The sequence below is a fragment of the Mirounga leonina genome, unplaced genomic scaffold, assembly GCF_011800145.1.
Source record: "Mirounga leonina isolate KUSES-001 unplaced genomic scaffold, KU_Mleo_1.0 Mir_125, whole genome shotgun sequence".
Taxonomy (NCBI): Eukaryota; Metazoa; Chordata; class Mammalia; order Carnivora; family Phocidae; genus Mirounga; species Mirounga leonina.
In genome coordinates this window covers 31,970,723-32,032,100 of record NW_023270305.1, presented here as the reverse complement: position 1 = coordinate 32,032,100, position 61,378 = coordinate 31,970,723, and the positions used below count along the sequence as shown (strand labels likewise).

General features: G+C 50.5%; 2 protein-coding genes across 4 annotated transcripts; one reads left to right on the top strand and one right to left on the bottom strand.

Annotated features, from left to right (window-relative positions):
* Positions 1–7,864: 7,864 nt before the first annotated feature.
* On the top strand, positions 7,865–37,209 carry GNLY (granulysin). 3 transcript variants are annotated; one of them, XM_035001153.1, is made up of 8 exons: positions 7,865–7,950; positions 10,766–10,872; positions 11,764–11,907; positions 26,784–26,882; positions 34,152–34,255; positions 34,777–34,860; positions 35,974–36,142; positions 37,053–37,209. In XM_035001153.1, the coding sequence occupies exons 5-8, from the start codon at positions 34,196–34,198 to the stop codon at positions 37,133–37,135; spliced, it is 396 nt and encodes a 131-aa protein (XP_034857044.1). In that variant the 5' UTR covers positions 7,865–7,950; positions 10,766–10,872; positions 11,764–11,907; positions 26,784–26,882; positions 34,152–34,195; the 3' UTR covers positions 37,136–37,209. The 3 variants fall into 3 exon arrangements, with proteins under 3 accessions (XP_034857044.1, XP_034857045.1, XP_034857046.1); XM_035001154.1 differs by lacking the exons at positions 10,766–10,872; positions 11,764–11,907 and adding an exon at positions 27,191–27,284 and having other exon boundaries at positions 7,882–7,950; XM_035001155.1 differs by lacking the exons at positions 7,865–7,950; positions 10,766–10,872; positions 11,764–11,907; positions 26,784–26,882 and having other exon boundaries at positions 33,279–34,255.
* Positions 8,047–15,099, bottom strand: SFTPB (surfactant protein B). Its single transcript, XM_035000545.1, has 10 exons — positions 15,036–15,099; positions 14,565–14,692; positions 14,235–14,306; positions 13,755–13,880; positions 12,977–13,129; positions 12,644–12,733; positions 11,076–11,253; positions 10,751–10,902; positions 9,803–9,883; positions 8,047–9,311 (listed from the first exon to the last, which is right to left on the bottom strand). The coding sequence occupies exons 1-10, from the start codon at positions 15,097–15,099 to the stop codon at positions 9,249–9,251; spliced, it is 1,107 nt and encodes a 368-aa protein (XP_034856436.1). The 3' UTR covers positions 8,047–9,248.
* Positions 37,210–61,378: the final 24,169 nt, after the last annotated feature.

The window sequence follows — 61,378 nt, the reverse complement described above, 5'->3', positions numbered from 1 at the left end:
ATAATCGGGATCAGTAGACTAGTAGATTACACTCCCCCCCCGCCCCCGCATTGGTTTAGTGGTATAAGGAGCCCAAAATGTTCATGTGGTAGTCTCATCTTCTAACTGAGTGAAACCATGTTTCCTGGGTGGAAGCATTTCATCCTTGGGAACCAAGACCTCTAAACTAGCAAAGCTTCAAGCTGCTGGAACAGAAGTAAAAATTCTGCTAAGTTACTAAGTGTAATAGAGGAGTCATACCAATGTTCACCTATTTTTTAGATCCATGTATTTTGGTAATGGGGGAGAGAGCACCGTATAATGTTCTCTGGTTCAAAACATACTGCATCCTATAAAATGAGCACCAACTGGTACTGTAGCCGAGTTTTCAGTAAGCCATTCTATCTTGTAATGAGGCTAGCTCCTTCCAGATGATGGTGTATGTGTTAAGACCAGTGAGATCTATGGGCACGAACCCATTGCTGTACTTCCTTTGCTGTGAAAAGACTTCCTTTGTCAGATGCAATGCTGCGTGGGATGCCGTGGTGGTTGATAAGGTATTCCGAGGATCCATGCGTGGTGGTATTGCCAGAAACATTCCTGCTGTTGGCAAATTAGATATTCAGCAGAAGCACTACTCAGGTCAGGGGATGGGGAAGGCCAGGTTGTTGAGCCCACGCATAACCTCTATTGCTGCCGCCATGGCTCAGGAGCTCACTGAGCGAGCACTGGAGAAAAGAGGCTGCTGGCTGATATTCCACAGGTAATGTCACTTTGCAAACTGCATTATTAAGATCCTCCTCTGCAGCAGATGCCTTTTGGGGGCATTCGTATGCAAAACAAATATTTTCATAGTATATATATTATGTTACTATAGTAATATATGTAGTATATATATATAGTATATAGTATATATAGTGTAGTGTAATATATGTATGTGTGTATGTGTGTGTATATATATATATGGTATATTCAGGGTCTATCCTTACACCTCTTCCCCAGACTTCCTTTTCACCAGGTTTACAATCCTGGTCATTCTGAATCCCTGGCTATCCAGCCAGACCATCGGCAACTGCCCATGAGTTAGTCGAGATCTATACTTCTGGCCATCTCATACTCCAAATATAGTAAGCAACCCAATATACTGTTTGCAGAGGCTTTTCCTTCCCCACTGTCCTTCAGTGTCACCCTGAGTGGGGATGAAGAGCTACAGCTGTCCACTTGCGTTCTGTACCAGCGTTTTGTACGAATCTATCTATAAACCAGGCTTGAGTTTTGTCTTCCTTTGTCAACTGGGCGTAAGTAACGCCCCAGGAGGCAACGCAACAGGAGTTGGTGTCAAAGGAATGTGGGCCACCTGCTCGTGTAACTTACTTGTGCCTTTTGGATCTGCCTGAGGTTGGTTTAATATACCACCCATTTGATGATAGCTTGCAGCTATGCATGGCCAACATTATGGCTGGTTGAGTCAGACAACAGCAGGTTCATGAGCGGAGATTCAGTTTGCCTGGTCACCTGTTAGCCCGTGTTTAGATGCTCAGTCTGTTAGGGCCCAAAAGCTAGCCAGAAGCTATTTCTCAGAAGGAGAATAGGTATCTGCCGAAGATGAGGGCATAGACTTGTTCCAAAATCCTGAAATTCTGCACTGTGATTCTCCTGTTGGTTCTTGCCAGAGGCTCCATACAGCATTGCTACTTGCCAAGGACACATCAAAATAGCGGCCATCCTGGATCAGAAGGTGCAAGGAGTAGAGCAGTCTATCCTGCTGCTTAAACTTCTGTGGAAACTTTTCTTGTCCTGGCCTCCCTTTGAAACTAGTAGCTCTACAGCTGTCTCTAGGTGGGTTAAAGTAGCACCTCAAATATGATATATGTTGTCTCCAAAAGTCAGAAAGCCTATCATCCCTTGTGCCCTTTTTCTTGGGACCTGCCCAAGCAGGTGGGGCGGGAGGGAGGTGATCGGAGGTACAGCAGCTGGTCTTTCACAAAGGAGGGGATACTTCGACATACTCTAGACCACACGTGGACCCCCAGAGACTTCTAAGGTGGCAGGCCCCTGAATTGTTTTAGGGTTAAATCGCACCCTGTTGTTTGCTTTTATCTTACCAAGACATCTAAAGTACTTGTCACAGGGCGCCTGGGTGGCTCGGTTGATCGTCTGACTCTTGGTTTGGGCTTGGGTTGTGATCTCGGGGTTCTGGGATCGAGCCTCACATAGGGCTCCACACTCAGCAAGGAGTTTGCTTGTCCCTCTCCCTCCCACTCTGCTTCTCCCCTTGCTCACGGTTTCTCTTCTCTTCTTTCTCTTTCAAATAAATAAAATCTAAAAATAAATAAAGTACTTGTCACTTCCTGCTCATTGGATAGCATCATCATAGCATCATCAGTGTAGTGGACTAGTGTGATGTTTTGTGAGACGTCAAGACGATCAAGATGTCTGCATGGTATGGTAGAGCGGGAGAATTGACATTCCCCTGAGACAACACTGTGAAGGTGTCCTGCCAGGTAAAAGCTAACTATTTCTGGTGATCTTTATAAATTGGTACGGCGAAAAAGGAGCTAAAGCTGCATGCCAAGGACCATGGGCTGTGCTGTAAAGATGCTACATCTGGGACAACAGCTTCAGCTGGAGTCACCATCTGATTACGTTTATGATAGTCTGACATTATTCTCCAGCATCCGTGTGACTTGTGCACAGGCCCTCTGCCACTGTCATTCTAGTCTAAGCTGTTGCTAATTTCTTTTTACAGTGGTCTCCTCACAGGTCTCCGCCCCTTCCCGTGTCCCCTTCCCCCAGTTCATTCACACTTCGGCCAGACCAGTCCTTTAAAGCACACACCTAACCAAGTTGTTTCTCCTTCACACCCTGATCTCCCACTGAAGACACTTTGTTGGCTCTTAGATGGAAATCCTTAGCCTCTCAGCCTCACATCTTGGGAAGTTTCTCCCGGTCATCAATCCCAGGATCCCTGTCCTTCCTTCCATTTCTCAGATGGGCCACAAGATGCAGGCCTTTGTGCCATCTGCTTCTGCTGGGGATGCTCTCTCCCTTTTAACTTGCTCTGCCCTCGCCTCTCTGACCTCTCACACCTCCTCAGCACCATGTGTGTCTCTGAGTGAGAGCACGTAGCACACCTGAGTGTTCCTTTTTTTTTTCTTCCTGTGATTCTATGATTAATGTCTGTCTTCCCAACTGGACTCTTAAGTTCCAAAAGGACAGACAGGAACTGGGTTTTTTTTGTGCCCAGCCCTAGGAAAATGCTTGGCACTTAAGAGTCAGTTGCTGATGTTCATTGAGGAAATTACATAGTGCTAAGTCTGTGTTCTCTATCCTTTTGACAAAAATTTTGTCTATTTTTTTAAGATTTTATTTATTTGAGAGAGAGAGAGCACAAATGAGGGAAGGGGCAGGGGGAGAGGGAGAAGCAGACTCCCCGCTGAGCAGGGAGCCTGACGTGGGGCTCCATCCCAGGACCCTGAGATCATGACCTGAGCTGAAGGCAGACGCTTAATTGACTGATCCACCCATGCGCCCTGATTTTGTGTCTTTAAACCCACCCAAGATGTTGACAATAGACACTATTGCCTGAAAGGTTTAGAACCACTGCTCAGAGCTGACTGTCATGTCCTGTGTACAGAAGCTTAAGGGCCTTTGTGGGTGACATGTGGCTTGCTTCCACCCTGCTGTCTGAACTGGGGTCCGCATGTTTCAGTGGCTATGATCTCAGCTGATGCTTCTGCTTTTGGAGCCCTCAGGCTCTGGACGGTCTGACCTGCACATGAAAAAGAAGTGGCATTCATGTTTTCTTAGCCAGAAATCACAAAGGAAAAGACAGATATGGAAAACATAACCTAAAGGTAAAAGACATATGACAGGGTAAATTTTGCAACATACAGGACAGTAAGGAAACGAATATACCTAATATATTTTTACTGGTAAGAAGAAGAATACTCCCAGGGCGCCTGGGTGGCTCGGGTCATGATCCCAGGGCCCTGAGATGGAACCTGCGTGGTCGTGGTGGGGCTCCCTGCTCAGCAGGGAATCTGCTTCCCCCTCTCCCTCTGCCCCTGCCCCCCTGCTCTTGTGCAAGCTCTCTCTCTCAAACAAATAAATAAAACCTTAAAAAGAATATTCCTATGGAAAATTGGGCAAAAACTCCAATAGGCATTTCACAAAAGGTAAAATATAAATGGCCAATAAATATGTGAAAAAATGTTTACTTAGTAACTGAAGAAATGCAAAATAGAACAACCAGAGAGGTCGTTTTTATATTTTAGATTAGCAAAGATTTGAAAGATTGCTAATACCGAGAGTTGGTGAGAGTAGAGAAGAGGCACGTGTTTGTTATTGGGATAGAAGCTGGTACGGCTGGTACAGGGGGAGAGTGTGGAAATATAGCCTATAGTAAAAGTAAAGATGTGCAGCATAGTTTTTGTCCCCAAATTTCATGTCTTGGAATTGACTTTAAGGAAATAGACGGGTAAACAAAGATGTAAGTGCCAGGATTTTTATTTTTCACAATATTGTTAATAACGATAGTTGATATTATTGATAAAGGGAAGAGTTTGTATCCAGAAAAAAATACCATGCAGCAGTTACCAGTAATGACAGATGTCTATATTTATTGACCTGGAAAGATTATTTTTATTTTTTATTTTTTAAGATTTTATTTTTAAATAATCTCTACATCCAACCTGGGGCTCAAACTCATAACCCTGAGATCAAGAGTTGCATGCTCCACCAACTCAGCCAGCCAGGAATCCCTGGAAAGATTATTTTTATTTTTATTATTTATTATTTATTTATTTTAATTTTTAAAAAAAGATTTATTTATTCATTTCAGAGAGAGAGAGGGAGAGCTTGCCTGGGGGTGGGGAGCAGAGGGAGAGAGAGAGAGAGGAAATCTTAAGCAGACTCCCTGCTGAGCGCAGAAAGGCCAGGCTTGATCTCTGAACCCTGAGATCACCACCTAAGCTGATACCAAGAGCCAGCCAGTCAACCGACTGAGCCACCACGCGCCCCTGGAAAGATTATATTTTATTTTTATTTTTATTTTTTAAAGATTTTATTTATTTATTTGAGAGAGAGAAAGAGAGAGAGAGAGAGCACAAGATGGGGGAGGGTCAGAGGGAGAAGTAGACTCCCCGCTAAGCAGGGAGCCCGACGTGGGACTCGATCCTGGGACTCCAGGATCATGACCTGAGCCGAAGGCAGTAGCGTAACCAACTGAGCCACCCAGGCGCCTGGAAAGATTATTTTTAAATGAACAAAGCAGTTGTTCAATTTACAAAACATATATAGGATGTTTCCATTTTTGTAAATCTGTTATATATAGGGGCGCCTGGGTGGCTCAGTTAGTTAAGCAGCTGCCTTTGGCTCAGGTCACGATCCCAGGGTCCTGGAATCGGGCTCCTGCGTCGGGCTCCCTGCTGAGCAGGGAGCCTGCTTCTCTCTCTCCCTCTGCCCCTCTCTTTCTCAAATAAATAAAATCTAAAGAAAAAAAATCTGTTACATCTATTTTTGTGTATGTGCAGAGAAAAGTTTGGAATGATCTGTAATAAAATGTTACCATGATGTGTTGTGGATTTTAAATCTCACTCATTAATCAGGGGGACATGAAAGTAACTGTCTTTATTGTTTTATAATTGAATTCATTTGGGCTCTTAAGCCCCCAGAATATAATATTTCCATTCGAAAGTGATTGAGCCCCTTCTTTTTTTTATTTATTTAAAAAAAACAGTTTATTTATGAGAGAGAGAAAGAGGGAATCCCAAGCAGACCCCACACCCAGCACAGAGCTCCACGCAGGGCTCAATCTCATGACCCTGAGATCATGACCTAAGCTGAAATCAAGAGTCAGCCGCCTAACTGACTGAGCCACCCAGGCACCCAGCCCCTTCTTTTAATACTCAGCCCCTCTTGGGTTACTAACGACTGAACCCTACTTTCATTTTTTCTGGGAATGATTGACAAAGTGCCCTGTCGTGAGGAGAGGTATTGGGGACTGTGCTCTCCCTGGTCCTCTCGGTTCCCCTCTCCTTGTGCTGGGATGGGCTGTCAGATCTGACTTCGCTCCTCTCAAGGTGCATGAAATCTGTCAGTGCTTTGTCCCCAATCATAGGCTCTTTTGGGCCCCCCATTTTGTGCAGAGCTGATTCTGACGGCCTCTTGGGCCCTAGGGGTGTGCTTGCTCTTCTGCATCATGCAGGGGGCACCCTCTGAGGCTGTCCTCAGGCCTGTCTGCTAGGCCCGTCTTGAAGGCTGTGTTTTGCACTCTTTCTAATGTCATGTTGGAGGCAGCCTTCTCTAAGGGACTTGTGTTCTCATGCCCTGGAAAGTGAAGAACAAGCCCTCTCTGCTCTTTGGCCCTCACACCTCCTGGGGCTTCTCCTTTCCCACCCTGCTCTGGGGGTGCAGGTTGCTGGGCATGTCTCAGGGACTCTCCGAGTCTCAGCTGTAGCCGCTTCCTGCAATTCTCTCCTCCCAGTAGCTGGTCCACTCCTGCCCTCCTGTTGAGTGAAAGCTTCTCTTCCATCCTCACGAGCTCATCCCCATGCTTGCCTCACCTCCAGGCTCTGTCTCGTCATCTTCCCAGCCAAGCTTTTAAAAAATTTAAAACGCTCTTCTCTCGGGGATCTTGACCTTACAATCGAAATAATGGTTTCCAAGACAATAGTCTGCTATAGATTTACAAAAATTCACTTACAAGTTCAAATTCAGAGGCTAAGGATTTGTGTCCAACATCCTTACCCCCAAGAGCACGTTGTATAGAAAGCTTTTTCGTGGAGCTTGAATGGTGGAGATGTGGGGAAAATGGATTGGAAATGTCTGTAGCTCAGTGCCAAAGTATACATCCTGCTCTAATCCTTTCCTGGGATTGGTAGGATTGTGGGTGATTTCCACTCCTTTGTGACCTGCAGTTTCTGAATTTTCTATAATAAACATGTATTTCTTTCATAATAAGACATATAGTAACAAAAGTTCTTTTATAAATAAAGGGACACTTCCAGGCACTTAGGTCTTTAAAGATAAAGGTTTATTTAATTTTGTTGTTGTACATTTTGATTTTTTGGGTACCCTAACAACCTCATCTCATCCCCATGAGTGGGCTCTTTGGGAGAGGGGAGGGGGCGGGGCGGGAAGCAGTTACGGGGCAGGGGCAGCCCCGTGGACGCCTACTTCTCCCTCAAGGAGGAGAGTGATGTTGCTGCCCAGTCCAGCCGCATGAGGCTGCGGCTTTGGGGGCATTTTCAATGACTGTCTTTTTCCTTTTAGTATGAAGCAGTAGGCTTTATTGGTATTGTTACAGGCATTGGATTACATAGGAACTGATTTTTAGCACATGCCCCAACTGAGCTTTGAGGAGATAAATCATAGCAGAAATGGAATCACACTGGAATTTTAACCAAAACTTGGAGGAAGCTTGCCTTACAAAAAGATAAAAAGAAAACCCCTTTTTACATCTTAAAGTGATAGCTCTTAAGCCGGAGAACATCTCAAATATGAAAGTTTGTCCAATCACCTTCCCACCTTGCTTGAGCCCTGCTGCGTCCATTCTTGACAAGTCAGGGATTTCCTGATTTTTTTTTTAAAGTTTGACTTCATATATCTATCTTTTATGGTACTTGATGTTCCCATTTTTTTTTTTTTTTATTCCTCTGAATTTGAGTTTTGTGAAAGTATTGGCAAAACCACTGTAAAAGCCAATATCTTGCACATGGAGATGAAAGTGAGGCAGGCTGTCCTCTTGGAGCCAGGGAAGGAGTGTGTGGCTGACGAGTTCCCCAGGACCCAGCCCGGGGGTGTTGTGGGAGCTGGGCTGGCTCCAGTGGGGTGTGTGAAGTCTGGCCGGAAGTCCCCGGGCCGGAAGCCGCCTCTTACAGATCTCCAGCAGATGGTGCCCTGGCTGCTCCTTACACCCGCAGAGGAAGAAAGTGGCTCTGCTTTGGGCTGTGGTTAGAGACAGGAGAGGTAAGACTGACAGCAGGACTGAGGTCACAAGCTGCGGGCTCATGGTCCATCAGCTTAAAGGAGATGGGGAAGGTGACTGTGGGAGTGAAGGCTTCCCAATGTGGGCAGAGGGCAGGGAGCCTGAGGAGGAGAAACCACCTCTTTCGATCCCCCTTTGCTGCTGAGGAGAATGAGAGCTAGAGAGGGGGCAATGTATCTTGGCTGGAGAACCCAGGGGCAGTTGACGGCAGAGTCAGGACCAGAGCCCAGGTCCCCTGGGCCAATCCATTGCTTTTCCTGTTCCAACAGGGATGGAAGGCGTGGCTCTTTCTGGTGCCGGAAGCCTTAGGAGCTGGGGAAAGGAGGCTGCCCTGGTCTCCTGGGCAGCTTCCCGGCCCCTAGGTTCCCCCAGCTGTCATCAGGGTGGAGGGAAAACATGAATTTGGTCCCTGTGGGATAGGTCTGAGTTGGGGGACACTTCCTCCTCACTGCCTCCCACAGGGGCTTATAATTCTAGAGAGATTCGGAAGCAGGCCTGGGCTGCCCCACTCAGATGCAAGAGTCGGACCCTGGGGCCTGAGTGCCAGGAGGGCATGGGGTTCATCGTTTTCTTCACAGCTGTAGACCTTGCCCCTAAAGCGCACTCTGGCCATAGGCACCCACTACATTTTTTTTAAAAAATGAGTGAACACACCTAACACATGGGGTGTTAGGGTCTGGCTCCGGGCAGAATGGTGAAGTGGGCCAAGTTTGCTCTCAGGGACACTTCTAGCCCACAGTTGCTATGTCTGCATAGCATCTGACTTACCCCTCCATCCTAAGGTGCTACCTCTGACTTAGACAATGACAGTCAGGAAGAGAGAAATGTGTCTCAGGAAGGAGGAGTCAGATGATGGTAGAGTTCCTGGCTTCTAAGGGGACAACATCTTTGTGCAGCACAGCGTGATTTCCCCTGAACTTCAGGAAAGGTTGGCCTTGGTACGTCAAATACTGAAGATCAGTGAGTGCAGAGGGTGAGCTGCAGCTCCCCCTGAGGCCTGGGACAAGGTGAGGGAGGTGGGAGCTGGGCCTAGCCCCAGGGGTGGCGGGATTCTGAGGAGAGGGAGTGAGAGAGGCCATTCTTGAGATGATGCTGTGAGGGGCCCTCAGGAGCCTTGAGCTGTGGCCTATGAAGGGGAGGATGGGGCAACCAGCAGCAGTGACTACCTCTTCCTGCTTGGGGAACACAGGGCCCCTGTCCCGATGGGTACACGACCTATCTACCTCTTCTTCCCCTCAACTGGGAGCCCAGACTCACCTGGCATGGCTCTGAGTTCTCGTCAGAACTGAGGAATGTGCATACACTGGAGAGGACTGAACGTGGTCTTACACGCGCCCAGGGCCTGCCATAGGGACAGAGTTAGGGCCAGAGGCCTTGGATCCTGTTCCCCCTTCCCAGCTCTGAGGGGGATGGGAAGCTCCTACTGGAAGGGGCAGCTTTCACTTTGCCTGCCATCTGGTGGGTGTTCTTGGTGTGACCTTGTAGACTGCCTGAGCCACGGGCCTTCTAGGTTTGGAGCCTGAGGAGGTGGGATGCTTGCCCCAGAACACCCACTTGGCAGCTCCTGCCGAGCACACGCTGCTCAGCGAACACCCGCCATTCCCTAATGTGCATCAGACCACACTCCTTATAGCTGCCCCCTCCTTTCCTATGTCTCCTTGTCCATTCTTTTGTGGCTTTTCCTTGACCCATGTTAAAATAGCATCCTGGGCCTGCACTCCTGGGGTTGCCCTGGCCCCAGAGGAGCGGGGCCTCTGCCAATCATGGACCGGAGAGGGTGGGGGCTCTGGGAGCTGAGGAAAGTCCTGGCACCAGCCGGGAGGGTGAGAGTACCTGGCAGGTGGCGTGGGCATCCCGGCCCCCGGCCATGAGGGTGTGCAGCTGGGGTGTGTGCCTCTCCACAAACTGCTCGCACTGAGGAAGGAGAAAGAAACAGGTGTGTGTTGGGGGGGGGGACTGGGCCCGTTGCAGGACTCTCCCCTTATCTGCGTCACTCCAGCGCTCCTTCCTGACCCGGTGGAGCTCCAGCCATCGCCCCCAGTGAGCAGCTCCGGCTGTGAACAGGCTGGTGTAGGCTGAAATGGAGGGTTTCTGTTGGGAAAGCCAGGGACACTGGAGATGGAGGGGCTCGCAGCTCACGCGTGGGGCCTGCATCATAGCCACCACTTCCCATCCCCCCAAATTTCAGGTCTAGAAATCTTCAAGCTCCTCTGGGCTTGGCAACCTGATGTGGTGGGCAGTGGGGAGCCCTGCACATCCTGGAGCAGGGGAGTGCCATGCAGAACGCTGCCTCCCTGGCAGATCATCAGTAGGCTTGCCTCAGGACTTGACTTTGTGAAGGGAATTCACTGTAGGGACTCTGAGTCCTGGGACAATAGAGCCTTTAAGCCCAGCCCTCTCTGAGGGTGGGTGTGTCCCCGGTGAGTCACACTGAGAGAGGGATGGGGCGAGGACAGGACGGGGACCCTGCAGAGAAGGCCAGGCCCTCTCCTGCTCCCGTGGGCATGGCATGATAACTGGGCCTTAGTCTTTGTCCGTGAGGGAGGCCTGCAGGTCCTCTGGGGCCCATGCCCTTTGTCCAAAGGCAACCCCTGACCTTGGCAGGTTTTGCCCTGTGTTATTTTTTCCACGGTTTTTGGGCCCACGTCCTGCCTGTTTGAGCTCCTTGAGGGCAGGGGTCGGACCACTCTGTGTGTCTCTGACGGGGAAGCCTTTCCCGGGCTCCCCCCTCCACTGGGGGCAGGCCCAGGGCCCCAAGTCCCCCGCGTGCCCATCCCTTACCTTTTGCCTGTCCAGCCAGGAGCTGAGGCAGACCTGGGGTATTGCCTGCGGCATGGCCTGCTCGCTGCTGTTCCCGGCCTGCGTGGTCACGACCATGCAGACGTGGCACTCGGACTCTTGAGGTAACCATTCTGCGGGCAGGGACTCCAGAGCTGTGAGGATTGGGAGAGAGAACCGTCAAGCCTGCCCTGCAGAGGTGCTCAGTTCTAGTCCGGACTGGCGCAGTGCAGGGGGCACCGGGGGTGGGGGGGGCGGGGCAGGGCCAGGGGAGGGGGCAGGGAAGAGGAGGGTGGGCACTGGGGAGGGATGGGGGCCGCAGGCTCACCGGGGCCAGCGCCGTTGGAGCACCGGAGGACCAGGCCGCACACCATCTGGGGCAGCACGCGGCCCAGCAGCGCGTCCAGCAGCAGGACGGTGTAACGCTCGGCCAGACACTGGCAGATGCCACCCACCACCAGGGGTACGACATGGCACACCTGGCCCACAGCCATGGCCAGCACACCCTGGGGCGGGGGCAGAGACAGGGCACGATGGGACCTGCCCCGGCAAGGTCTACGCTGTGCCCGGCACCTGCGGGCAACTCGTAGTTTGACCCTGCGCCTTTCTGGGAGGGGGAATGAGTATGCTCTTTACAGATAAGGATGCTGGGCATCCGAGAGTCCGAGGGGCCCCGCCAGAGTCACTAAGTGAGTGCAGGGGCCAGGCCGCCATCCCAGCTCGGTGTCCACAGGCTCTGGGGCTGTGGGAAGGAGCGTGGCCAGCCCAGATGGGTGGCCGTCCGCCGGGCCCACGGTGATCGGACCTGGGGCTTCCCCCTGCACACGCGGGGCTTGCTACATCTCCCTGCAGTGGCGGCAGCTTTCATCTGTGGCTCCTGGAACACCTGGGGGAAGCGAGGAGGTTCCCCAGCCCACCCCGATTCCAAACTCCACCTCCTAGCTGAAGGGCAAGGAGAGAGGCAGAGGTGACAAGCACTCTGGCTCATTCCCTCCTTTCTTCATTCATTCAACCAGCACGTGTCAAGAACCTGCACGGCGCCGGCTGGCCTTGGGTCTACCGCGGCTGGCGGCTGCCCCGTCCCCCATTGCTGGGAAGGTGGAGGTGGGCGCACGACACAGTGAATTGTATGTCTCTGGGGTGCGCTACCTTCCAAACGGGTACGTTTCACCAAATGCTTGTGCATGTCACCTGCTTGTGTCAGAACCTCCCACACTCGCCTAACCTCCCTACTTCGCTGACAGAGGAACGGTCGTTGCTCTGCCCAAGGCCAGCCCATCGACTCGTGCCCTGGACCCCCGCTCCCACCCCAAGTACATTACCCGCATTGTCCTCTCTCCCCACCTCACTGCTTCTCCCATCTGCTGGCCAGTCCCATAGGCACACAAACGTGCCAAGATGGCCTTTGTCGCTAAAAGCCGCACTCGTCCGGGCACCTGGGGGGCTCAGTCGGTTGAGTGTCCAACTCTTGATTTTGGCTCAGGTCTTGATTTCAGGGTGGTGAGATGGAAGTCCCGCGTTGGGCGCCCCGCTGAGCATGGAGCCTGCTTAAGATTCTCTCCCTCGCCCTCCCCCCACCCCCACAACCCCCCCTTCCCTTGTGTGCACTTTCTAAACAAACAAGCAAACTGGGATTCTTCGCCATCCAATGATGAGCTGCTGGTGGACAAGACCGAGGTCTTGTTCATTTTTATTCTTTGACGCCTGGCACAATGCCTGGCATGTAATAGCGGGGGCTTTACAATTGTTGAATGAACTCTAGGCCTGGCGCCCACGGGGCCTGAGCCTGAGCTCCGGGGTCCCGTGTGTGGCCCCTGACAGGGGTATGAGGAAGGGGAGGGGAGGGTGGAGCTGTGGAGGGCCCTGCTGAGCTCCTCATATTCCTGGATGTCTCACCTTGGGAATCATAACTTGGATCCGCTTGATCAGAGTCCTACAGAGCCAGCAGTAGGGGAGGGGGATGGGCAGCCGAGGCTCAGAGAGATCCTGGGGGAGAGAATCACCCCCAGGTGAGGCTGGGCTGGGCCCTGGGAGAAGGCGTCCTCCAGGCCCTACCTCCCCTGCCTTCTCTTCCCCTTTTCCCTGCCTTAGGCCCTGCTTAGAGCTTCTTGTCCCCTTGCTGGCTCTGCTCTCTCCAGGGCAAGTGCTTATGGGCCTTGGCTGTGGCGTCGTTGTCTGGAATCCCACCTATCTGTATGAGGGGCCAGCAGTGCAAGGGCCCTCTGTCACCTGGGTGTGAGGCCCAGCCCTCACCTGGAGGGTTCCTGGCAGCCCGGGGAGGATCAGCTTCTCCGGCAGCAGGTCTGACAGCCCCGACTCCTGCCCTGGCCCTGGACGCCCAGGTTTGCACAGGCCCAGGTGCTTGCAGATGACCTTCGGGTTCTAGGGCGCAATGCAGGGTGAGGGAGTGGTCAGGGTGTGGGAGGGGACCCACTCCTGCCCAGCCTGGCTCAAGGGCTTGCACTAAGACCTCTGGCTTTGGGCCTGGAATGAGGGGCAGCAGGCTGGACGGGGGCTGTGGCTTAGGGTTCTGTGGTGAGGGTGGGGGGAGCCAAAAGGCAGAGGTGGGGCTGTGTGGGGTCTTCGGGCAGGTGTCTGGGGATGTGTGTGAATGAGCACAAGCATGTGTGTTTGTGAGAATGGATAAGTGCAAGCATGGGTGTGAGAGTGTGTTTGTATGTGTGAGTATGTGATGGTGAGGGTTCTGCATGAGACTGAGTGTGTGGTATGAGTGTATGAGTGAGTGTATGTGAGTGTGAAGGGTGTGAGGGTGTGTAGTGGGGGTTTTGTAAACCCATTGTGTGGACCCACTCAGTACAGCTGAGCAGGTAGGGCTGTGATCTGGGCCATGTGGCTGTGGGCCACTGTGTCTCCTGGACTGGTCACGGGTAGGGTGTGTGTGTATGTGTGTGGGGCTGGGGCGTAGTGTGCGTGGGTAACTCTGCATGTGGCTGGACATGGGGGCTGTCAGGGAGGCAGGCTGGAGGCAAGGTTGCCGGGCCCTCACGATCTGGCTCTGGAAGTAGTTGACGACCACTGGGAAGTAGGTGTCAAGCAGGTGATGGCACTGGGGCACGAGAAGCTTGAAGGGCAGAACATCACAGTCTTGCTCCAGGAACTTCTGCATCGTGTCCTGGGAGGCAGGGAGGAGACAGTCAGGCTGGTCTCTTTGAGGTCTGTGCCTGCCCGAGTCCCTGGAGGCAGGACCGCCACCAGGCAGGCTGGCCACCCTCTCCCAGGGCACCAGAGTTGAGAGAGTGCCAAGGGGTTAAGTAGTTGGCTACAGGGAGGATCCTCCCCCTTAGAGATACCATCTCTGGCTCACTCCCAAGACCCTCTCCTGGCCAGGAGGTTCCTGGAGTCCCCAGGCAAACCCATGTCTCACTCTCGGCCTGGAGATGGCCTCTTTAGGGGGCTAACCTCTGTGCCCTGTTCTGTCCCCCATCTCTTGGCCCCCAAGCTTCATCCAGGATCTGGGCCTCATTACCTGGAAAATGGCCTCCTTGATTATCTTGGTGAGACTGCGGACGATGTCCTCACATTCCTGGCACAGGTCATCCTGGGGAGGGGGCCCCAAGGTGGGGCATTTGAGTGGGGGGGGGCCATGCTCCCAGCTCAGGTGTGTGAGGCTGACAGAGCGCTCCAAGGCGCAGGCGACTACCCCCCATCCCAACCCATCCATGTCATCTTATCCCATCCTATCCCAACCTATCCCATCCCCTAGCGGGGGCTTGAATCCCCTCAGGCCCATGCAGAGGCCACCCAGCACGCTCTATGCCAGACCTCCAGTCCCGGTGCATCCACGGGAGGTACTCACAGCTTTTGCGTGGCCCCAGACTTCCTGTAGGCAGTGCCCCAGGGCTCTGCACTGCAGTGCTTGCTCCAGGCTTTGGCACCAGAACTCGGGGCCCCAGGCACAAGCCAGGGACGAGGCGGTCCAGTCAGCTGCAGTTTGGGGCCAGAGCAACCTTGGGATTTAGGCCACACCTGGCACTCTGACTTCACCCAACCTCCAAACCTAATTTTACCAGGAGCGCTTGGCCCTTAAATGTGCTGGAGTCAGATGGAGCAGGGTCCCACCTGCTCTATGCACCCCACCCCCACCCCAGGGTGTGTAACCTTGGACAAGCGCGGGAGCCGCTCAGAGCCTCAGCTTCCTCAGCTCCTACGGACTAGGGGTAACGCCTGGCTCAGGGCCGGAGGTCAGTGCGCCTGGAGGCGGACGGGAAGCCTCCTCCACACCTGGCCCCGGGAGAGAGGGAGCTGAGGAGAGGCTGGGGAGGCTCACCTGCGCCTGTGCCGCACAGCGTGGACAGCAACAGTAGCCACAGCAGCTGCTGGGACTTGGCCATGGCACCTCCACAGCCTGGATCCCCTGCTGGGCCGGGGGCCCTTATACCTGGCCGGGGGCGGGGGGTGCCGGGCTCTGTGGGGGCAGCAGGGACCTCAGTGTTTGCCTTTGTCCTGGAGAGCCCTCCAGGTGCTTTGATCCCTGCCTCTTCTGAGCAGTGACACTCTACCAGCTTCCCCCCCACCCCCCCACCCCATTTCCTGCCTGATGCCTGGTTCCTGCTCCCTCTCTCCTCCTGCCCTAAGTCCCATGGGCCTGGACTCCTAGGACCCTGCAAGCAGGGGGCTTTTGAGTGTCCACATCTGTCCCATCTCTCTGGGCTATGGGCGGGGGGGAAACAGAGGTAGGGCAGGGCAGCCAGAATGAGCCCTATTACTTCCCAGCCCCTCAGGCGTCCTTTATTCTTGAGCAATACTCTCAAGAGCTTCCTGCCTGGCTCTCTCTCATTCTCTCTCTTTTTTTTTTTTTTTAAGATTTTTTATTTATTTTAGAGAGAGAGAGAGGGAGCAGGGGGAGGGGCAGAGGGGAAGGGAGAGTGAAACCCAAGCAGACTCTGCACTGAGCATGGAGCCCAATGCAGGGCTTGATCTCATGACCCTGAGACCTCACGACCTCAGCCAAAACCAAGAGTTGGTCACTTAACTGACTGCGCCACCCAGGCGCCCCTCTGCCTAGCTCTTGACCCAGGGCAAGCCCTGGAGGGGCAAACCTGGGACCCTCCAAGGCCACCTACCTCCCACCCTCTCCTAATCCTTCCCTAGAAAACTCCTCTGGTTCTGTGCACACAGGATTGTCATTCCTCAGAAGAGCATTTACATGAAACCAACAAACAAAACCGCCAAGTGCCCCAGGAGTGTGAGACAAGGATGTAGGGACAAGATTTCCAGAGTGGCTCCTGAGCAGCCCACTTGTCCCCTGGGGGCCCCTCCTGGGCTGGGGCGGGCCACCGCTGGAGGTCCAGGAGGAAGGAAGTGTCCTTGGCAGGGGTAGGCTCCAGGGTCAGGCCCCACTGGCAGGGCACGCCTGGGGACAAGCTCGCCACCTGCCCAGGGGAGGACACTTCTGTGAGTGCAAGGAGTAGAGCCTTAGCTCCTTGTCACCAGCTGGTGATGAGTGCATTGGTGACGGAGGCGCCCTCTGCTGCGGAGGCTCCTGGGCTCTGAGCTCCAGGAGGCGCCCCGATCCTCATGGCGTTGGGGGGCTGGAGTTAGTGCCACTGCACATGGGATGGTCAAGTGACACGCTGGAGGTCACCCAGCGATCCGTGCAGTTTGTTGGCTCAAGCCCTTGTGAGTAAGAGAATGTGCGACCACAGATCGGGAGCAGGGTGACCTGGCACGAGCCAGGAAGGTGGGACTGGAATGTGCTAGTGGGTCACTAAGTGGGGAACAGCCGAGCTGGACGCAGCCGGTTTGGGTGCAGTCAGGACTGACCAAGCAGCAGTGCAGGATTTGGGGACGGCTGTCTCCAGGGTGCGCTGGTCAGCGCAGTGTCACAGAGGTAACACGGAGCCCTCGAGGCCAGTGGCTTCCCAGGACACATGCTTGTTTCTCACTCCCATCCCAGGACAGAGCAGGTTGTCTTGGGTGAGGGGGAGGATCTGGTTCACAAGGTCGTTCAGGGGCCCGGCTCCTCTGTCTGCCTGGCCGCCATCCCCCAGGGCTGGGAGTCCTCCCCGGGATCCTCTGCCTCTGGCCAGCAGGGCACAGAGAGGAAGCCCGGAAGACATGAGGGAGGTTCGAGGCCGGGCTGAGGAGGGCTGTCCATCATCTGTGCCCTCAGCTCATGTCCAGAACTCAGGCACAGGTTCCTGCTGAACCACACGGCAGGCTGGCAGATGCAATGTGCCTGAGCGCCCAGGGCAGGGGGAATAGAGTCGGACACACAGCTTTGTCTCACATCCAGCCCAGTGAACACAGAACTGAGTGGTTCGTGAGGTTTCCTGGATAGCAGGTCTGTGGCTTCTCCCCACTGCTGCGAATTGTCATCCATGAGCATAAGATAAAAGATACACAGAAAGCCAGCCATTGCAGAGAGCCCCGGCCCTGGAGGGGAAGGAGGTGCCCTGATCATGGTCCCTGGGATGGGTCTCCGGTTCCCCTTGCCCCAACACCACTGTCGGCACAGTTTCTGATCAAAGTTTGGCTTTTCATAGGGCGTGGATGTAGGGAGAGCCTATACAGATCTGTCCCCTGCCTCCTGGCCCATCTATTTCTCACTGTCAATGAAAAGAAAATCATTCTGGGAAAAACAAATATACAAACAAACAAACCCAAACACTATTAGCCATCCCAGGGTCTGGGAGCTCATGAACTATAGTTTGTTGATAAGGATGGCTCCCCCCGGGGTGTGGACAGTTGTCATTTCTGCGGGCCAGTCTCTGGTGATCACACTGTTGCCACTCAGGCTTCCTGTGTAGCACTGTGTCCACAGCTGGCCTCGGTCCCCACTGCGCCTGCCCGCAGCAAGAAAGTGGCTTCGTGGGGCACCCGGGCAGCTCAGTCAGTTAAACATCTGACTTCAGCTCAGATCAGGGTCTTGGGGTCCTGGGATGGAGCCCTGAGTCAAGTTCCCCACTGAGCAAGGAGTCTTCTTCTCCCTCTCACTCTCTCTCTTCCCCTCCCCCCAGTTGCTCTCTCTCTCTCAAATAAATAAATGAAATCTTAAAAAAGAGAGAGAGAAAAAGACGTTAACAAGGAGAGGAAGGAAGGAAGAAAGAGAGAGAGAGAAAGAAGGAAGGAAGGAAGGAAGGAAGAAAGAAAGAAAGGTGGCCTCACCACACTCCTGGAATTGGAAGGCCCGTGGACCGCCTCCCTCTACCCCCTCACACCCCCAGAGCCAGCTGCACCAGGGCTAGACACCTGCCCCAAAGAGGTTCAATCCACAGGGTTGGAGGAGCCAACTGGACTTTGAATTGGGAGATCAGAGCTGGGTCACTGGTGGTGGAACAGTGGAGAAGCGAAGAGTAAACACTCCAGTCAAATTGATGGTGCATACAGAGGGTCCTGGGCTACTGAAGGTCCAGTGGCCTGGAGCAAACCCTTCACACCCTCTAGGATGGCTGTTATTATTATTTTTTAAAGATTTTATTTATTTATTAGAGAGAGAGAGAGCACAAGCAGGGGGGAGCGGCAGGCAGAGGGTGAGGGAGAAGCAGGCTTCCCGCTGAGCAGGGAGCCGGATGCGGGACTCAATCCCAGGACCCTGGAGTCATGACCTGAGCCGAAGGCAGACGCTTAACCGACTGAGCCACACAGACGCCCCTACGATGGCTCTTATTAAAAAGCAGGCCATGCCAAATGTCGGTGGGGATGTGGAGAAGGGGAACCCCAGCGCATTCCTGGTGGGAATGTGAAAAGACACGGTTGCTGGGTGAGCAGCCTGGGCAAACCCGTTCTTCCACAAGTCGTCAGTGCCACTGCATGATATACTTACAAATGGTAAGGATGGTCGATTTTGTTTGTGTATATTTTACAGCAATTTTGAAACATTGAGGGCAGGAAGAAGACAGACAGACAGAGGGAGAAGGAAGCCAGCTGGGGTGGAGCCAAGTTTGTTTTGTTTTTCTTTTTTTTCCTTTGTAAATGAATTCACTTTTTACGGCAGTATAGTCGGCAGACTTGTTTCTCTGACTGTGGAAAAGGCCAGAAGTTTGGGTGGAGAGAACTGGGGGCTGAGACAGGGGGTCAGGGAGTGCCGTCACAGGTTATATGTGGAAATCTCTGGGGTCTCCTTGGAGAGGTGCAGGTGAGGAGCCCACCGACTTCCTTGTCACTCCTCTGTGGCTCTGGGCTGCGTCTCTGTGACTTGCCCCTGGGGCTCCTCCCCAAGGGCCTAAGACTGCCCTCCCTGGCCATCCCCATGCCCATGGCCATCCCCGCTCTGGGATTGGGGGTAAAACCCAGGGAATGCCTGGCAAATGCCAGCTTGGGAGGCCTGATGGGAGCCCGTCCTAGCACTGCTCCTTTCTTCCGCCTCCAGTTCTTTCAAAAGAAGGAATTTCCCCTGGGAGGGGGGCAGGGTGGGGAAGCTTGGCCTTTATACCAGGGCTCTCACGGATGCATTCACCTGGCCCAAGACTGGTTAATGGTCTGGGAGTTAGGAGCACAGGGGTCACTGCCCTCGTGGACTTCAAGTGTCTTGGGAGCCACAGACCGGTGAGCAGAGCAGGGGCACCGCCCAGGCCCTGGGAGAGGGGAGGCTCTGGGGGGCACGGGACAGCGAGGTAGAGATTTCAGGAAGCCTAGGAGTGGGGCTGGTCAGATGGGGGGTGGGATAGGGAAGTGCTCCAGGCAGAGGGAGTGGCTCCTGCAGAGGCCTGGGAGGGGGCGCACTGGGGTTATTTTGTTCCTGTTGGATGGAGGAGACAACTGAGGCCCCCTTCCCAAGAGTGAGCTCAGAATGGTGGGGCTCAGTGTGGGGTAACGACCGGCCTTTTAGCCTCCAGCCCCTGAGGGAATACATTTCTTGTTTGAAGCTGCTCCTTTTGGGACTCTGTAAGGGGGCTCTCACAAAGCACTCCTGTTGCCCACCATACTCAACCCGCCCCATTTCTCCCTCTCCGACACCAGCGGCTATGCCCATACTTGGCCAATCTGAATTCAGAGCTGCCAGGTACATGGAGGCCTGGTGCTGGTCCACGTTGCTGTGCGTGGTTTTGTTTTCTGTGACGCAAGGGTCTGATAGTGAGTGGTAGGGGCCTGTGGGAAGAACACGGTTTCTGGGTGTTAGGAGAGCTGAGTCTATGCCCCAGCCCTGTGGATGCTCCATGAGTCAGCCAAGCCAGTCCCCTTGGCCAGTAAGGACTTTGGAGTAAACACCGTGTGTTCAGGTTCTGGTCCAGCAGAAATCTGCTGGGGGCTTCGGGGGTGGGTGTATTTCTGGCAACGCGTCCTCCTGGTTCAGAGACCAGTGGGGACAAATGCCTCTATCTCCTGGGGGCAAAGTCTTCAAGATTTTTGGACATTCCCATGCAAAGATGTGATGCTGGAGCAATAGTGGCCATTCTGTCCCAGCAGGTAGAAACACAAGAAGCACAGAGAAGCAGTTCGGAGCCCTGACCTGGCTGAGCTGCCAGTTTACTATTCCTGAGCCTTTTCTGTTATACAGTTTCTAGTCAGATATTTTCCTGTGTGCGGCCCAAATCATCTTAACCCAAGGCAGAAAGAAGGGATGAAAGACCTAGGGAGGAAGCAGGGGAAGAGGGAAGTCAGTGGATTTTTTCCATTCTTTCTATGCAGATTAAATTCCATCTCCTCCAAGGAGGTCTCCCAGCATGCCCCCACTGGAGTCCATCTCCCCTCCTCCTGCCCCCACGGACCACCTCTCCTTTGTGACATCTCTCAGCGCTGGCAGACTTGCATGAACTTCGGCTTGGAGGCCACAGCGGGAGCCTCAGAATGACCCCTGCTGGGGTCTGCCTGCGTCCTGGGATGGTAGCCCTGGGATGAACAGAAGCAGGGGGTACTGGGGGCCTCTCCGGAGAACCCTCTCCCTGAGGGACAAGGGAATCGGCCGGCCAGACTTGTCCCTCTGACAAAGCCTCAGACACCTGAAGAGAGGTGGGGACCTGAGTCTCTCATGGCATTGGTCACTCCCCAGCCCAGCCCTGCCTCCTCGATGAAGGCCTGGGTTCTAGGAGAGAAGAGAGGAGAGACATGTCCCGCTAACAGCTTTGGGAGAGGCTAGGACGTAAGGTGGTTAGGTAGAGCATACGCCCAAGAAAAGCAGAAATAGGTACTTCCCGGAATATTGACACCAGGATGTGCCCTGCGATGCCCAGAAATGCTTGGGGAAGGAGGAGACAGTAGGAGATGGAGTTCTCACATGGCTGGAAGGGAGGGGCCCTACACGTTCCAGTTTTTACTCTGGCAATGACTCCATTTTAAAAAAATTTTATGTATTTATTTAGGAGGTGGGGAAGAGGGAGAGGGAGAGAATCCTCAAGCAGACTTCCTGCTGAGCACAGAGCCTGAGGCAAAGCTCAATTTCAAGAACCTTCAGATCATGCATGACCTAAGCAGAAACCAAGAGTTGATTGCTTAACAACTAAGCCACCCAGGCACCCCACATTGACTCCATTTTTAAGCTCACATTTAAGCCCACGTTCCCTGGAGATACGGTGAACAAACCTGCTAATACTCTGGCCCTCTGGGGGCTTCCCTCCTCCTGGGTGCTGTTTTGGGGGCAGATGTCTCTCTCCTTGACCTGTGGGCCCCAGGGTCAGTCATCCTGTTTAATTCCTGTCTGTGGCTCTCAGGCCACCCTGATGGGGCTCTGTCTGGGTGGGTGTGCAAACATATTTTCTGAATCGAGTAGTCCTGCTGGATTAATCCTGCTCAGGGTGGTGTAGCTCTCCCCAATCAGCCCTTTGTATTTTGTAAAAGTATCTGAGGGCAGAGGACGGAGTAAAATCAATGTGCAGGCTTTCTTAATGCTAGCAAGAGAAAGTTTGACTTCGGGGGACCATTTCTGTGATTTTTGTGTTCATCAATGAATTTCTGTTTCCAAAAATATGTGTATCAGGAATTTTTTTGTTACAAACAAGAGCGAAATTGATTCAAACGACTTCTTCCAGAAAGGAAAATCCAGACATAGATCAAGTAGTTGTAGGCAAAGCTTGGTCCATAGGCTCCCATCCTGTCACCAAGACCTGGCTTCTCTCTGTGCCTGTCCTCTGCTTTCTGCGGGGTCGTCCTGCCTCTCTCTCTCTCCCCTCATGGGGTGAAACGTGGTAGCCATTGCAGATGTCCCAGCTTTGCCCCGCGCTGTCAAGGCAGGAGGGGGGCTCCTCTGGGCAGCCCTACCGATGATCGATGATCAATGACTGGAGGGAGCCTTTCTTCCCTGAAGCCACAGCGCACATCTCACATCTCATTGGTCAAATCGGGGTGCGGACCCATCCCCGAGCCCAGGACTGTGCCAGGGCAGCAGGAGACACGGAAGGGGGAGCGGGGAACGGGAGGAAACAGGAGAACTGTGTGCTGCAGTCACTGTGGGATACCCGCCCGTGAGCAGTGGGCGAGCGAGAGGGGGAACCACCCCCCGGGACCCGAGTTTCAGAGAGGGCTCTGCTAACTTGGGAGTGGCTGCTTCTCAGCCTCCAGAGGAGAGTCCAGGCTGGCCCACCCCTTGATTTTGGCCTTGTGGCCCATGCAGGCTTCAGGCCACGGGAACTGTGAGGTCCTAAATGGGTGTTATTCCCAGCCAGTGAGTGTGGGGTCTGGTTTACAGCAAGGGAATGCTAATGAAATAGGGAGCCATTCTTTTCCTAAAAAGAGATCGTCCTGTGCCTGCTTTCTTTCCTTTTTTTTTTTTTTTTAAAGATTTCATTTATTTATTTGAGATAGAGAGCATGAGAGGGGGGAGGGTCAGAAGGAGAAGCAGACCCCCCGCTGAGCAGGGAGCCCGACGTGGGACTCGATCCCGGGACTCCAGGATCATGACCTGAGCTGAAGGCAGTCGCTTAACCAACTGAGCCACCCAGGCGCCCCTGTGCCTGCTTTCTTAACTGGATCCCTACTTGGTTCATCTTGAACATTTTTCAAGTTAGAGAACAGGGCTTTCCCTCTCTTCCCCACCTGCATAATGTTTCATTTTATGAACTCTACCGTAGTCTATGTACTCATTCCGCCAGGGATGGATTATTTTCAGGTGTTCAGGATTAGGGACAACGTCCCAAAGAATCCCCTTCACATGTGTGTTTGTGGGCTTGTTGGGGTGTCTTCAGCTAGGCTCAATCTAAGACTGGCCGGAAGACCAGCATATTTGCACTTTACTGAGCTTTGCCAATAGCTCTTCAAAGATGTCCTGTTGACCTTTGCTCCCATGGGGGAGGGGGTGCCTTTCTTCTCCCTGGAATTGTGAATCTTTCTTTCCGAACTGTAAAATGCACATAAGAAAGTTTCCCATCATGACCATTCTTAAGTGCACAGTTCAGGGCTGTTAAGTAAAATCACCTCGTTGTGCAGCCGTCATGAGCACCCACCTCAAGAACTTGTTGGTCTTGCAAAATAAAGTCTGTATTCATTAAAAATAAATACCTCCCTGGAAACCAATTTTTCCATATATGTTAGCTAAGTAGAATTTAAATAAAAACTTCTAATCAAAAAAAAAAAAAGAAAGAAAGAAAGAAAAAAGAAACCCAGATAACTCCCTATTCTCCCAGCCCCAGGCAACTATGATTCTCCGTGCCTCCTATGAGTGGAGTCACACAGTATTTGTTGTTTTGTGTCTGGCTGATTTCACTGAGCATCGTGTCCTCAAGGTTCATCCGTGCGCCAGGGTTTCCTCCTTCTCAAGGAATAATGGATAGCACATTTTTAAAATGGGATTGCAAATCTTTTAAATGTCCCTAAAATGGCACCTGTATGGTGTGGCTGCCATTGGTTTGGAGGGAACTTCTGTCCTTGGTTGGTGAGGTTCTTTTCTGCTTTTCTGGCCCAGCCTCCAGTTGCTCATGCCTAAGGAGAGAAGAGTCCTGAGAGGCCTCTCAGAGGTGTTTGGGTCTCCTTTGTGCAGGTAGGGGTGATTCAGGTGGAGTCCCAGGGGTGCCAGGATGGCTGTGCCTGGGACCTCTGCAAAGTCGTGGGGGGAAAATGTGGAGCTTGAGGCTGACATCTTGAGGAAGGCGGTGGGTCCGGGGAAGTAGCCCCTGAGGCAGCTGGAGGAGGAGAGTAGGCCCAGGGAGCCTTGCTGTTTGAACTGCCTCAGGACAGGGGAGGGTGATGGCCCCTTCAGCAGAGGGAGGAGAAGCTGATTCTGACTGGAAGCATTCCAGCTGCCATTTCTATGGGACAGGTGGCTTCCTTGGAAAGCTTGGGTAAAGGCACTGTAGCAGGGCAGTGGGTGAGGCAAGGGTCAGGTATCAGGGTACCCAGTGGCAAAAGCCAACATCTAAGTGAGGCCACAGGGGAAGCTGGAGTCATTTGGGTGATTTGGGGATACAGCTGGTGGGGCAGGGCAGGGCTCAGAGTGGGTATAAGAAGCCCATTTTAAAGGTCTCTGGATCCAAGGTCCCATCCACCCTAGAAGCCAGAGATGGAAGTTGCCAGTGACTTTGGGGCTTCTCCAAGGAAGGGACCCATGTAGTGATGAGTCTAGGATGGGAGATTATGAAAAGTTTGTGAAGTTATGAGCAGAAGGTGGACACAAGGGAGAAAAGGTGATGTAAAAGCATTAACTTCTGAGAAAAGAAGCCTAGGTGGAGCTGGGCCCCTCTTGTGGCCTGGGAACTTGAGAAACTGGTCTTGGGTGGTTCCAGTGAGGTTTGCTAACTCTATGAGAAGCTCCTAATCTCTTTTTGTGTCATACTCTGAGGTGTCACTCAAATGCTGTTGGCCATGTGGTCAGGAGTGTGACCTGACCTTTGATCAGGAACACTAATGAGAGGTTCGTGAGTCAGCCCTCCCCATCTGATCTGTCTAGTTGGCCAGAGTGGTGCATTCAGTAGCTTCTGTCCAAAACACAAAGCAGGTATGCCTGTCATTTCTCAACCACCAGTCAGGTTTCCAGGGTTAGCAGGCCGCCCATGTACCAGAATGAGCCCCTTGAGTCAGTTGATGCATAAGCTGTGTCTGTAACATGTAGTTTAGAAAGTATCCAGGGAAGTGCATCCAAAATGTGAGAGGAACTTATACAATGTGGAACTCTTTCCAGTTACCCATCCATCCATGCATCCAACCCATGTATCATTCAGATCTCCTTCCTTTACTTCTTCATTCCAGACCAACTTCATCCATCCATCCAACCACCCATCCACCATCCATCCATCCACCCATCCACCATCCACCCTTCCATCGATTCATCCATCCATCTCTCCATCAATTCATTTATCCAAAAAGACGCAAGGAAGTGATGGACGTGTTCACCATTTTAACTGCTACAATAGTTTCATAGGTGTAGACATATCAAAACAGATAAGGTGCACACTATAAATGCATGAAGGTGAGTGTACTTTATATCTCAATAAAGTTGGAAAAAAGGAATTAGTGTGTATCAGAAGGTCAAAACTGATACCAACTCAAAACATCCATCAACAGGAGAATGGATAAATTATGAATATTTCCACAATGGCATAGTGCCCAGCAAGAGAAAAGAACAAACACCTCCTGTGCACAACAACGTGCGTGAATCTCTCACACATTCATGCTAATCACAATAAGCCAGACACAACAGAATGCATAATGTATCATTCCATTTACATACATTTCAATACTAGAGGAAATGGGACTATGGTGTTTAAGAGCATGTGCTCAGATGATTACCAGAGAGACCAGCAAGGACATGAGTATCATTAAGGTCAGGGTAGTGTTACTTCAGGGGAAGGGAGGGGGAGGTAAGAGGGGACTTCTGGGGTGCTGGCCGGGTTCTTGGCCTGGGTGGTGGTTACACAGATGTTTCCTTCATAGGGACCAATGGAGCTGTCCATTTTGTTTTGTGCACTTTCCTGAATATGTTTTACATTTTGTAATTAAGAATGGAGCAATGCATATATACTGTGCTTGTATGGAAAGATAAAAAAGAAAGTTTCAACAGTAGTTTCCCCTGAGGAGAGAGACTATGGAATAGTGGGGAATTTGGGGGAGGGAGGACATGAGGGAACCATTATATTTGTTTTTCTTGTGCTTTTTGTAAGTAGAACAATTTAAAGAATTTCCTCATGCTATTCATAAATAGAAGTCAAAATTTTAAATCATAAATTCATTGATGATAGAGCAGAGAAGGGGCTCTCCAGCTGCAGGAGGTAAAGTGGGGATCCAAGGAGAGTAGAAGAAAGAACCAGAAGGATGGCTTGTGGATATTTGTGAGTATGTGTGTGTGGAGTGGGACACAGGAAGAGGAGGCAGAGGGGACTTCAGAGAGATGCAAAGCAAAGAGAGACTTGATTTACTATTGCTGGCTTTGAAGATGAAGGGGGTCATGAGCCAGGGAATGCCAGCAGCCTCTAGAAGCTGAGATTGACCCTCAGCTGGCAGCCAGTAAGCAAAGGGGAGCATCAGTCCTACAAGCACGTGACACCGAATGATGCCAACAACCTGAGTGACCTTGGAAGTAGAGTCTTCCCAGATAAGAGCCCAAGCAGCCACCACCTTGATTTGGCCTCGTGAGACCCAGAGCAGAGGAACAGGTGGAGCCCAGCCAGACTTTGGACCTACAGAACTGTCAGGCACTAAATGGGTGTTGTGTTAAGCCACTATGTTTATGGTCATTGCTACAGCAACAAGAGAAAATTAATATAGCCATGGACTGACATGGGCAATAGAAGTGATTCCTCACCCTATTACCTAAGGGGGTCCTCGGAGACAACACTTCATGGGTCAGGGGCTTCTGGGAACAAAATGGAGAGAAATTCCTAAAAGACACTTTTACATTATTGCATTATTGACCCAACTCCAGTTGGATATGGGGAGTGGTGGGAAAGACTGGCATTTGGCCTCCTCGTATAAGCTGAGTCACCTTGAACACTGATCTACTCTTCCAAGGTACAGCCACATCTTGCTGACCACAGCCCTGACAGTTGCAACCATCGGGTTAACAGAAAGAACGAATTGTGCATATGTGTATGTGTGTGTGTTCACCGGACTCCAAAGGTACCCCAGATACAGAGGCCACAGTGCAAGGACAGAGATTCTTGTCTTTGGTAGAGTGAATTAGACCCCCTGCCACTTCTCCTGGCTTTTACAGGAGGAAGACAGGGATCATGAAAGCTGTCTCAGTCAGTGCTCAGTGCAGAAAACAGGAAAAACCCAGGGAATTCAAGAGCAAGGGACTTCAAAGAAGGAAGTAAGTCCTCAAAAACTGTAAGTAGGACTGAAGGAGCTGGTTCTGATTGGGCCTCAAGGAATAGTCGGAGAGCAATAAGAACTTGCCCACATAGTTGTCTCTGAAACTCAGAGTTCAAGGACACACATCCAAAGCTGCCATGGGGGGATTGGAAAGCCCAGCTTAAGAAGTCTTTTGACCCTGGAATGGCTCCTGCTCCCAAATCTTACATTTCCAGGACCTTGCTTACCGGCCAAAACAGGGAGAAGGGGACAGAGAGATGGCCTTGGGGTCAGCCTCCCAACCCCACGGGGTTGCATCTATTGCAGAGCCTGATTTCTTCGAGACCCAAGTTGCAATGAATTCTGGGAAGTGTGAGTGCAACTTTTCAACCTTTCCAGCTAGGAGGAGGAAACACGAAGGGTGAGTGGGTCTAACCACATCAGCCACCTGAAGGTCTTGTTGTTTTGCTTTCTTCTCTTTCACTTATATTTTAGGTGGTGAGCTGCAGTTGAAAGTTCTCATTTTTTGTTTTTGTTTTTTTGATAAAAGTGCTTATTTAAGTTTGTATCTTTGAGTTCACAGTGAATATCTCATATTTACATAAAGCTTGCATAGAACAGTTTGTTGGGTAACACAAACATCAGTACGGCTAAATGTTAACTCATTTCACTGATGTGTTAATATCAAATTAACACTGGTAATATACAGGTTCCCAACCAGGTCTAAACACTTTTCCTGGAATTGTTTTGTTTGTAAAAGAAAACACTATTTAAATAAATAGTATTATAGCCCCAAAGGATACATTATGAAAAAGTATAAAATTTAGGGGCGGGGGATGGAAACTTTTAGTTCAGTTCATTTTTTATATGTCCCAAGTCATCATTCTTCCCCAATTTTAAAATGGATTCTTACTGTAGTTGTAAGTTTTGATCAGTGTTAAGGTTAAAACTAATTTGTCAAATCATTCACAAATTATTATTGATACAGACTTTTCAATTTGCTCAAGATCATGAACTGTAAGTGGAACAAAGCATTTCCAGTTGACAAATGGAACCTCAAATATTTTTTTAAAGATTTCATTTATTTTTATTTGACACAGAGACAGAGATAGTGAGAGAGAGAGCATAAGCAGGGGGAGCGGCAGGCAGAGGGAGAGGGAGAAGCAGGCTCCCCGCTGAGCAGGGAGCCCGATGCGGGGCTCGATCCCAGGATCCTGAGATCATGACCCTGAGCTGAAGGCAGACGCTTAACCGACTGAGCCACCCACACGCCCCGGAACCTCAAGTATTCTGATGTGTCTTAACACTGTTGCAATGAGGAAACTATTGATTAAGTAAACCAAGGATTGGTCTTCCCAAAATACACTGGAGTGTGCACGTTAAGTAAAAGGATGATTGCTGGAAGTAGTATAGATGGTGCTCAGGTAGCAAGAGAGCCGACAATCAGTTGGATGGAAGTATTTTCTAGAGCTCACATTATATATAATTGGATGGGATGAAAAGGGAAAATAGAGGATAGTCTCACTCATAGAGGAAGTTACCCCAACAGCCTGTATTAAGGTCCTAACTTCTGGCCAGAGGTTACAAAAGCCGGAAAGAGAATCATCACCATGGAAACTGGTGGCAGGAATCCTGAATGCTCTCATAGAAAGGAGGACGGGAAGAAGCAACATTCTGTGCCTCGGGCTTTGATCAGGAGCCGCGGCTCTCAAAGCATCAGCAAGGACTGAAATCCAAATTCAAATTACTGTAGAGAAAATAAATTTGACACCTAAGTGGGAACTTGGTGATTTTAGAACAGTCCAAGGGGGTAATGTGCCCCAGCCACCAGGACAGCTGGATGATGCAAACAGCTGTGAGTCTGGGAGATGATTGGAGTAAATACGCAGGTGTGGTGCTTAGTAAGCGCTGCCCGGAAGTCCCAAATCCCGGGGGTGGACACAGTGAGTGGTCGCTGAAAAGCAAAGTGGATGAATGCTCGAGACTTGTCAACACGTCCCATATCACTGTGATAGGCGTTTTTGTTCTCAGTCTGAGTGTGAGGATATTGTGTTTCCCCAGGTAGAGTCAAGAACAGCAGAGTTAACAGGGAGAGGCTGGTTCACGGGGCTGAACAGCACAGTTCTGGGAAGAAACCGCAGAGCTTGGGCAGGGAAGTTTGGGGCAGCCAGCTGGAACACCTCACGCTTGAACCCTGCGTCCCCCTCTCTTGCATCCTCTGCTTTCTGGGCTGGGTCTTTCTGGTGACCATCTTCTGACTTTTATGATCTCACTGCCTTTAATGATCGCACTTCTGGTTCCCTGCCTTGGTTTTGTTAGAGCCACCTGCCCCATGAGTAAGCTCCAATCCTGGGCCCCCGTGTGGGCGGGAGCCTTGGAAGGCAGGTCTGTTCTGTGGCCTCCCCTGGGAGACGCCGGGGGCAGGTCCTGGGGTCACCTCCCCAGGCCACGCTGCTTGAGCTTGGTCTCAGAATAAATGGAACTGTTGAATCACTCCACTGTACACCTGAAAGTAAAATAACACTTTATGTTAACTACACTGGAATTACAATTTCCTTTTCCACACATCCTCACCAACACTTGTTATTTCTTGTCTTTTTGATTCTAGCCATTCTGACAGGTGTGAGGTGATAGCTCATTGTAGTTTTGACTTGCATTTTTCTGATGAGTGCTGTTGAGCATCTTTTCATGTGTCTGTTGGCCATCTGTATGTCTTCTTTGGAGAAATGTCTATTCAGGATTTCTGCCCATTTAAAAAAAGATTTTCATTTATTTATTTGACACAGAGAGAGAGAGAGAGATAGAGAGAGAGTAAGAGAGAGAGCACAAGCAGGGGGAGGGACAGAGGGAGAAGAAGCAGCAGACTCCCTACTGAGTAGGTAGCCTGATGTGGGACTCGATCCCAGGACCCTGGTATCACGACCTGAGCTGAGGGCAGACGCTTAACCAACTGAGCCCCCCCGGCACCCCTTCTGCCCATTTTTAAATTGGATTATTATTATTATTATTATTTTGGGTGTTGAGTTGTATAACTTCTTTGTATATTTCGGATATTAACTCAATGTCAGATATATCATTTGCAAATAACTTCTTAAGTATAAGTACCGTTCTTAAGTATAATTTTAAAATAAAGTAATGTCAAAGGACAATCTGAAAAGGAAAGCCGTAGTGATCGAATAATATGTTGTTAATAGAACACAAGCTATTCAGGTCAATGAGACAGAATACATAGCACAGAATTTGATCTTATTACATATAACTTAAGATATGATGAAAGAATCCTTTCAAATCTGCAGGACAGAGGGGAAAATATTACCCAGTGAACAGTTTTAGATGAACTGAATAGCATTTTGAAAAGAATAAATTTTGATCCCCCTTTAATTTTTAAAATATGTCCAGAAGATGAAAGTGTCACCTTAAAAAATAGGTAACTGCAAAAATTAGAAAAAAATTATTATTTTTTTTCACGGAAAAGGGGGTAATGATAACTTTCTAAACTGAAGACAGATTTCATGAAGAAAGATACACATTTGACTCTAGAAATTCAAAATTTTCTAAACATAAGAAAAACTTACCATAGTTTAAAGGTCAACCAAGAAGTGACAAAATATTTATTCCATAAGGAATTTCTACATATTGAAAAAAACAGTAGAGTCTGATAGATATTGGATAAAGGAAACAAAAAGACAATTCCCCCAAATGAATTTAATAGTAAACAAACATATGGGAAAATATTAAATTTAATTTGCAGTTATAAGTGAAAATTAAAGATAGTTGCTATTTTCTCTCGTTACATTTGAAAATAAAGACTCTGATAATATTTAATGCTGGTGAGAGCACAGGGAACTGGTATTGGTGGGGGTGTGAACTGATACCATCCATTTGGAAAGTATTTGATCATGTTCATTAAGAGCCATGAAATTGTTTGTAACTGGAGGATTTGTTAGATAATTTTATTGGGTATGGCTTCCATAGAGGGAAATGCATAAGTCATTAACTGTAGAGTTGGAAGAGATTTGCTAGATGCACACCCCCAGGCAATTCCCAGCGCATCGAGATATAAACATTGTCATCACCTGGGAATGCGCCCCCCCTTCCCCAGGATGCCCGCCCCCTCCTCTAGCCTCCTCCCCTTGTTCTGCTTGTTGATGCCACGGATGATTTTTGCCTGTTCTAGAACTTCATACACATGGTGTCATACAGAATGTAGTTTTGTCTGGCTTCTTCTTCCTCAGTGCTTAAGAAGCTGTTTTAAAAGTCTTTTATGGCATATAATTATACACATATACTTATTTATAAATATTTACATTTAAAAGTGTAAGTGGATATTCTTATAATATCCAGGCTTATTATATCTGTTTGATGAGCTAATAAGTACTTTCATTTCATTTTCTCTTACTTATCTAAGTTGTCTTTCAATAAGAAATAAAAATGAGAGACAGAAAGTACTTAAAATGCTGAAATGCCATGCTCCTCAGTCTGGCATCGGTGGTGTCCACAATGGGCAGGAATAAAGACGTGTGTGTGTGTGTGTGTGTGTGTGTGGTCAATGTGTGTGAGTGTGTGGTCTGACACTTAGTGTGAGTCACTGTGAGTGTGTAAAGCACGTGATGTGAGTGAGCGTGTGGGTGTGTCTGCCCTGCTGGAGTTGGAGAGAAGAGCCAGAAGGATTCAGGGCTCCCCAGGTTTTCAACTCAGTCTGATCCGTCCCGGGGTGCAGCAAACCTGCTTGGCCCGCTCTCCACTCTGCCCACCTTGGAGCAGGAAAGGAAGTGAGAGTGAGGAGGACCTCAGTCTGACGGTGTGGGGAAGGGCCTGGCTGTCTGTCCTTCTGCTTCTTAGTCTCCATGACAGCTACCCCTCAGGCTGTGTTGGCTACTGAGCCAACAGTCCTCCTGCTCACACAGCCTGAGACGGTGACCAGGTCAGCTAGTGTCTCCGAAGCCCTCTCAGAGCTCCTGGGCCAAAAGGCTTTGTGGCCAATGATGTTCCGGAAGGCTGAGAAATTGGGGATACACCAGAGATGCTGGCATGTCAAGGGTGCTGAGAAGTCCCGTGGAGAGGAGGCCTGTGGCACCTTCCTAGCAGGGCATTTCCTCCTGAGGACAGGAACCCCCTCCCAGTCCCCTCCACAGCACCTGCTACCTTCCCACAGTAGCAGCGCTCACCGAAGCCAGCGTGGGGGTGCTGACCCAGGACGCCAGCCTACCTCGGCCAGCACAGCGCAGGCTGGAAGCTTCCTCAGACACAAAGACAGGCCACATGGGAGCCCTATGAGCAGGCGACACTACGCCCATTTCACAGATAAGGGAACCGAGGCTCCAAGAGATGGGGAACCTTGCTCAGGTGCCCCCAGCTTGTCAGAGGCCTGCTTGCCTAGGACCCCACCCTCTTTCCTTCTCAGCAGAGGCTGAGTGGAGAGCAGGGCTATGCATGGGCTCAGGAAAGAGAATAATTTAGAGAAAAAGGCCGGGCTGACCCTTGGCCCTCAGCCCATGATGGGATTCTAGGCCGTGGGAGGGGGTAGAGTTTTAGAGCCAACACTGAGGGGGGATGGAGGCCTGGGAGGTGCTGAGGGGACCATGCCAGCTGGTCCTGGCTGGGTGGCTCTGCCATCTCAGCAGCTGGGGGTGAAAGACCCCAAAGGAGGTGGGAGGCGAGTTCTAGGCCCCGCAGTGCGGCCAGCAGCCCACGGGGCTGAGGTCAGGCCCCCTGCTCTCTGCACCCAGTCTCCTCCTCTGAGTGTGAAGGGGGAGGGTGAAGGGTGCCAGACAAAAGATGGGATGCGCAGGGTAATGTGAGTGTCAGGTAAACAGTGCACGCAGTTTAGTATGAGTATATTCCATGCAGTGTTTGGGACCTACTTACACGAAACAATTCTTCATGATTTATCTGACCCTGGATGCTAACTGGGCAGCCTGTATGTCTATTACAGACGAGGGCCAGTGACCTTCATGCACAGATGAGGAGTCAGAGCCCCGGGGAGCTGGGACTAGATCCCTGGCCAGGGCTCCCTTCCTTCCCACGGGCTATCTCTCCCTGTGGACCAGGTCACTGACAGGCTGGGCTGAACCTGGCTCTGAAGGAAAAGCCCGCCTCCATGGTGATGGCCAGAAGGCTGGTGAGGTGCTGGGGACCCAGGGAGTTGGCAGTGCTCATGCTTGGGGTTCACCACCCCGAGGTAGCAGGGCTGGAAGGAGCCATCAGCTTCCACGCTGAGCCACCTGGCTCGAAATCTGGTGGAATCTGGTAGTGCTCCGTGGGCTGCAATGGCTGGGGGGCGGAGCAGGGATCCGGGAGATGGCTGGTGGAGGGACCCCAGCTTAGCCACCTGGGAGAGGGGGGAGAGAAGGGGGAGGGGGTGGGATGCTCTATGGCCAAGGGCCCTACCTGAGCCCTGAGGCGCAGGGATTGCTCTTCCATTAGCAAATCCCAGGCAGGGTGGGGGCATCATGGTGGCTCCTGCCCTCCAGTTACTCCCCATCACTCAGCTCAGGAAGTTCTAGCAATGTGTGGGGGGAGGTGGAAGACAGTGTTGAACCTCAGAGGAACCCCTCCTCCCGTACTTCTCCACAAACTGGTGTTGGGGTTTGCGGTAAACCCAGTGACCTGGGGAGGTGGCCTACACGAGGAGCAGGACCCAGCAAGGTCACGATGTGAGGGGGCCAGCCTGCATAAAGGGGGTGTGGAAGGTGTCTCAGCAGCTGCCCCACCATGACGGCCTGGGCCCTCCTGCTCCTCGCCTCGGTGCTCCTGGCCACCCCAGGTAAGGACATTCCCCATGGAGATCCTGGCAACTCCTCCTTAGCTGAGTGAGGGTAGGGACAGTTCTGGAGAGTGGGCTGGACTGGACCACCTGACTGGAATTCTCTGGGGAAGGCAAGAGAAAAAGGAAAAAGAAAGACCTCAGAGAGGAGACGAGGGAAGGTTCCTTTTAGGTCTAATCTGTGTTGTGTGTGTGTGTGTGTGTGTGTATTTTTGGGAGAGGGAGAGAGAGAATAGAGACACACAGAAACAGAGACAGAAAAGGGGTTCATGGATGATGGTGGGGGGAGGTATAATCTTTTTCCTCCTGTTTTCCAGAAAGAACTAGAGAGCATGTCTTTGGCACAGAGACTGGGTCAGAGCAGTGCCAGGGCAGAGTGTGAGGACGGGCTTTCTGGACTCCTCACAAAGCCCTACCCCTGTCCTGGGCTCTGGCCACCTCCTGGGCTCCCCACCAGCCAGGAGATCTGACTTACCCTCTCCTTCCACCTGTGGAGGGATGCTGATGTTGTTTCTTCCCCAGGGCTGACCTTTTCTGGTCTGTCCCCTGAGGACCATGACCTGTCCATGGCTGACATGTATGAGGAGGAGCAGTTCTTCGAGATCCTGGCCAAGGAGGCCTCCAAGGTTGGCAGCTCGCTCCCTGCTCACCTCCCACAGCACCCCCCACCGCCCCTGTCGCCTCTCCACCTGGGTCTCCTCCCTGGGAGCACCAGGCAGGGCAGCTCTTCTATGCTGGTGGGAGACGAGGTGCTGGGGACCCAGGGAGCAGGAGGAGCCCAGGCCGTCATGGTGGGGCATGAAGATGCTGATTTTGTGCACACCCCTGCCTGGGTGGGGGCCATGTTGGTCTGGCTGGGCTCTCCCCAGCAGGGTCCTCCAGGGTCTGACCAGACAACAGAAGAGGGGCAGGTGCTGAGCTGGGTAAGGGGCCGTGGGTGTGGCGCAGGGTCTGGGGTATGTCAGCCCCAGCAAGACTAGCAGGAGGGTGGCAGGGGCCAGCCAGCCTGCTTCAGGCCCTAAAGGACAGAAAGATCATAGATGATCCTGCTGGCTTAGGAGGCATGCAAGAGCCTCTTCCTGGGGTCCTGCCAAGGGCTGTTGGGGGTGTCTGAGAGATCACCTCAGGGGGCATCATTTTCTGACAGGGGGACCAGATGATCTTCACCTGTAAGCCTTGCAAGTTTATAATCAAGACGCTGAGAAAAATCCTGGGACACAATATCACGCAGGTGAGGCCTTATGGTTTGGGGAGCCATCTGCAGGGTGGTCAAGGGCATGAGTGGGGATTCAGAGGGTGGGGGCAGCACTGAGGGAGGGGCTGATCCCTGGTTGGGCCAGAGCTTCTCAGCAGGGGATCTGTGGGTCCCCCTCCCGTGCCTGGGGACTGACTTCAGAGAATCCCCTAAAATGGTGAAGCTCTGGGCACGTGAATGTGGGAAGAGGAATGTGTCTGGTTTCCCTTCCACTGTTAAAGGAAACTCATCCCCAGAGAAGATAGAAAGCTTTCCCCTGTGGCCCGACTGCGTGTGTCCTCGGCAGAGCTTTGTGAGGCGGGTTCCAGGGGGCCCTGGGTCAGGACTGATCAACCCCAGATCTGCCACTTCCTAGCTGCATGGCTGGGCCCAGTCCTCATGCTTTCTGAGCCTCAGTTTCCTCCCTGAAGAATGAGATGGATAATAATCCCGATCTTGCAAGTTGCCTAAGCCTTTTAAAGGAGCTGCGGGTGTGGGATGTGCTTAGCTCCCTGTCAGGCCCTGAGCGAGTGCTGAACAAGGGGATGTGTTACTACCGAGAAGACTTTTTCGCCCTCCCTCCCCTCCTTTGTTCCCTGATCCTGCTCAGCCCACCCTCAGCCCTGGGTGCTCAGCTGGTCCTTCTCCATTGGGATGGTAGTAGATGATACTTCAACATCAAGCATGCCAAGGCTCCACGCTCTCTGCTACCCTAACCTTCCTGACACAGCCCTGAGCATGAGCCCCGCCAGGCCTGGGACCCAGGAAGCTTGGCAGGCAGAACCTTCAATGTGCGTCTAGCAGCCAAGGGCCCTGTTTTCCACACGGAAGGCAGGGGGCTGCGGTGATGATGTGCAGGGCACTGAGACACGACAGGGCCAACTCTTTCTCTCAACAGCTCCTCGTGACCAGGCTTGGGCTGGAGCCTGGGCATGAGGGTCAATGCCGGTCTCTCCAGCTCCTGCTTCCGTGGCCACCTGGCACCAGGTGCTACCCCCGGCGTGCCCGCGGTCGGAGGTGCCCAGAGCCTCGAGCTGCCGGGGTCTGCGGGGGGCTGACCTGGGCAGAGCTCACCTGACTCCTATGTCTTTCTGTGGTGCTTTACTGCAGGAAGCCATCAAGCAGGTTCTGTCCAGGGTGTGCCGGAAGACACTTATGCCCAAGACGTTATGTAATGAAATAGTCACTAAATATCTTCGTGCCATCACCCAGGGTCTCCTGAATGACAAATCCCCCCATGAAATCTGTGTGAAAATCAAGTTGTGCAGACCAGAAATAGGTGAGTGCAGAGGGGGCAGCAGGGACTCCTTGGTGGAGGGCCCAGGTCACGTCCCCGCGCATGCTGCTTTTCTCGCGGGCCATCCTGGGGTGACAGCAGGTCTCTGTCCGTGGTCGGCTGGGTACTTGAACAAGTAGCTTCACCTCTGGGAGCCTGAGTTTGCTTACCTGTGAATGGATAATAATCCCTATTTCTTCTTCTCTTTTTTTTTTAGGAATCATTTGTCTTTTTTAAAATCTAAATTCAATTAATTAACATATAATGTATACTTTTTTTCAGGGGTACCGGTCTGTGATTCATCAGTCTTATATAATACCCAGTGCTCATAACAATCCCTATTTCCTATTTCAAATAAGGATTGAATGGGATGATTATGCGTAAGGAGGTTGACACCAGGGAAGTGGTCTCAGACCAGGATACTCATAGACCTCGGAGCCCTGAGTGATCTCCCTTCCCCAGCCCAGCATGGGCTCTGGGGCCCGGGGGCCAGGCACCATCTTTGCCCAGGACATTTGGGGCCTGAGAGCTGGGCTCAGGAACCCCCTGGCAGGAGGGCTCTGCCATCTCTTCCTCCAGGGCTGCGCAGGACGTGCCCACAGTCAGGCCAGGGCTGCAGGCCATGGGGCAGGGAAGGGCTCCCTGAGTTGCTCTGGCAGCTCGTCTAGCCTTGGCTGAGGCTTTGGGACTCGATGCTGGCCAATCTGACTCACCCCGTACAGTGAGCTCCCCACCATTTCCTGTCACGGAGCCTGTGGTTTTCATCTCCAAAGCCCCACAACCCGCTCAGGCTCCTGACTGGGTTCCAGGATGTAACTCTGGGCGTGTTCAGTCGGGGCAGGTGGCTCTGAGTCCCCATGTCCCCCGGAGACCCCACACACCTGCCCACAGCAGACTCTTCTCTCCACTCCAGGTCTCGGGGCCTCCGGGGCCTTACCCCACCCTGGGAAGAAGCACAGACTCTTCAGCAACCATCGCCAGTTCCCGCCTTCCTAAATCCAGCGCAGACCCTCCAGTTTCCCTCAGGGAACCCTTTGCAGCGCCTTCCCCTGGCGGAGAATAAAATGTCATGCAAGCTTGTAGGCACAGCCTCTGTTCCTTTGGTGGATTTGAGGGGAGGGCCTCGGAGGCATGCTGGGGGGACTCACGCACTCATTCAGGAAATGTTTATTGTTTTTGTCCCGCTCTGTTCTAGAGGCTAGGGATTTCGTGGTGAACCAGACAACGTTAGCAGCTCTTACACAGATGGTCATGAAATACTTACGAAGCACTCGCTAGAGACACACACTCCTCTAAGAGCCTGGGGTACACAGTGAATATACCCCCAGAAGCTCTCACACCCGCGGAGGGGGGAGCAGCAGGGTTGTAGTCAGGAGAGCCTTTGGTCATCAGGAACAAAAACCCATCTTTTGTTTCTCTCTGCAGGGAGCCCTTCTTTTTTCTGTTTTGGGGGAATGTATTACTTAGGGTTCTTTTGGTTGTGAGCAACAGGAATATTACCTTATCTGGTTTAAATTAAAAAAGGCAATTTATTGGCTGAAAAAATTAAGCAGTCCATAGATAGCACTAGGCATAGAATGATCCTGCAATTTGTGGGGTCACCAGAGCTCCAGTCCCGTAGCTCAGTCTTTCTCCTAGTTGCTCCCACCGCCGTATATGGAGGTTGACCCCAGGCTAGCCTCCTTCCGGGCAGCAGCAATGAGCACGTCAGGTCCACCCTTTCCATTTTGTACCACGTGATCAAGAGGGAACGAGAGTTCTTTGGTAGCCTCTCTCCGGTGGATCCTTTGGAAGAGGGTGGAAGCTTCGTGCCTAGAAGTCCGCTCAGACATCTCCTGTGTTCTCGTTAGCCCAAAAAGAGCAGGCGCCATCTGGAACCAAGCAGTATGTTCCAGGGGCATGGGCTACACTGATTAGCATGAGCCAAGCCAGGCATAGCCCTCCAGTTGAGAAGGGTTTAAAGTTCCCAATGACTTGGGTGAGAATGGATATGAATACCTGGGTGGAGATCGTTCTGGGAGAGAGAAGGGCACGCCGGTCATCACAAGGAACACTGGTTCACTGGTCCAGGCTCAATTATAAAAGCAATTCAAGGACTCCCAGTGGTGAAATCTGGAGCCATTTGAGTTTCAAAATCGATAAAGACAACATCAGATTATAACCCATTGAGTAAATTAGAATCTGTGAATTCATAGAGATATTAATAATAAAAAATAATTTTCAAGCAAAGGAAAGCTTTACCTTACTGTAGATGCCAACTAATACAAGTAGACACAGCTGCAAAATATTTTCCCACAGAATATGTACTCACTTGATATGTGTGAATTCAGCAGGTATGGACAGTAAAGAACTGGAGAGAAGTGGGGCCGAGCTGGAGGCCATGTGAAGTTAGAGGTGGGTGTGTGTTTCAGGTATGTACATGCGCATGAGAGTGGTCCCAGCAGAGGAGAGAGGCTGATGGTGCAGGACAGAACCGAGGAACAGCCTCAGGGGAGGCCTTGAGAAGGGAGAGGATGGGTCTGGGGCACAATGCAGGGACTTCTAAAGGTGGGAGCATAAGAAGGTGGCCTCAGCCTAGGGGTAGAAGCCAACAAAGGACAGAGGCCAAGCCGGCTCTGGTCACCTGTCAGGAGGGGGCCTGAGTGCCCTGATGTCATAACACAGACTTTGGGGGGCACCTGCTCTCTTTCACAGGCAGTTCTCTTTTCTGTTTTTTCTTTCCCTTCTAATGGATCATTCTTTCTTATTCATTTGTATCTTGCAATTTTGGGGGGGAAATATTTTAGATAATATTGTGGCAAATCTGGCTATCGGTCACCGCACCCCCACCTTGCCATTGCTATTGGCCAGTTTACTTGTTTAGTGCCTGCAGAGTTAATTTGAGTGGCAGCCCATCACTGCCTCTCAGGGGAGGCCTCTGATGGTGGCTGTCCAGGGGAGTGGCCTTGAGCTTGCCCACAACTACCCTGTGTAGACAGGTGTTTGGGCGGGGCTCTCTGTCTGGTTCTCTAACACCCGCCGGTAAATCCCACAGCACTGTCTGCTTACTGTATTGTTTCCAACACGCCTCAGGGAATAAATTCTTTATGGTGGAATTCAATCAAATCAAAGTGTCTTTGTAAGGACAGTGCCTGAGGTCAGTGTTAGAGATGTGTTTTGACCAGGAGGACCTTTACTGTTGCCTCTTTCCCCATTTCTCTCCAGCAAATTAGCCTGCCTACGGTTTAGCCTATATTTTTAAGGAATCTATCAATCTCCTAACAAATGTCTTTCACCATGACCTCCACTGTTTTTGAGAGCTCCCGGAAGCTTGCAGCTCCCTACAGTCTGTTGCAAATGGAGTCAGTTCTTTTAGGGAGGAGCGGAGCGCTCTGTTGGTGGCCTGCTTCTCCTTCCTGGGGGAATCGTAGAGCCAAGGCTCTGGGCTGGAGGTGGGGACAACGGATGCAGGCTGGCTGGGTCCGAGGACCCAGAACAGGTCCTGCAGGAACAGCCAAGAGAGTCCTCGGCTTCAGGCAGGATGGAAATCAATCTCAAGCTGAGAGGAAGTAGGCACAGAGTTTATTGAAGACAGAGCATCTTGGAGACTCAGAAAGAAAGGAACATGAGTCTTGTCTTTGCTTGGGATCTGGGGTTTTTATTGCGGATGGTGGTCTGGTGTACTGTCTTCCTAGGCATCCAGGAACTGGTCAAAACAAAGAGGAGTGTTTAGGTGTTCTCCGACAGCCCCCCACCCCCATCCCTTCTTAGATGTTAGCTATTGTGCTAGAAGATTCTATAAAGAAATCATTAAGTCCTTGACCTTTATAAGGAGGACACACATTACCTGCATGCACTATAGGCATGTATAGGGCAGCAGTTTAGGTCCTAGCAAGAACAGAGGCAGCAAGAGCCTTTCACGGGGTCCCTTCAGTTTCCCTGTCTCACAATGATGCCCTTCTCTCTGAGCGACACCCCCGCTCCGGTAGCTGAGTGCTCAGTGCATCTGGAGGCGGCGGCCCAGGCCTCCTAGGCCTGCCTGTCCTGGTGGGAATTCCTTGCCCATGAGCTTCCCACGAGGAAATAGGTTCAGTATTCTCGGCCCTGCCACGCTCCATGCAGAGCATCAGTCCCACCTGTAGGGTCTGAGCGGAAGACAGCCCCCACGTCTTAGGTGCCCTTGCCTGAGACTTGGTCTCAGCAACAGGTAGCTGGGGGCAGAATGGCAAGTGCTTGTGTTTGTCTCTGCCAGGAAGATAGCCTGATGGCTGGGCTCTGGGAGGAGAGAGAGGCCTGGGTTTTTGTCTGTACCAGACAGGAGTAGAGTTTCCATCTGAGCTGCGGAGGGGAGCGAGAAGGTAGGTCTTGGTTCAAATACCACAGACTCCATGTAGTTCTTCCGGAGTTTTAGATTTTCTTGAATAAATCTTTCCTTGTTTGCTCTATGCACTTAGTCAGATTCCAGAGAATTTAGATGGTTGTTTTAAAAACAATTTTCACCGGTTCCACTGGGTCATGGGTCCACGGAGCATCCCATACTGTAACGCCAGATGTGGACCTGCTTGATGTTTTCTTTTGACAAGTGTAACTTCAGAGAAACCAGAGAAGGCTGGTCATACAGCTTCGAATGTGTGTTGACTGTACAACTTCGAACCCGAGCTGGTGTTTAGTGTTTAGTGGCCTGATGCAATCGAAACCACATAAAAGCATAAAGTTGAACAAAAATCAAAATGGCTGCACTAATGCTTCAGGGAAGCTGGATCTTAAACTAAGTCACCTTTTTCCTCTTTTGCAAACCTCCCCTCCTCCCTTCTTAGCCTTTTGTTTCAGGGACCTGGTACCACCCTGAGGACGTGATGAACCAGGCTGGTGGCAAGTACACGATTCCTGTCAAAACCAGCTAGATCCTGTATTTCCCCATTAACCCGCCCCCCACCGCCCCTTTCCTTCAGGTGGGCTTGCAGTTTTGAAGGCCAGAGCCTGCTGCAGCCTCCTGTGCCTGGCAAAGCAATAGAGCTATTGTTCCTCTTTATCCTAAACTCTGTCTTTGCCTCGCTATTTCGGCTCCAGAGCACAAGGTTGGCTTTTGCCGTACAATGGCAAGTCAGGGTCACAGCAATGTGGGGGAACTGCGTTTTCAATTCTAGGTGCTTCCCACATATTGACCTGGAAGCCAGTTTTACAAATGTGGAGGCTGAAGCACAGAGAGATGAAAGGATATGTGGGAGGTCCAATAGCCTTGACAGATTTGGGATTTGAAGCTAGGCAGTTGTGTCTGAATCTCCACACAATCCTGCCTTTCTCCAAGGGATAGGGGTTTGAGTTCCATTTGTTAAAAAAGAGACAGCAGTGGGCACCTGGGTGGCTCAGTCGGTTGGGCGTCTGCCTTCGGCTCGGGTCATGATCCTGGAGTCCCGGGATCGAGTCCTGCATCGGGCTCCCTGCTCGGCGAGGAGCCCGCTTCTCCCTCTAACCCTCCCGCCTCTCATGTACTTTCTCGCTCTCTCAAATAAATAAATAAATCTTTAAAAAAAAAAAAAAAAAAAAAGAGACAGCAGGCCCACGTCACCCAACCAAGATTTACCGCCTCCTTTAATCCCAGTTTTAACCTCTCCCAGGAGTGGAAACTTCAGCCAGTCCCTCTGGAATTGGCTGGTCAGCACTATGAGGGCGTCTGCCTGAGAGACCCCTGCCATCGCCCAAAGGAAAGTGACCTCGCCTAAGGTAGTCCACTCTTAGCTAGCGACTCCTTTGTCCTGCCCCCTTCTACCTATAAAAGCCTTTTATTTCATACGCCTCTTTGGAACTCCTTTCTGTCTGCTAGATGGGATGCTGATTCATGAATTGTTGAATAAAATCAAGATCTTTTCTTTTTTTAAATAGTTGCAGAGGTAGAATTGAGTGATTCATCAGTTGCATAGAACATCCAGTGCTCATTACATCAAGTGCCCTCCTTAATGTCCGTCACCCAGTTACCCCATCCCCCCCCCACCTCCCTTCCAGCAACCCTGTTTTTTCCCTAGAGTTAAGAGTCTCTTATGGTTTGTCTCCCTCTCTGATTTTGTCTTATTTTTTTCCCTTTCCCTATGTTCATCTGTTTTGTTTCTTAAATTCCAAATATGAGTGAAATCATATGGTGTTTGTCTTTCTCTGACTGACTGACTTCCGCTTAGCAGAATACACTCTAGTTCCCTCCATGTCATTGCAAACGGCAAGATTTCATTCTTTTGGATGGCTGTGTAATATTCCACTGCATATACATACCACATATTCTTTATCCTTTCATCTGCCGATGGCCATCTGGGCTCTTTCCATATTTTGGGAAAGCCAGCAAGATCTTTCATATTTACTTGGTTGGATTTTGTTTTTTCACACCTTATAACTTGGGGTAAATGTCAATCATAGTAAGTAAGCAGGGCACACATCCTTCAGGGACAGCAAAACTGGAAGGCTCTGCATACAACTGCAAATGGTCAGGGACAGGAAAACAAAGTGGACCAACTCGATCATTTCCTCCCTCCTCTGATGCAGTGAGCTTGACCTTGCCCTGCTGCCAACGCAAATCTGAGGAATGATACAATAGAGAGGAGGTAACCATTAGGCTTTTCTTGTGAGTTGAATAAACACTTGAAATTCCACCGCTCCCCTCCCTTTCGTAACAGGTGGCGTAACTTTGTCAGGTAAACTCAGGTTTTCCATGTTCTCATCAGAAGTTGCCACCTGGCAGATGGCTAGGTTTAGCTAATTATATAAACGACTTCCCCCCCTTCTTCCTCCTCCTCCCCTTCCTCCTCCTCCTCCCTCTTCTCTCTTTGTTAAGAATCTTGGGAAGTTCATTTTCCTGGGGTAGAAGGATCACATGTGGCCTTGGATCCCATGTTGGACTTCCCTAGGGAGGAGAAATGGGAATTCTTTAGGATGAGCTGGTGTATCAACCGAGTTCATTAATGGTAAGCAATTGAAACTGATTCAGGCTAATTTAAGAACTGGGAAGTGATGGGACAACCACGGGTGCCACAGGGTGGGAGGGAAGGCCTGGAACTGAGCTTGAAGACAGGAGCCACGCAGCTCAGAGGATCTTGGAAGTAGGAACAGCACCATGGTCTTGCCCAGGTGCAGTCACTGGGAAGAATGAACTTCCATTCCTCTGCCCTCGGGTTTTTTGCTGCAAAGCCAAATTCCTAGGAAAAAGAGTCCAATTGGCCAAGCTTGGATCAGACACCTGCCTTTGGTTGTTCTGAGGTGTTGAAAAAGAAGTCAGCAGCAGGAGATTTGAAGGAACTTTTTGGCTAATGAAGTGGGGGGGCTGGATCCCCGGGTGGATTACTGTCCACCAAGACTGTACACAGTAGGTGCCAGATAATTCCCCAAAGGAAATTAGAGTTATGTCAGAAAGAGGAGTAGATGCTGTATGGCCAAACCATGTCAAAGGTCCAGCCTACCTTGTAATGACAGGTGGGTGCTGTCCCTGTGGTACCACCAAATAGAAGGACGTGTCACTAATGGGAATCAAATACCGCAGATGCCTGGTTCCGGGGGGCTTGGCTGCCCTTAAGTAAGATGTGCTTTTCTATATACTCTGGCTGAGAACCTTGGAGTTTACTCAACAGACACCCAGAGTGCAGCCTGTGAACCAGCAGGAGATGGTTCCTTTTTTTTTTTTTTTTTTAAGATTTTATTTATTTATTTGACAGAGACACAGCAAGAGAGGGAACACAAGCAGGGGGAGTGGGAGAGGGAGAAGCAGGCTTCCCGCCGAGCAGGGAGCCCGACACAGGGCTCGATCCCAGGACCCTGGGATCATGACCCGAGCCCAAAGCAGACGCTTAACGACTGAGCCATCCAGGCGTCCCAGGAGATGGTTCTCATCCTGGGGGCAGTGCTCTCAACCTTGACTTTAGGGCACAATGTGAGTGAAGGTTTCAGTTGAGGGACCCACGGATGTGTTATTACTTAGAGCTGAGGTCCCAGAATTTGTGGACTATTTATTAGAAAAAAAAAAAAAGCTTTGGGGTGCCTGGCTGGCTCATTCGGTGGAGCACAGGACTCTTGATCTCGGGGTTGTGAGTTCAAGCCCCACGTTGGGCATAGAGATTATTTTTTAAATAAATAAATAAAAATAAACTTAATTTTTTAAAAAAGCTTAAAGGTTAACTCTAAAATAATGACACTGTATATGATACGGTGTGTTGAGTGGAAAGAAAGGTGAAGCATGCTGCCGGAAATGCTGGGAACATCCTCAGAGATGTGTTGGGCTTGTGAACATCATGGTCATGTGGCTGAGTGGGATGGATACTGTTTCCATTTTATAGACATTAAAGCCCTGGACCCACCCTCTTCCGTATGTAGCAGCTTCATTTGATGAAGGAAGGCATTTTTTAGGGAATAAAGATTGCGCCTCTCCAGGATCGACCACCTACCCCGAAGGACTCCCAGAGTAAAGAATTCTCTGCTTACCTGCCTGGAACTACCAGCTGGGAAAAGAAAGGCTCAGGGAGCCCAGTCATCTAACCCCTGGGGAGCCAAGGTGCTCAGGACCCTAGTCCAGTATCCTGTGAATCAAGTTTTTCCCCCCCATATATTTTTTTTAATTGAAACAATTTCCATACAATGAAATGCACAGATCTTAAGTGCTCTGTTAGGTGACTTTTGACATTGTCTGTACCAAGCACCCACCATCCCTATCAAGCATAGAATAATTCTACCACCTCAGAGAGTCACTTCCCTCCTGCCACTTGGTAGTTAGTAACCAAGCCTCCGAGAGAACCTTCTCCCAGAGGCAGAAACACTGTGGGGCCCATCTTCCTCTCCAGCAACACCCCTCAGGGGACAGAGCCCCACTGAAGTTCTCAGGCTTCCTCAGGTCCAGTCTTGGCCCGGGGTGGGGGGGTCCATCCAGGTGGCTTGAGCCCCAGCCTGCGGCCCGGGGCACAGCTCAAGGCCCCAGACGGGCATGGGTTTCATTCGGCTGCAGCTCTGCTTCTGGCTTCCTCACCTGACACAGGCAATCAATGGTCTTGCCTTAGAGACGCCTGTGATGCCCTGACGAGATAAACCACATGTGTGCCTCGATTTGTGCTGAGAGGGCGGGGCATTGCCTATAAGGCTCTGGGGAGCCGGTGAAACATTTCAGGCTGATGATGAGGTGGTTAGAATTGTAATTGTCTACAGTTCAGAGGACAGTTCTCGTCTGCAGGCTGTAGCCCGGGGAGAAGCTGGAGCCTTCGGCTTGCCTCGCTGCAGACTCAGCCCCTGTTCTAGCAGCTGGGCTACTACCCTGTTCCCCCATTCCTGGAACCCCGAGCATAGAGGGGGCTCCTGTCCTGCAGAAGAAGATTCATCCCACATGCTCCTGCCATGACTCCTCCTGGTGTCCTCCTGAGGACCAGCTACTCTCTGTGTCCTCAGAATTGTTGGATGCCTCTCCTCTACCGCCAGGTCATTCCCACCCAAGGAGAGGCTTTCGGTGAGAGTGGAGGTGATGCTCAAGGAGAGCACCCAGGCACTACAAGGTGGGTGCTCATGTGCAGAGGCCAAGGGCGTGGAGGCGTATGGACTCCTGGCGGGTGGGACCCCAGGCGAGGGGGCAGGTCCAGGGACCTGAGGCTCAGTCAGCTGCTTTGAAAGTGGACTTGAAGTAGCCCAATGTACTATAGGGGGATTGTATCTCAAATTTTTGAAGAGGAGGACACTTTTTACAATCAAAGCATTTTATGGAGATCACATGGTAAATTTTACACCTTTAGTTATATTAATTACTTCATATTTATTATAATAGTAAATATTAGGTAAAATATTAATAAAATAATATTGTATAAAACATGATATTATTAGTAATACTAATAATTAAGAAAGTTACTATGTTCAATAACACCTTTAAATTGAATTTATATTTTATTCACAATCCATGTATATGTCATGGGAAAATGTTTCATATGTAGGTTAAGACTTTAGTCTGGCGGTCTACTCTTTGGGAGGAGCCCCTTGTCAGGGTGCTGATTGTCCTCAATGGCCTTGGGACTTCCAACCTCCTCAGCCAAATCTGATTGGACCAGGGAGGGGTCTACCCACATGAGTGGAGCCTAGCCAGTGGCCTGGGGCGCAGTCGTGTGCTGGACCCATCAGAGGGCTGGCTCTGGAATTGGACCTAACAGACCCAGAGGGAGGAGACTGCCAAAAGTTAGTCTTGGGGCTGGGGCAGCCATAATGTCTATAAGCGAGCAGGAGTTATGGAGGACCAGACCCCATAATAACACGGTTAATGAAAATGTAAATAATGACAGTAATACTTGTGGTAATAAAAATAAAAGCTAACTTTTGTTACGTGGCCTCTATCTGCTGGGCTCCATTCTAGATACTTTACAATACTCTCTCATGTAGTCCTCATGAAAACCCGAAAGCACTGTGAGGTTTCCAGATAAGAAAACTGAGGCCCAGAGGGGGTAAACAACTTGGTCAAGGCCCACAGCTAGGAATTGGCAGCTCTGGAGTTAGAGCCCAGGCCATGTCTTGCCCTCTCCTGCCACTCAAGGGAGTGGGATTGGTCATGTTAGTGACAGGAGATGGTGACTCCATGTAGCCACTTTGATTTCCTGAGTCCAAATGTCTTCTGTGGTTGGACAGCCCCGCATTCTACTATGGGGTTCTACTGTGGGGCCCCGTTGTCCTCCAGTTCTTCTTTAGCTAGGTTGAGCACATCTCTGTTTCTTGCCTCAGATCCAGACTCTTGTTTCTCTAGCCCTAGGCAGTGAGGGTGCACACGAGGGTTCACATCCCTTTATAAGCCCCTGGGACCCCAGGCAGGGTCAGGGTCCTAAGAATCTGTTCCACCTTCTCTCCAGGCTGCAGGACCTTCAATAAGTCCGGTCCAATTTGCCCCCCACCCTCAACTTTACTCCAGAGATGGCCTTTGGAGGCCTGGGGGACCTGGGGGGCACCCACCTGGGCGAGGAGGTGCCCTGTGGCCCATAGCGGGTTTGGACAAACTTGTTTGAATTCCCTGCAGGCCCTTCACAAGTGTGCTAAGATGTGGGGCATTTTTAATTTGCTTTTTATTTTTTTAAAGATTTTGTTTATTTATTTGACGGTGAGAGTGAGTGAAAGGGAGCGTGGGCATGGGGTGGGGAGGCGCAGAGGGAGAAGGAGAAGCAGGCTCCCTGCTGAGCCAGGAGCCCGATGCGGGGCTCGATCCCAGGACCCTGGGATCAGGACCTGAGCTGAAGGCAGACGCTTAACCGACTGAGCCACCAGGGTCCCCTAATTAGCTTTTTAAAAAGTTGTGGATTATTTTTCACATTTTGTCTGAGGTTTCCAATTCAGAGCTTGCTTCCTGTCTTCAGCAGCTCGGGCGATTTACTGCGATGACTTTTTTTTCTTACCAATTGTACACATTTAATTTTATTTATTTATTTATTTATTTATTTATTTATTTATTTATTATGTTCAGTTAGCCAACCTATAGTAGTACATCATTAGTTTTTGATGTAGTGTTCAACAATTCATTAGTTGCTTATAAAAAACCATGAGAGACTCTGGACTCCGGGAAACAAACTGAGGGTTTCAGAAGGGAGGGGGCTGGGGGGATGGGGTAGCCGGGTGATGGGTATTAAGGAGGGCACGTGTTGTGATGAACACTGCGAGGACTTTATTACCGAGACCCCGCTCAAAGACGATGGTTCAAGTGCTGCCACCTATTGGAGGAAAATTAACTTTCATCACAACTGTATGAAAAGAGAAATATTTCGACAAACCACAAAGTTTCCAACCTCTTTTTTGTTTTCCTCATATCAATTGGTATTATGGGTCAACCTTTCATAAAAACTATTAGATATCAATAGAAAATTTTATTTATTTCCCAATTAATAGCTAATAAAAATTACTATTTATCCAGGGCTTTCTAGGTGCTAAGCACTTCATAAACATTAACTCTTTTATTCTCAATGCAATCCTGTGAGCTAGATATTGTTATTATCTCTAGTTTATACATAAGGTGGGTGAGATTCAGAGAAATAAATAATTGCCTACCTCCAGAGCTCGCTCAATTAAACATTAGGCTGTGTTGCTTCCCCTTTGCCCATAACATTGCATCACGGGCATTTCATGATTTGACTGAAATCACACAAACTCGAAAGAAAAGGCGTTACAAATCCTGAAAATATTTCAAGTGTATTCCACCATCAGGCAAAGAAGTAAATATAGGATGGATAGTGAGAGCCGGGTTTTTCACTGTTGGAAAGGAGTAACTAAAATAGAAAGGAGGGAGGTTAGCATGCACCCTGTGTGTTGGATCAGAGGCAGAGAAATTGGTGTCAACTCACGGCTTTATACACACAGAGGCTAAGACACAGAACTAGAACTAGATACAGGTGTATACGTGTGTGCGTGCATACGGACGTCTATGTCCTCGCTTTGTCCTGTGAGAGGGACTGGAAATAATGATGTGACAGTAGCTTTGAGCATACTAGCCCCTAGATCTTGGTTTCTAAGTACCGTTCTCTGAAATGAGGAATCAGGGATCCTTGGAGAAATGGGTAATTCTAGGGCTGGAGCAGGCAAAATACAAAGGCGCTTGGAAGACTTTGCAGTGCTAGAAAAGGTGCCCAGAAACGTTGAGGACATTACAAAAGGACATAAGAGCCACACTGAAAGGGACTCCCCATGGCCAAATCTGAGACAACTTTAGTGACAAAATAAATAACAGTAGTAGTATATTATAACTCTCAGAATGAAGCAAATATCCATGACCAAAGATCATGTTGGTAGAAATGAGTTATCGCATAAATAAATAAATAAGAAGGGAAAGCTCTTCCTTACAGCAGAATTCCAATTAATAAAGGCAGAAAGAATGCTGGAAACAGGAAACCGCCATTTGGCTAACATTACGGTAATAACTGTTTCAGGCGAGAACAATGGAAGACTGCTCAAATTCGTGGGTAAAAGTATGACGAGAAACAGGACATGTTCAGACTGTCAAGCTATCTCCCCACCTCCCCACAAGATACTTATATTCATTGCCAAAGGAAAAATAGTAAATTTGCAGTGGGTAAATCTGATAGGCACCACCGCATCCAAGTGGTCAAAATTTGTATCAGCAGGAATGAGATGTACGAACTTCATGTGACCCTGGCCTGATTCACGGAGGATGGGAGGACACATCGTCCCTTCTGTGGTGTTTGTGCCCAAAACACAGAACCTCAGTCTCATCATGGAAAAACACCAGGTGCACCCAAAATGAAGGATATTTTACAGAACAATGGGTCAAAAGTATTGCAATCATGAAAGACGAAGACTGGAGGAGACTAAGGAGACATGATCTACAAAGTGCGAGATCCTAGGCTGGACTGTCTCAGAGCAGAAGAAGGTATGTTGGTGGGATGATGGAAAAAGTTGGAATGAAGGCTGAAAGGAAGTTAACAGTGTTGTATCAGTGTTCGTATCCTGGTGTTGATCATGATACTGTAGTTATATAAGATGCCATTGGGGAAGCTAGGTGAAGAGTATACATGAATTTTTGTACTATTTTTGCAATGTTTTTTAAGTCTAACATTATCTTAAAATGAAAAATTAAAAATAAGTGTGCAATAAAATATATATAGCTTTAAAAATGCTTTTAAAAAAGCATTACAAAGTGTATCAGTTTTCTGCTTGCCAAAAGTTTGAACCCCCCCAGGCCAGAGCCCAAATTCTCCGGTTTCCGGTCTCTTAGTCTATCAGATGAAAATCTCGTTTGACTTCTATGTTTATCACAGCCCAGAAGTAGAAAGAAGGGAAATATTTGGGCAAATACTGAGGAACACACACATAAATGTTCATTAGCTGTTTTAGCTACATTACAGAACACACATCAGATGGGCCAAAGCCTCCATTCCAGTTCTGGTATATCCTGACCACAGCTTTTGGCTTATGTTCCCACATTTCACAGACATCCCCAGAGCTGCACCTAGCGTGATCCTGAGGACCACAGGACTTAAACTTCCTGCTTTCACAATGCTGGCCCTTAGGTGTTAACACTTAAGAGGCTAGAGGAAGCAGATCCTATCTGCTGAGGGCTTGAAAGAGTAATGATGATGATAATGTAGCTAAGTGATCACATGCCAGGCAGTGTTCCAAATGCCTTAATGCTTAAACCAACCCCGGGAGGGCCTGTTATTACGGACCCAGGCAGATTGCCTCCAGAGCCCACGTCCTGATGAAGGAGAATGTGCAAGGGGTGAGGGGCTGAGTTGTGGGGCACTAAATGCAAGGTTTACTGGGGGTTAGCCCCCCATCCCTCTTGGGTTTGGTATAAATCCTTCTCACCGAGTCTCAGAACAGAAGATCAGTGATGATAGAGCCCCCGCAGGGCCCCTAGGAGGTCATTCTGGACTTGGCTCTCATTCTGTAGATAGAGTTGGAAGGGGCGTGGACTTCCCCATGATCCCAACTCTTTGATTATTAGCCATTTTTCTAGCCATGTAGCACTTTCTGCAGTTAAGTGCCACAGTTGGGGCACTTGGAGGTTCTGACTCATGGGGGTTCCTGATAGTCCCCCTTCTGGGCAAAGTCGTCCTTGATACTTGGGCTGCTTGAGGCTGTTCCTGTTGCCAAGTGGGGCCCCAGTGCTGACCCCTGAGGTGGAACAGGGCTTCCTTCTGAGCAAGTATAGAGTAGAAACAAACCTGAATAAGCCACAGCCTCCCCGACATTTTCCTTCCTCGTGTCTTCTGAGAAGTGTATGCTATGAAGTAAGGGAATAGACCAGGAGTCCTGACCTTGCTGTGTGACCTTGAGCAGGACTCTGTCCCTGGGCTTTGGTGAACCTAGATGTGAACAAGAGAGTGGGACCTGGTGGTTTCTAGGGTCTCTTCCGGCTCTTGCGTTTCGTGGCGCCAGGAGCTCGTGACTGGGCAGAAGGAAGCCAGGCCTGTTCCGGATGGACTTGAAGGTGTTTGCTTTTCGTCCCGCCGAAGAGCTTGGCTGAGGTGTTGGGGAGGGATTGTCGCTGCTCTGGCTGCACACAATTAGGACTGAGGTGACTCAGAAGTGAACACGCCATGTGTTAAAATAAGAGTTGGCATTTCTGAGAAGGGAAGTCCCGGAGCCGGCCAGGATGGGATTAGCTGTTGATAAGGGGCCCTGCATTGTTCTTGCTCTCCCCTGGGGCCCACACCACATCCTAGAAGAGGAGAAGCCAGGTCCCTGGGACCTCGTTGGGACAAAGTCGTGGTGGAGCTGAGGCTGTGGCCCTGGGCGTCTGACTGGGGCTGTGGGCAGGGGGAGGCCGGGCCGAGCAGTGGGTGGGAGTGCGGCCAGAGTCAAGGCCACTCTGCTCTGCCCGGGACTCTGAGGGCCCTGGCCTGTCGCTCGACTTGGATTCTCACTCCAGGGTGGGAGTAGGGCTGAGGGGACAGCGGAAGCAGACACTGGAAGCCTAGCCCAGCAATCGTGAGCAGCATCCCCCACACCCTCAAGGTCCAGGTAGAGCCGAGAGCCTGGGAATGCAGTGTGGGGAAGTAGGGGAGCTCTCCAGTTTAAGACTCTTCAGTCTTGGACAACAAAGGCTGACAGGAACATGAGGAAACCACTGTTTACTCGGGTTTCAAGAGTGTGCCACTGAAGTGTGTTCTAAAATGTGTCTAAGGTAGAGGACGATGGGGGTGCTGAGGCCTGAATCATGGGAACTGGAGATGTGGGGCTCTGCGGGAGCCTCGGTGAGAAAGCCTGGATTCGTGAAGAGGCCGACGCTCCTCTAACTCCCCGGGGGGAAAAGGCCCCTCAGGGGAAGTGGGAGCCAGCCTCCTGTGGAGTCAAAAGGGAGCCAGAAAAGTAATGGGCTCAGGGGATCGTGTCTGGAGCAGGAAAGGCCCAGATTAATGTTTCAAGAAGGTGCCTGTGGGGGGGCAGGAGACATTGATGAGTCTCCCAGGGGTTGGTTGGTGGCAAGTGATAGACATCTATTAATGCTGATTTAGCTAAAGAGGAAATTAGGGGAAAGATCTCATGGAAACTGAGGGTAGCAGGAGGACGAGAATGGGAACCAGGAAACTAGTGGAACAAAGTCAGGCTCCAGGTCGGTGCCTCAGCCCTCCTCCCCTGGGGTGTCTGGGTTTTTGTTGTATGTCTGCAGACCTGATCCCAGTGTGATCATTGCCGCTTGCAGCCTCAAATGATCTTTCCCCATATGGCAACCACAGACCCTGAGGCTCTTGACCTTCCAGATAGAGCACAGGAAGTCAGCTCCCCAGAGACCCTGTGGGTAAGCCCCAGATTCTAGGGAGAGAGAGAGTACTTGGATGAGGCTGGCCAGAGATTCACAGTCGTCCCCTGGGGTTGGCCAGGTGAGGCAGGTTCAGAAGAATGATGTGGAAGTCCTCCATTTCTGAGGAACCATGGCAGGGGAGAGTGCTCGCATCCAGAGGGGTAAACAACAGAAACAAGGGAGATATGGGGACCAGGAGGTCGGTCAGGACTGGAGGTGGAGGACGGGGGCCAAGGAAACTTCCTGACTGGGGCTCCAGGTGAGTAGAAGCCCATCACAGAACTGGGAAGAAATAGGAATCCAGACCATGCATCCATACCCATGAGCTGGACAACTTCCTCACAGACGATGAAGAGTAGTTTGAACTTTGTAAGTCAGAATTCCCCTTGAAGAGAATCTGTAATCTGATTGCCATTGATATAGCAAAAAGGTCTGATCTCTCTAGAAGGCATATTTTGCTCAAGAGAACCTCAGAGACAGAATTAGAGAAGTTTAAGAGCAATACATTTTTCTTGGCCAGGAGAGGAATTTCCTGCCCAGAAAGAAACCAGTGGGGAATGGTCAAGAAATGTGTATGTGTGTGTGTGAACCTGGGCCCAACCCCAGACTGCTAAAATCAGAATCTCTGGGGATGGGATATAAACTCCCCAGGTGATTCCCATGTGCATCCAGAGTCTCAGGACAGACAACAGGTTACCCCCTTTTCTCCATGACAGGCACTCAGATATTTGAAGATGGCTAATGGAAGTCAATGTGACAGATCTTGCTCCACTACCTGGACCTTGGGCTCTGCAAACTGGCATCTAAGGGCCTCATAGGGCAGAGGGGTGCTGTTGCCACCCTCATTTCTGTCAGTGAAGCCACCTAGCCTCTGATCAGGGCAGCTCTGAAGCCATCTCCACTAGGCATTCAGGTTGTTGGTAGGCGTTCACCAAGTTGGGAGGCCTTTGGAGCATCTTGCGCATCAGAAGCTTCTGGCAGTACTGAAAGGTGGAGGTGGTGCTCATAGGTGTACAGCCCTTGTAAGGTGACCAACTGTCCTGGTTTTCTGGAACTTTCCCAGTTTTAGTACTGAAAGTCATGCATCCCAGGAAACTCCTCAGTCCTGGGCAAACTGGGACAGATGGCCATGTTGCTCAGCAGCTTACATGAGGTGGAGCACATGTGGGGGAAGACACTAAGTCAAGGATCAGAAGAGCCCGGCTGACTGCTTCCAGCACCTCCCCAAGCCCCGCACCCACAGCCTTCTAGAGGCGTCTCTTACCAGGGTGTTCCAAGTCCTGCTTGTCTCTCAGCACCAGGCTCTGCCCTGTCTTGGAGAATGTTGACTTTTCTCACACCCACACATGCACATACACAAGTAAAAAAAAGAGAGGCAGGCATTGTTTAAACTTATAGCAGGTTATATTCTAGGAAAAGGTGGTGTAAGTAAAAAAGATAAAAATTGGATCAATTTTCCCACAGAAACAATACCATGAAACTCTGAGCAAGGGAAACAACTCTAAAGAGTCCTATCCTGGCCGTGAAAAATTCCTCTAAACTTCTCTAACTATTTCTCCGAAGCAACACAGAGCAAAACAGTCTCTTAGAGAAATCAGACCCCAAATACAAGTAATGAGAAGGAAATACCTGTACTCTGGACCATGTAAGACCCTCAAACTACATAGACATCAAAGGAATGGGCAGATCACGGATTAGTCAAGTGCAATGTTACTTTATTTGTTGAAAAGATTCTCTATGTGAGGGGCTCCTCAAATTAGAGCAGAGGTTCCCAACCATGTCTGTGCATGTGGAATCACTGGGGAGCCGTAAAGCCTACTGATGCCTGGCTCCCACCTACAGATGCTAATGAACTCAGGAGTGGCTTGGGAGCTGATGGGTGGCACCTGCATCTGGGACCAGGGCCAGGGAGGCTTGCTGGGAGGAGGTGGAGACTGCCTGAGGTCTGGGGTCAAGGCCAGGGTCTTGAGTGCTGGAACACTGAGACACATACTAACTGAAAATGAGACCTTAGTGGTCATCGAGGTCATTCTTCTTGTTTTGCAGATGGGGAAACAGATCCAGAAAGGTGAAGGGATGTGCCTCAGTCCCTCAGCATTTAAAGATTTACTTGTGTGTGTGTGTGTGTGTGTGTGTGTGTGTGTGTGTGTGTGAGAGAGAGAGAGAGAGAGAGAGAGAAGAGAGAGAGAGGAGGGGCAGAGGAAGAGAATCTCAAGCGGGCTCCCCACTGAGCATGGAGACTGACGCAGGGCTCAATCCCATAACCCTGAGAGATCATGACCTGAGCCAAAACCAGGAGTCAGACGCTTAACCCACTGAGCCACCCAGGTGCCCCTAAGTCCCTCAGCATTTAGAAGTAAAATGAGAACATAAGCATTTTGACTCCTCATCCTGTACTCTTTTCACATTTTGGTGATTTAAAAATACACCCACAAATTCCTTGATATTCCTCTCTCTGAAAGGGGAAGCTTAGTTCCCTTCCCCTTGAGTGTGGGCTGGACTTAGTGACTCATCTCTAATGAGTAGAATATGAGGGAACTGACAGTTGTGACTTTTGAAACTAGATCATAAATGCTCTGTCTTTTGGATCACTTGCTCTGGGGCAAGTTAGGTGACATGTCCATGAGGACACTTAGGCAGCCTTAGGGAAAGGCCATGCGGTGACTCTGAGGCCTGAGGCATCCTGCCAGCAGCTTTCTGAGGGTGCCATTTCAGAAGCAGATTCTCTAGCTCCAGGCATGCCCTTGGATGATCATAGTCCCTGCCGACATCCTGATTGCAACCTCTTGGGAATCCCTGAGCCAGAACCATCCAACAAAGTCACTCCTTAATTCCTGACCCCCAGAGACAGTGAGATAAGAAACATTCATTGTTTTAAGCAGCTAAGTTTGGGATGATTGGTTACACAGCAATTGATAACAAATACACACACCCACCCTAAAATATTTTTCAGAGCCAGTTATATCCAATTCAAGCACCAACTTTAGTGGAGTGGGATAAAAGAATTAAAGATATACAGAGTATACCAGCATTTTCCTTCTAAGGGAGGATGATGCCTGGGTGGTGGGAAAACCACTCTCTATACGAATCCTTTTTAACTATAGAGGCCAGTGGAGGGTGGAGAAAGGAAGTGTGAACTTCAAGGTGTGGGGCAGGTCTTCGTTCTGTTGATGCTTACAAGCTAGAATAGATGACCTTTGTTTTAACAGAGCTCCCAAAGCAGGCCTGAGACTGAGTAGGGGTGGGAAAAACGGACAGAGCAACTTTTAAGAATCACTGTGCCTGACATGGCCTCCTATTTGGTGTTGGTGTTGAGGTAGAACTCCTCTGGTAACCTCTGAGCCCCCTGTGAAATCCACTGCCTTGGCCTTGGGGGGCTCCAGGAAGAGGGCTGAGTTCTCTGTGTGGGCCAGTGCTGAGCCAGGGGTGAGAAGAGAGTCAGCGGGGGAACACAAGGCTATGGGGTGAGAAGAGGCTGGAGCTCAGAGCCAGACAGCAGAGAGAGCCTGAAGGCAGGGTCAGGGTAGGCCAGGAAACAGAAGCCATTCTGCATCTTGAAGACCTTGGCCCAAAGCCCTGGCATGTGAGGGGAGAAACTGACCTGAAAGTGGGAGTGCTTGGAGGTCTGGGATGCATCTGCATTGGGTGTTGTGAGTTGTGTACTGTGCTTGTGGACCTATGTGCATAGGACCTTGATGTGCTCTCCATGTTTGGGTTGTTCGGATTCCTCAGGGGGTTGAGGACATTCTACCAGCTTTTACTTGGACCTATTGAATGTCCTTTAAAGACAAAGCATATTTCTTTTTTTTTTTTAAGATTTTATTTATTTATTTGACAGAGAGAGGCACAGCGAGAGAGGGAACACAAGCAGAGGGAGTGGGAGAGGGAGAAGCAGGATCCCCGCTGAGCAGGGAGCCCGATGTGGGGCTCGATCTCAGGACCCTGAGATCATAACCTGAGCCGAAGGCAGACGCTTAACGACTGAGCCACCCAGGCGCCCCGACAAAGCATATTTCTAGAATCATCATCATCATCATCATCATTCCACCTTTCATTCTTTACTTGTTCCTCTATCTCCTCTCCCTGCTGTCCTCTGATCAGTAGAAAGCTAACCAGTACCCACCGTGTCCTATCCTATTCAAAGGGACAGCCACTCACCTCCATCGGCTCTTCCCTAGCCTCCCCAGTGCCTGATTTACCTCCCTGCTCCTTTCTCCTAGGCTTCTGAGAAGCTCCAGGAGAAGGGATTCCAGGAGCCCTGCTTGGAACAAGTGGCCAGTGAAGCTTGCGGCTGGAACCCTTCTTCGTTAGAGGAGGAGGGAGTGTTTGTGGGGTGAGGGCAGCAGTTTGGGTGACCGGACCAGCTGTGAGGTCTGGGGACTGAGCTGGACGAGAGGGCAGAATACCCAGGACCAGAGGTGAAAATGGACACTTCAGATTCAGGCAGAAGAGTTGGTTCCTGGGGAAGTCAGTAGTGCAGGCAGCCAACGAAGCTAAACTGTTCTCCCAAGACCAGGGAATAGGGTCGGAGTCCACAGGCCAAGAGCCCTCAAGAGCAAGTGACACACAGATGAGATCTGTCCTTGGACAGAGCTATGGGACCCTGTTAAGCACATCCCTTGTGTGGAAAGTTCTGGTGGGCTAAGGCATGGAGTCTGAGATGGGACTCTGAGATGGAATTTGAATTCTAGTTTATCTGTCAATTCACCATATGACTTTGGAAGGTGGAGTGGGATAAAAGAATTAAAGATATACAGAGTATACCAGCATTTTCCTTCTAAGGGAGGATGATGCCTGGGTGGTGGGAAAACCACTCTCTATACGAATCCTTTTTAACTATAGAGGCCAGTGGAGGGTGGAGAAAGGAAGTGTGAACTTCAAGGTGTGGGGCAGGTCTTCGTTCTGTTGATGCTTACATCAACAGGGTGGAAGGGTGGAAGAGACTCTTGACTTCTCTGAGCCACAGTATCCTGATCTGTGAGATGCGAGAAGGCCCACCCTCTCCACTTCCGAAGCGTGTTGGGAAGACAGGGGGTTGGAGGCCTGGGGATTCTTTGTGAGCAGTGATGAACACAGGGGCCTGTGTGTGGGGTGGGGGGAGCAGGAAATTGGGGAGTTCCAGACCAGGATCAGGGATCCCAGTAGCAGGGTGGAGGGAAATCTGGGACTGGAATCTCCCAGATTTCTGCATCTGTAGGGGACGGAAGCACCCCACCTTGACCTTGGGCTATTTCTAGAGCTGGCCAGGCCACTCTCCATGACGGCAGCCGCTGGCTGCCTCCTCACGGGGCTGGCTGCCTCCTCACGGGGCTGGCTGCCCGCTTGTGGGCCCTTGCTGGACCCGCTCCATGCCAGGCTGTCACTGGGTGAGCTGTCAGAGCTGAGAGGGAGCGCAGGGCCCCAGCTGGGTCCTCTGGAGGAGCCCGGTATCTCAGAGGCACTTCAGCTCCTGAGGAGAATAGACCTTGAGAGGGATTTGAGCCCCTGCCATCTGTGAGAAGCCAGCCCGCAGGGCAAGTCTGAATTGGTCAGCGATATTTACCTTTGCAAATACGTTACCCTTTGCAACGGCCTTCTTATTCAGTCATTCCTCCACCCCACAAATAGTTACTGAGGGCTGAGGGCCCCTAGAGCAAATAAACAAATAAATAAAGGTGAAAATCAAATACAATTCTGACTTGTGGTAAGAGCTAATCGGGAAAGGAGCAGTGTGGAGTGGCAGGGGGCCTCCCAGAGGAGGTGTCGTTCAAGCTGAGGCTTGAAGGAGGAGAAGTAGCCAGCTCTGTGACTGGTGCAGGAAAGCGGTCCAGGCAGAGGGAAGAGCATCCGTGAAAGCTCCGAGGCAGGAAAGGCTCAGCGCCTTAGAGATGGCAAGGAGTCCAGGGGGACTGGACTTAACGAGGAAGGGAGGGTAGGAGATCAGCTCAGACAGACAGGCAGGGCTCAGATCTTATGGCCAGAGGAAGGAGTTTGGATTTTATTCCAGGTACAATGGGAAGCTGCCAGAAGGTTTCAAGGAGGGAGTAATGGGGTCTGGTTTACATTGTAATAAGGTTACTGTGACCGTGTTGAGGAAGAGAAGTGCAGAAGCAGGGGGCTACCTACCGTAGGGCTTTGGGTGGGATGATGGGATGACATTAGTGTGTCAGTCAGGAAGGGCTAGGCTGTGCCACAGTAACAAACAGCCCCTAACCTCAATGGTTAATATAATAAATATTTTGTTCTCCTTCATGCTCAGTTTTTTGTGGGTCAGCAGAGGGGTTCTGCTTGTCTTAATCACTCGGGGATTTAGGCTAACAGGGTCCCTATTCCAACATGATCTCTATAATCCCCATGGCAGGAGGAAGGGAACTGTACTGGCTTTTAAAATTCCCCACCAGAAGCCACAGATGTCTCTTCCTCTCACATGTTATTGGCCAAGGAAGTCACATGGGCATGCCTAACCTCAGACGGGGCAGGGAAAGCGCCATCCTGCCATGTTCCCAGGAGGAGAAAAGCTGGGCCACCATCCAGGCTGAGCCAGTGAAGACGGAGAGTACGTGGGTTTAAGATATGTTTTGGAAGTGAAAGTGACAGGTCTTACTGATGAGTTATATGTGAAGAGTAGGGGAGCAGAGAGAAGAGTCTAGATGATTCCCAGGTTTGCGGTTTAGGCATCCAGGTGGTTGGCAGTCCTGTTTGCCAAGCGGGAGTGTGAAACAAGTTTTGAGTGGAGGACAGGACAAAATGTTGGGAGTTGACACACTCAGGTGTAGCAATTGAATGATGCAAGTTTTCAGGAGCTCAGGAAAGAGGCTTGGGCTGGAGACAAATTTGGGTGTCATCCAGGATAGGTAGTGACTAAGCCCTTGGGACTGGAGGGCGAGGGCGCACCTCAGGAAAAGGTGTGGGCAGATAACAAGGTGCAGGGATTAGCCCCAGGAACTCCAACACCCTGAGGCTGGGGAGAGGATGAGAGAGTGGGGGAGGGAAAGGGAGAAGCTGGAGGGGAGAAGCTGGAGAGACCAGAGGGAAGCAGGGGACTGTGCCTCACACACAGCGAGAGAGCGCAGGGTTTCTAACAGAAGGAGAGGTGGCTGAGAAGTGCTTTCTGATGAGGCAGAAAAATGCCCCCCACCCCCAGCTTGGACATGAGCAGGTTTGTGGGTTGAGAAATGCATGCAGGGAGGCCGGGAAGTGGATAGGGCATATGTGGACACTCGAGTGAAGTGCAGCTTGCTCTAGGCCCAAATGATGTCCCTGGAGCTAGTTTTCTTCCCCATTCCTTGGCTCTCAGCAGACAGGCCTCCCCTAGGAGGCAAGAGGGCGGCCTCAGCTTCAGCCCCATTTCCCTCATGCGAGCTAGGAAGAGAGATTCCTCGGACTCTCAGCAGCATTACCATTGCTTGCATTGGGTCATGTTTCTTTCTTTGCCTGAACTAATCCCAGAGGCAGGGACTCGGGGGCTCCGATTGTCCCAGCCTGGTTTGTGCTGTCCGTGGCTCCTAAGAGCAAAGGGTGGGGTCAGTGACCCCAGACATTTCATGAGGAGGTTGATCCCAGAGGAAAATTAAGGCTCACATTCCAGAAGAATGAGTTGATACTGGGTGGTGAAAGTAAGAGATGCTCCCTAAATCAAGTTAAATCTGAATTTCCCGTGTCAAAGTTGGTATTTGCTGTACCATTTACATAGAAACCAAGAGCTGCCAGGGGAAGGAATTGCCAAAACCATGTTGCTTCAGGTCACTCTGCACTTCTGTGCAGAATCATTGCCTGTGTGGAGGAGCTGTGGCCCTTCCAGAGCCTGTGGTACCTGTGAGTCCTGGCACGTCCCAGAGAGCAGGCGTCCTGACCCCAGAAGTTGCCAACTCAGTGGACAGTGAAGTATATCCTGACCCCTGTTCCCAGAGGCAAGGACTCCAGGAATGGGCGCACTGCCTAAGTCACAGAGTTAATGCCTCACAGAATTTAGTTTAAAACAAATTCCGAAAGGCATGGAAGGATACATGGGGAAATGTCATCTTAGCGCCACCCCAACTCCCATCTGTCATGTCACCTTCCCAGAGTCAAACCTTGTCACCTGTCTCTTATGTGTCATTTCAGAAATTGTCAGTGCGAATGTGGGCATATATGTGTATGTTCCCTGCCTCTCTTTCTGTGTCCTTTGTACAGAAATGATTGCATCTTTTTTTTTATAAATTTTTTTTAAAGATTTTATTTATTTATTTGACAGAGAGAGACACAGCGAGAGAGGGAACACAAGCAGGGGGAGTGGGAGAGGGAGAAGCAGGCTTTCCCGTGGAGCAGGGAGCCCGATGTGGGGCTCGATCCCAGGACCCTGGGATCATGACCTGAGGCGAAGGCAGATGTTTAACTATGGAGCCGCCCAGGCGCCCTGAAATGATTGCATCTTATAGGTACTTTTCAGCTGTACTTGTTTGTTCCTTCTTTTTTTTTTTTTTTTAAGGATTTTATTTATTTATTTTAGAGAGAGAGCGAGCAAGAGAGAGAATGAGCTGGGAGAGAGGAAGAAGGAGAGGGAGAGGCAGACTCCCTGCTGAGCAGGGATCCCAATGCAGGGCTCAATCCCAGGACCTTGGGATCATGATCTGAGCCAAAGGCAGGCGCTTAACCAATGGAGCCACCCAAGCGCCCCTAGTTTGTTCCTTTTTAATATCACTTGGCAATTGGTCATCTCAATACAAATCTAGTCGCCGTATTCTATTTAATGACTGCAGAGTACTTTATTATATGAATGTACCATAATTTATTTTGGTCTGTTCCCTGTTACATTGGTTACTTTCAATCTTGTGCTGGTAAAACAAGGCTGTAATGATTACTTTAGATCCATGTGCCTTTGTGCACATGTGTGAATATATATGTAGGATAAATTATTTTTAAAGAAGTCAGAGTATGTGCATTTATGATTTTCACATGGTTGTCAATATTCTCCTCAAAACTTTTTTTTTTTTAACCAGTTGACATTTTCATCAGCGATATTTAGGACTCCTGCTTCTCCATCCCTCACCGATACTGAAAGTATC

Bases quoted from the DNA above. Each gene is read 5' to 3' on its own strand.
- GNLY (XM_035001153.1), top strand. From the start codon at position 34,196: ATGGCTGACATGTATGAGGAGGAGCAGTTCTTCGAGATCCTGGCCAAG. The intron at 34,256-34,776 runs GTTGGCAGCTCG...ATTTTCTGACAG, and splicing joins TGGCCAAGGAGGCCTCCAAG to GGGGACCAGATGATCTTCAC. The intron at 34,861-35,973 runs GTGAGGCCTTAT...GCTTTACTGCAG, and splicing joins TGGGACACAATATCACGCAG to GAAGCCATCAAGCAGGTTCT.
- SFTPB (XM_035000545.1), bottom strand. From the start codon at position 15,099: ATGGCCAAGTCCCAGCAGCTGCTGTGGCTACTGTTGCTGTCCACGCTG. The intron at 13,881-14,234 runs GTAATGAGGCCC...CCTGCCTCCCAG, and splicing joins TCAAGGAGGCCATTTTCCAG to GACACGATGCAGAAGTTCCT. The intron at 10,903-11,075 runs GTGAGCCTGCGG...CAATCCTCACAG, and splicing joins CTCCAACGGCGCTGGCCCCG to CTCTGGAGTCCCTGCCCGCA.